General features: G+C 52.7%; 4 protein-coding genes across 5 annotated transcripts in view; all 4 read left to right on the forward strand.

Annotated features, from left to right (window-relative positions):
- The window catches only part of APOC4 (apolipoprotein C4), a 2,055-nt gene extending 1,516 nt beyond the window's left edge, over nt 1-539 (forward strand). Inside the window, 2 exon segments of the mRNA XM_029207677.1 lie at nt 230-372; nt 375-539. Coding sequence (XP_029063510.1) covers nt 230-372; nt 375-394 — 163 coding nt within the window. The 3' untranslated portion in view covers nt 395-539.
- Nucleotides 540-573: 34 nt separating this feature from the next.
- Nucleotides 574-2,452, forward strand: APOC2 (apolipoprotein C2). 2 transcript variants are annotated; one of them, XM_029207701.1, is made up of 4 exons: nt 574-1,061; nt 1,491-1,566; nt 1,737-1,896; nt 2,215-2,452. In XM_029207701.1, exons 2-4 carry the CDS (start codon nt 1,512-1,514, stop codon nt 2,303-2,305), a joined length of 306 nt encoding a protein of 101 aa, XP_029063534.1. In that variant the 5' UTR covers nt 574-1,061; nt 1,491-1,511; the 3' UTR covers nt 2,306-2,452. The 2 variants fall into 2 exon arrangements, with proteins under 2 accessions (XP_029063534.1, XP_029063525.1); XM_029207692.1 differs by having other exon boundaries at nt 575-1,566.
- Nucleotides 2,453-6,828: 4,376 nt separating this feature from the next.
- Nucleotides 6,829-35,280, forward strand: CLPTM1 (CLPTM1 regulator of GABA type A receptor forward trafficking). The gene is made up of 14 exons (XM_029243641.1): nt 6,829-6,912; nt 12,571-12,683; nt 19,487-19,610; nt 20,469-20,627; nt 22,929-23,046; nt 27,346-27,431; nt 28,252-28,372; nt 28,963-29,207; nt 30,329-30,422; nt 32,587-32,777; nt 33,045-33,140; nt 33,446-33,581; nt 34,239-34,404; nt 34,611-35,280. The coding sequence occupies exons 1-14, from the start codon at nt 6,841-6,843 to the stop codon at nt 34,870-34,872; spliced, it is 1,983 nt and encodes a 660-aa protein (XP_029099474.1). The 5' UTR covers nt 6,829-6,840; the 3' UTR covers nt 34,873-35,280.
- A 4,696-nt stretch (nt 35,281-39,976) lies between these two features.
- The window catches only part of RELB (RELB proto-oncogene, NF-kB subunit), a 29,362-nt gene continuing 963 nt past the window's right edge, over nt 39,977-68,375 (forward strand). The window contains exons 1-11 of the mRNA XM_029243657.1: nt 39,977-40,220; nt 41,219-41,266; nt 44,700-44,708; nt 46,221-46,567; nt 55,406-55,563; nt 56,909-57,000; nt 57,182-57,313; nt 58,872-58,976; nt 64,015-64,230; nt 65,047-65,115; nt 65,254-65,331. Of these exons, the coding sequence (XP_029099490.1) occupies nt 40,166-40,220; nt 41,219-41,266; nt 44,700-44,708; nt 46,221-46,567; nt 55,406-55,563; nt 56,909-57,000; nt 57,182-57,313; nt 58,872-58,976; nt 64,015-64,230; nt 65,047-65,115; nt 65,254-65,331 (1,309 nt within the window). The 5' untranslated portion in view covers nt 39,977-40,165. The remainder of the gene's footprint in view (nt 40,221-41,218; nt 41,267-44,699; nt 44,709-46,220; nt 46,568-55,405; nt 55,564-56,908; nt 57,001-57,181; nt 57,314-58,871; nt 58,977-64,014; nt 64,231-65,046; nt 65,116-65,253; nt 65,332-68,375) is intronic.

The raw sequence follows: 68,375 nt of genomic DNA on the forward strand, positions 1-68,375 counted from the left end.
CACAGAACGGGGCTGGGGGCCTGAGTCTGAGGGAGGAGGGGCAGGACCGGAACTCGTGGGTTCCCAGGGAGCAGGACAGGGCGGGGGCAGGGCTGTGACCCCTGCTCCCAGGGAGCAGAGGGGTAGAGGGTAAGAGGTGAGAGCAGGGACTCCTGGGTCAGAGGGAGGAAGGGGTCAACGGGGCAGAAGTCTCGGGGGGTAGCTGGGCTCTCCACTGTGATGTTCACAGGGGCCCCAGGGCCTTCCAGGGCTTTGTGCAGACCTACTATGATGACCACCTGGGTGACCTGGGTTCCCACACCCAGGCCTGGCTCCAAAGCTCCAAGGACAGCCTCCTGAACAAGGCCTACAACCTGTGTCCCCAGCTGCTCTGCGGGACAGCTACTGGGATTAAAGCGTTCACAGCCTCTGCAGTAAAGAAGTTCTCCTGTGTCCCTGTCCCAGTCCCTCCCGGATGCTGCCAGAGATAATCCCACCCCATCTGCCCCCCAGAGGTTAAGGAGTAGAGGAAGTGACAACATGAAGTGACACACGTGGCAGGGGAGTGACAGTGGGGGTGGGGGAAGGAGTGGGGGCCGGTGGGGGGGGAATGACCCTGCTCCCCCAGTGCTGAGACCCACCACTGCAGGCTTGTGGGCGGCGCGGAAGACTTCAGGCTTCTCAGTTTGGGGTGGAGGGTGAAGGCTGGAGACCAGGCAGGGTTAACAAGCTCCCCCAGCAGCCCCTCCTTCAGCGCTCTGCGTTCACCTCCCACGGGATGGAGACCCCAGGCCTCATGCCTGGCGGGCACCCAGAGCCCCCATCACCTCCACACTCCCCACCCGGCCTGTCTCTCTCAGCGGTGAATCTTCAGTGTGGAGGCTTCCTGTGGCTTGACCTCAGGGGTGTCACTGCCCTCTCTGCCCGCAGCCTCCCCCCCACCCCCCACAAGCAGTTCTGTTGGCCAGGACTTTGGCCTAGGCGTTGAGGTCGGGGTGGTGGCTGTGAAGGGGTGGACCTCAAGCGCTATAAAGCCTTTCTCTGCCTGATTGGAGCTGGTGAGGACAGCCTGCCAGAGTCCGGTAAGAGAGGGACATGGCGGGTGGGGGACTGCAGGAGGTGGCCAAGATTGTTAGAGCAGAAACTGCAAGAGTCAAGATATTAGATTCCAGTGATAGAATCATGGAATTTAGAGTATTCCCTGCCAGTCCAGTGGTTAGGACTCGGTGCTTTCACTTCTGCGGCCGGGTTTCAATTCCTGGTCGGGGAACTAAGATCCTGCAAGAGCACAGGGCTGCCAAAAAAAAAAAAAAAATTAAGATGTTACAATCAGCCATCGGGAGTAGCATCATAGAATGTTAGGAAGTGAGGCCCAAGTCAACCAAGTCAAGCCATTAGGGGTTTGACTCAGGTGGGGGGGAGGGGGAGAGGGGGTCCCAGGCTGGTATCCCTGAGCGCAGGGGACCCTAGGATTAGACACCTCCTGTGGCCCTGTCCCACACCCTCCTCAGCATTCCAGGTCTCCTGACACCATGGGCACCCGATACTTCCTGGCTCTGTTTCTCATCCTCCTGGTGTTGGGATTCGGTGAGTGTGGTCAGTAGGAGAGGAGGGGCTATGAGGGGAGGGATGAGCCCCAAGCATCTTCCCAGCCCAATTCTTGTCTGGCCCTGCCCCTGCCCATTCCTCTCCTTCCCCGCCTCATTCTCCCCCTGCTGCAGGCCCCTCAGCTCCCCTAACTCACTCTCCTCCTGCAGAGGTCCAGGGCGACCCTGTGCCCCAGCAAGAAGAGACTGCCAGTCCTGCCGTGCTCACCAAGGTGCAGGAATCACTCTTAGGTTACTGGAATCTAGCCAAGGCAGCTGCCCAGAAGCTGTACAAGAAGACATACTTGCCCGCCATGGATGAGAAAATCAGGTATCACCCGCCTCCCACCCCCACCCCAGGAACAGGGACTCCCAGCCCCCAGCCCCTTCTCCCTCAGACTCAGGAGTCCAGGTTCAAACCTGGACCTGGTATCTCAAGGCCCAGGGATCTCAGCTCCCAGCCCCCAGTCCCAGTAAAACCCGGGATTCTGAGATGCCAGCCCTGTCCTACATAGGGATCCAGGAGTTTGGGTTCTAGCCACGTTTTCCCACAGGACACATGACTCTGGGCCCCAGCCCCTCCTCCCTCAGACCCAGGAGTCCCAGCCCCCAGCCCCTCCTCCTCAGCCCTTCTGTCCTTTCTCCCCAGGGACATATACAGCAAAAGCACGGCAGCTGTGACCACCTATGCAGGGATTTTTACTGACCAGGTCATTTCTCTGCTGAAGGGAGAACATTAACAGCTGGGCCCCCAATCTCGGGGGGAGTTCAGAACCCAGCAACCCCTTGGGTCCCCTGATCTATACCCCACCCCCACTTCCTAGCGACTCTCAGCATCCTGCTCCCAACTCTAGCCTGACTTCTTATCAATTAAAAAAAAAAAAAAAGCCAAGTTTATTCTTCTGGATATGGTTGCTTTTCTGAGACCTCAAGGTCAAGATGGAGGATCTGATGCTGTCCAGCCAACATTCATTGAGTGTCTATTCTATGTATATCGCCCTAACCTGGTCAATGGGAATAAAGAGGTGAATAATAATAATGAATAATCGTAACAACAAAAATTGGAGACTGCCTTTCACCAAGGTCTGGCTTTCTCTTCTTTTTTTTTATTTGGCCACGCTATGTGGCATGCGTGCAGGATCTTAGTTCCCTGACCAGGGATCGAACCCATGCCCCCTGAAGTGGAAGCACAGAGTCTTAACCACTGGACCACCAGGGAACTCCCGGCTTTCTCATTTGTAAAATGATAAATGGATATAGCTAATCTGCAGTGGACTCTGGCCATGTCCGGGTCCTGGGCTGACACTTTGAATGTGCCATCGCAGTGAGGTGTCCAGTGGCCCTGTGGCAGAGGGGAGAGCGGTGCCCATGAGTCATTGCTGAGCGTGGCAAGGCAGCGCCCAGGTTGGCTGAGACCCGAGAGGACAGAACTGTAAACGCTGTGCTCTGTGCCAGTTCCTATACATTTGTCCCACATGTATTTATTGAGACACAACCAGGTGCTGGAGACACAGCAGGGAAAAGACCTGCCCTCACGTGGCCCCCGCAAAAACGTACTGATTGGGTCCTGACCCAGTTTCACACGTTTTTTGTTTGTTTTAATTTATTTTTGCCTGCGTTGGGTCTTCGTTTTGCGTGGGCTTTCTCTAGTTGTGGTGAGCAGGGGCTACTCTTCACTGCGGAGCACAGGCTCTAGGTGTGCGGGCTTCAGTAGTTGTGGCTCGTGGGCTCTAGAGCGCAGGCTCAGCAGGTGTGGCAGACGGGCTTAGCTGCTAAGCAGCATGTGGGATCTTCCTGGACCAGGGCTTGAACCCGTGTCCCCTGCATTGGCGGGTGGATTCCCAACCACTGCGTCACCAGGGAAGTCCGTCACATGGTTTTATTGATTACCGTTTTGTGGTATGCTTTTTAGCTGTTCTCTTCTTATTAGCAATAGTAATAACACTTCCTGAGCTCCTACTCAGGGCCAGGAGCTCTGATCCATCCTGAGCCACACATAGAGAGGCTGAGCGGGTGGAAGGCAGAGGATGAACAAGAGGACCCATGGATAAGATAACTTGAGACAGCAATGCGGGCCATGAAGAAAAGGAGAGGAAGTGAGGAGTTCAAGGTCTGGGGGCGGCCACCTTGGGTTGGGGCACGGGGAGAGCCCTCTAGAGGACCCAGCTGGGCTGGTCACAGGGCATGCGTCACAATGCAGTGTGGTAAGGACTACTGTTGATGGCAAGGAGGGGGAGGGGAGTACTCACTTGGCGCCCAGGTCTGAGCAGATGGAAGAGGGTGTCTGGGCAGTGGGGGATTACAGGCCAAAAGCACAGGGTGCAAATAAGAGCAGAGGCCCTGCAGTCTGAGAGAGGACAGTGCTGGGGCACATGGTTAGATGGGCTAAGAGCCTGGACTCCTGCATCTGGAGGGAGTAGAGAGTGGTCCTGGGCCGCCAAGTCCTATGGGCGGGGCTATTGGCCTCTGAGGATGCGGGGCCTCTATTCTCCTAACAGACTTGGCATTAACTTCCAGCCAGCCTTTTCAGTACTCTTGGGGCAGTTTTCCCAGGTTCTGGGGCTGGGCAGCTGTGAATCTAGCAGAAAACAGGGGCCTTGGGGAAGGGTTGTAAGAAATGCCCCCAAGTCCCCAGGGCCTGGGAAGAGCTGAGGCTGCCAAGCCCAATGGGTGATGGGGAGGGGGAAACCCAGGAGGAACAATCCCTGCTCTGTCCACTTGTTTCCCACAGACTCAAGCCAAACCAAACCACTGCCCAGGCCAGTTCTGCTTCCAACCAATCCTGGTGTACCTCCCAGACTCCGCCTTCCTTTCTCAGGCTCCCAACCCCAGTCCCACTCCCTTCAGGACCCCAGGAGTCCAGGCCCCAAGACTCCTCCTCCCCCAGAACTCAGGACCTCCAATCCATTCTCCTCAGGACCCAGAAGTTCAGGTCCCCAGCCCCCTTAGAACCTGAAATCCCAGCCTCTGGTTGGTGTTGGGCGTCCCCTAGTGGAGCGCAGTGTGGGTCTGGCCTGTGATTCACTTAACAGTTAGTAGGAATGGAAGAATTTACTTGGTCACTCAGCAGACATGGGGGAGGGCTTTACAAGGGCCCCATCTGAGGTCACAGTCTAGCTAAGAGCCTCTAGTGTTCCAACAAATCAGAACTCTGCGGTATATGAGAGAGGACGTTAGGGGACCTAGAGCTGAGAGCAGAGATGGGGTAACAATGAAACCGGAGAAGATGAGCTTCAAAGCCCCTCACCTGCCTGGGCTTTCTGTGGTTCTCTATTTATATGTGTACGTGTAATTTTGTACTTTTAAAAAAGAAGCCCACAAAAATCTCAATCTGCCCATCTTCTGGGGGACTTCATCAGTATGTTCATTTCATCCCTAGACTTGAAGACTGGGTCTACAATTTCACAGAATCGTTATTACTATCATTGTTGTCTGTAAGAGAAGGGGACCAGGCAAGTTTTCTTTTTTTTAAAAAATTAATTAACTAATTAATTCATTTGGCTGCCTTGGGTCTTTGTTGCTGTGCGAGGGCTTTCTTCGTTGGGGTGGGTGGGCTTCTCACTGCGGTGGCTTCTCTTGCTGCAGAGCACCAGCTCTAGGTGCGTGGGCTTCAGGAGTTGGAGTTCGCGGGTTCTAGAGCACAGGCTCAGTAGTTGCGGCACGCGGGCTTAGTTGCTCCGCAGCACTTGGGATCTTCCTGGACCAGGGCTTAGAACCTGTGTCCCCTGCATTGGTAGGCAGATTCTTAACCACTGCGCCACCAGGGTAGTCTCAAGAAGTTCTCCAAGGTTTCTTCTTGTCCTTGTGTTGGTTCACAGAGGTAATTCATTCATCTTCCCCACTCAAAGTTTCATCCTTTCACTCGGCAATCATGCCCTGGGACAGTGCTGGAGACACACCCATCTCTGTCAGTGATGACACAAAGTGGGCAGGGAGGGGGTGGGGAGTCCAGGGATCTAGGAGGACTGGGAGGCGGTGCCCCGCCCAGTCTGGGGACCAGGGAGGAGGGATAATACTATTGAGCTGAGACCGCGAGGAAAGTGGAGGATTATCAATAGGCAGTAAAATGATAAATAAATAATTAAAATATCTCTATGCAAAGCCTACTCTCCTTTTCAGATAATATGCAAAGTTCAAAATAACAGTGCGTGATACTGATCACTTAGCCCCAAACGGAGAACCCGGGCCAGGTGTTTTATATTCTTGATTTCACTGGGTCTTCCCAATAACCCGGCGGGGCAAAGGTGGAGAGGGATAGCGGGTCCCATTATAATGCCTAGCTTATAAAAAAGGAAGAAAATGAAGCCCAGAGAGATAGGTCACTTGTCCGGGATCATCTAGTCGGTCAGTAGCACAACCAGGGTCTGAGCCCAGGTCAGACTTCCACCCAATTCATTGGTGAAGGTTTAAAAGCCGCTGAGTCTTCTGTCCTCTCTGGGCCTCCATAATTCCTTCTCCGGGCCAAGGGTCTTTCAACACGTGTCCAAACCCGGAGCTGTAGGAAGATAGCTAATGAAAAAGTACGGAGTTCTTTGAACCCTTGAAGCCGAGGCCATAGCCGCAAGGTTTACTAGAAAGCGGACCGCTAAGGGAACGCGCATGCGCATTAAACTAGGCGGCCCGAAAGCTTAGGGAGGGGCTGACAAGGTCCGATTTGGAAGTGTGGTGGCGTGAGAACACTGAAGTAGTAACTAAATGCACAGAACTATAACCTAGGGAGACTTGTCGGAGGAAAGGGCTGTGTTACGAAGAGGGGTCTGAAAGCGAAGCCACCGACCAAAGATCCTGCCCTCCGAGTCTTGGGTGCGGAGGCCAGGAAGGTTCCTTTAACGCAGGAGGGCGTGGTTCAAGTGGAGCATCTCTAAGAGTTACGGTGGCCGGGAAAGCTCAAGAACTTTGAACTTAAAGAATAGGCGGGGCAAAGTGGACAGGATGACCCAGGAGGCTCGTATAACTGGAAGAAGCGGGTTATTCGTGGGGGCAGAAAGAACGTAGGCTGTGGGAAGCGTACATGTTGGCCAAGAAAGCCCTGGGAGTTCGGGGCATGCAGTGTGTCTACTACGCGAAAACAAACGAGCTGCGACGCGACGGAGAGTACGGTGGCCTGCTTGGTCTTTTCATAGACTTTAGCGGCTCCTGGGAGGCGTGGCTGAGGCGCTCTTGCGGGTTACGGTGGCCGGCAGGTCGGGGAAAGCGTGAAATCTCGCGCGATCGCGCTGGAGCCGTCGGGGACGGGGCGGGGCTGGCGGCGGGGGCGGGGACCCGGAGCGGGAAGATGGCGGCCGCGCAGGAGGCGGACGGGGCCGGCAGCGCCGTAGTGGCGGCCGGGGGAGGCAGCTCCGGTCAGGTACGGAGGCCGAGAGGGGCCTGAGGGGCTCTTCCCCACCCGGGGGGCCTCCCACGGGGCGTGTCCTGCCTCTTTTCACAGAATCCTGTGCACTGGGGGCTCCTTGCCCACAGGGACCTTGAATACCGGGCCCAGGTGGGGCCGGGCAGCCCGGGAGGCTGGACAGTGTAGGGAGCGGGGCCGTGTTGCGCGCCGGGTCCCCTGCAGGCTCGTTGCTCGAGCTGAGGACACAGTGGCGCGGAGGGGCGCAGACTTGTACCCAAGCGCCCTGGGTTGTCGACTCCGTGATTCCAGGCTGCAGGACAGTTCCTAGAATGGGCTGACGTTCACGGGGTGCTCTAGGTGTGGGCAATGATTGATTGATTGGGAGTTTTCTAACTCTGGGGAAGTCAGGTAGTCATCGTGGATAAGGGCACGCGCTGTGGAGGCTGACAGACCCATTTTATAGTCAGGAATCCAAGGAACAGACAGAGGCGCCTACAGAAGGTCACCCAGGTTAGATCTGGGATCCATTCCCTGTAGAACTTACCAGCCATTGCTGAAGCAAGGTGGTCGGGACTGAGATGGGTTTATTTTCAGCATAAACTAGTCCTATGCCGGAATTCGTCCTGGTACTGATGACTTCTGACCCATTGCCACTTGAACTAAACTGAGGCTGCAGAACATACTAGTTCAGGCAGCCACCCTTCAGACGTTTAGGGAATCGATGGAGTGACAGGGAGGTGCTGTCGACCCACCCACTGGGATGTCACTGACACGTGGGAGGCAGCACAGGGGAGAAGAGTGCAGGTTGGGAGGGGAAAACGAAGCTGAAGCTGACACTCTGTGACCTTGGAAAGTTCCTTACCCCCTTCATTTCTCCAGTGGTAAATGGAGGGATTGGACAGGAGGGCCAGCCCTGTGATGGGCCACGAAGATGGCTCCAGCCATGTCCCTTCGTCAGTGGAGTGAGAGAGAAGACTGGTGTGTAAACAAAGAATTATAATCCTGGATGACAAGGATGGTGACAAAAAGTCTGTGTCAGAAACTGAGGGAGCCCAGAGGAGGAGCAAATAATATCACCTGGGGAGGACACTAGGGTGAGATTTGTGTGACAGAGCTAGCATCCCTGGTCTGGATCTTTTCAGCGTCTTCAGCCAGGGCCTGGCCCTGGGGGCAGCCCTAGGAAATGTTTGTCTCTATCTTTAGGGGCTTCCCAGTCTCGCTGAAAGAAGGTCTTTTCCCCCTCTGCGTTTCTGTTGATTATTGGGTGGGGGGTGATCAGAGAGTCCAGGGCTCAGGGTCCCCTGATTGCCCTGAGCTTACAGAGGACCCCTCCCCCACAAGATCTCCTCTTGTCCCACTTCTGCTTAAAATCTTTCAAGACTTATTCCTTTGCTTTCAGGATTAAGTACAAATTCTTTGGTAGATCAAGGCTTTGCATGATCTGCCCTTTTTCCTCAGACTGGGCTAGGATTTCTCAACCTCAGCACTATTGACATTTGGGGTTGGATAATTCTTTGTGGTCGGGGGCCGTCTTGTGCATTGTAGGATGTTTAGCAGCATCCCTGACCATGCTAGATATCAGTAGCACACACATCTCCTTCCCCAGTTGTGACAACTAAAAATGTCTCCAGATGTTGCTAAATGTCCCCTGGGGGGCAGAATTGTCCCTGCTTGAGTCACTGGACAAGAGGAGCGTCAGCCACTGTGAAGCTCTTTTATTTCCAGGAGTGTGCCTTGCGCTCTCTCTCCACCTCGTAGCCTTTGCACATGTTTCTCTTTACCTGCCTGATCCGTATTAGTCCTGTGCATCTCAGGTGTTCTCTACCCTAGGAAGCCTCTCTGACCCTCTCAGACTGGGTCAGGGCTCCAACAGTCCCTGGGCTCCTCTGTCCCAGCCCTGCCCACTCTGGGTTGTCACTGTCTGTCTCCTCCAGTGGACTGGGAGCCCCTGGAGGGTAGAGCAGGAACTGTCTTGGCCACCACTGTGTGCCCAGCGCTTCCCAGCTCAGGACCAGGCACAGAGCAAGCCCTCGGCGTTAGTGGAATGAATGGGTCTTGAGGCAGAGGCTGGGCTGAGGTGGAATTCCCATGGTCAGAGGATGCCCTGACTTCCTTCCAGCCCCGGCCCAGTCTCATGGCCTCAGCTGCTTCCTGGGCCCCTTAGTGGGTGTTCTGGGGATTGTGTGTGAGAGTGGGCTCATGGGTGCAAGAGCAGGAACTGCTTCTTAGTCACTGCAGTGTCCGCAGCCACCGCTGCCCTCTCCTGGCTCATGTGCAGACCCTCAGCAATCTGCCCCAGCCAGCCTGCTCCTCCTTCAGGCAGGGACTCAGACACCAGGCCCACAGCTCTGGTAATCATTGCTTCAGCTAACGTGGGTTGAGTCCCCACTAAATGCTAGTCCCCATGCTGATGCTGGCACACGGCTATGAACAGAACAGAGGCCCTGCCCTCTTGGAGCCCATGTATTTGTTGAGGGCTGGGAGTGGGGTGTGGGGTGGGGTTGGGGACAGGGACAGTGAACAAGGTAAATAAGAAAAATATACAGCGGTTCGGATGGTGCTAAGTGCCATGGGCAGAACTAAAGGTGGGGAGGAGCATAGGAAGAGAGGGGTGGGTAGGAGGTTGCCATTTAAATACAGTGGTCTGGGAAGGGCTTTCTGAGGAGGTGACATTTTGAACAAAGACCTAAAGGAGATGAGGGAGGGAGTCACACATATGGTGGGGGAAAGCCTTTCAGGTAAAGAGAACAGCCAGTGCAAAGGCCCTGAGGTGGAACAGATGTGATGAGGGAGCAGCAGGGAGGCTGATGTGGCTGGAACTGGTGACTGAGGGGGGGGGGGGGAGAGCAGATGGGCACAGAGGATCATGCCAGGCCTCAGAGGCCATGGTGACCACTTTGCCTGTACTCTGAGGGAAGTGGAGCCACAGGAAGGTTACCTTTCTATTGAAGTGTAATTTAGATACCGTAACATTCACCTGTTGTCAGTGTAGAGTTCAGTGGCTTTCAGCACTTACGCAGTTGTGCGGTACAGTCACCACCACCGTGTGGTCTGAGAACACTCCCATCCCTGCAAAACACTCCCTTGTTCCCTTTTGCACTTTCTCTGCCCCCAGCAGTGTCCCTTTTTATTGCTCAGTAGTATTCCATTGTGCAGATCCATCACCGGTCATTCATCGAAAGACTTTTGGGTTGTTTCTGGCTTTACAAGTAACACTGCTATGAACATTTGCATATAAGCTTTTGTGTGGACGCAGAGTTCTCGTTTCTCGGAGGCAGAGACCTCGGAGTAGGATTGCTGGTCCGGATGGCAGGGGCACATTTAGCTTTTTAAGTAGCTGCGTATTTTTCAAAGCAGCAGCTCCATTTCTTCCACCAGCAGTGTATAGCTCTTTCAGTTTCTCCACGTCCTCGCCAGCACTTGTGATTGTCCATCTTTTTGATTACGGGCATCCTAGTGAAGTGGCACCTTTGCATTTGGCTTTCCTTTGCATTTCCCTGGGAGGGTTTCCAGCCAGCTTCTCCACCATTGCAGGTAAGAGAACAGACCTGGGAGCCAGCCAGACGTGGGTTCAAATCCTCGCCCAGCCTCAAGCGTCCTTTTCTTGATCCAGAATCAGCTCAGACCTGCTGCAAACCCTTGCTTGCCCACCCCCCCCACCCAGTGCTCCCAGGAGCGAGGCCAGCCCTGAACAAGGGGGCCCTGTGCCTATTCGACCTCGCCCGCCCCTCAGCCAAACCTTTGCCCACACCTCTTCTCTCCCTTAGACACCCTTCACCCAAATGTCTAAGACAGCTCCTCGGGAGCCTCCCTAACCACCCGGTCACCCCCTCTGCTTGTTTCCCCTGGAACACTTTCCTGTTTACCTTTGTTAATTATCCTGTTTACTGTTCTGCCGGCACCTTTCCCTCTAGACCCTGAGCTCTGGGAGGGCAGAGACCCCAGAGCTGTGTGGCTACCACTGACCCTGCTGCCCAGCACGGGCCTGGCGCACAGTAGGTACTCGGGAGTTACTTTTATCGACACACAGAGGAAATCTGTTCTACCCTAAACGAACTGGTATGATCACAGCCTGGCCCTTGGGTCAGAGAGCTGAAGAGCCAGAGAGGGAAGTGACACACCCAAGCTCTCACAGCCAGGGACCATGGGACCGGTCCACAGCCCAGGTCTGTCAGACCCCAGAGCCCCACCTTTTACCACAGTGCTCTTCTGCACTTGGGAGATGAAAAGGAAGAGCTCTTGCTGGTGAAGGGGACAGGAAGTGACAAGTGACGCCTTTAACAAATGCTGGCCTCAGCTTCGTGGCAGCCTCATCTGGCTTTGGGAGCCTCTGTCCCTACTCTTGGGGGCATTTGAAGCCGACAGAAGACGTTGCAGAGGAGCGGGCTTGGGGCAGGAGTCGGGGGACTGGGGAGGCCCAGGAATGGGTGGATTGGTGGCCTGAGTGTTCAGGGCAAGCCCTTCAGAGAGCGTTTGTTGATTCCCTGGGTGTTTATTGAACCCCTGCTCTCTGCCATCCCTGGGCTGGGCAATGCTCCCACCTAACAGCCATTATGACAGTCCTGGGTCCTGTCTCTCTTTTTTTTTTTTTTTTTTTTTGGCGGTACGCCGGCCTCTCACCGTTGTGGCCTCTCCCGTTGTGGAGCACAGGCTCCAGACGCACAGGCTCAGCGGCCATGGCTCACGGGCCCAGCCACTCCGCGGCATGTGGGATCTTCCCGGACCAGGGCACGAACCCGTGTCTCCTGCATCGGCAGGTGGACTCTCAACCACTGCGCCACCAGGGAAGCCCTGGTCCTGTCTCTTAAAAGCTGGAGGGTGAGGGGACAACTGGCGGGAGGGAAGAGGGCAAGACAGGGGAGCCAGCAGGTGCAAAGAGAGGGGCAGGAAGAATTTCCCCATCTCGGGCCCTTCCAACCTGACATCCTGAAATTCTCCACTTCTGAGCTTCTGTTTCTGAATGAAGGTTGTTTCTTTGGGAAGTCCTGCCTGACTCCCTGGCCTGCCCACACTCCTGTCATCGTGCTGCCATCATCCTTCCTGAGTGACCCAGACAAATGGCTTAGGCTCCCTGAGCCCCCGTTTGCTCGGCTGCCAAATGGCGGTGTTCCTAGTTCTGGCCTCACGGGCTGGTCTGTGCTGTGTACATGTCGCACACCTCTGTGTGGCTCACGATCTGATTGTGTTTTCCTGTGTCTGTCTCACCTGCTAGATCCAGAGCCCCTGGAGGGATGGGCCCCCCACAGGGCTGGCCACAGAGGAGGCGTCAAGAATTGTTTGCCCACGGAAGGACCTTTCAGATAAACGCAAGCCTTGCAGAATCTGACACCTGCCACCTAACCCCTTCTACGTTGTCCCCAGTAGCCATCTCCTTGCATCCTGGGCTCCAGCCCCAGGGTGCATTGGCCCATCCTCGGAGTCAGACTGTCTCTCTCACCTTCTTGTCTGCACCTGCTGCTTCCCTCATTGCCTCCTCTGCACCAGCCAACTGGTTATGATTTAGGGCTCAGCTCTGATGTCTCCTCCTCCAGGACCCCTCCCTGACCCCCAGGATAGGCCAGGCGCCCTCTCTGTGGTCAGCCCTTACTGGGCCTCGGCACATGGTGGTGCCTACAACAGCCTTGGCGCCTCAGGGTGTATCCTCCCTCCTCACCCTGGCCTCTGTCCCTGCAGGTGACTAGCAATGGCAGCATCGGGAGGGACCCACCGGCGGAGACCCAGCCCCAGAACCCACCACCCCAGCCAGCACCCAATGCCTGGCAGATCATCAAAGGTGTGCTGTTCAGGTGAGCAGATGTAGCTTTGGTTTTGTTCATTGAAAAAAGTTCAAGTAAGAAAAGCATGAAGAGGAAGGGAGGAAATTCTCTGGCAGTCCAGTGGTTAGGACTCCATGCTTCGACTGCAGGGGGCACTGGTTCGATCCCTAGTCGGGGAACTAAGATCCCGCAAGCCATGTGGCACAGCCAAACAAACAAACAAATTTTTTTTAAAAAGAGGAAAGGAAAGAATCACTGAGGATTACCATCATTACTGTACTGCTGGAGACCTTTTTACTTTCTCATAATTCTGGGGGCTGGAAGTCTGAGATTAAGGTGTCAGGATGTCTGGTTTCCTCTGAGGCCTCTCTCCTTGGCTTGTAGCTGGCCGTCTTCCTGTCTTTACATGGTCTTTCTTCTGTGTTGTCTGTGTCCTAATCGCCCCTTCCTATATGGGCAGCAGTCAGACTGGATTAGGGCCCACCCTAAGTAATGACCTCACTTAGCCTTAGTCACCTCTTTAAAGGCCCTATTTAGAAGTGCAACACATGAATTTGGAGCGGGGCGGGACACAGTTCAGCCATAACATCTGCATTACATAAAATTTAGCATTTTAACTGTTTCTGAGTGCAGCACCCGGTGGCATTAAGTATACTGACATTGTTGTGCAACCATCTCCAGAACTTGTTCATCTTCCCCAAACTGAGCCTCTGTACCCGTCAAACACGAACTCCTCGATTCTCCCTCCTACCCCCGGCCCCCGGCCACCGCCATTCTCCCTTCATTTCTGTGAATTTGACTGCTCTGGGTCCCTCCTGTAAGTGAAGTCACACAGGCTGTGCCTTTGAGAGTGGCTGGCGCAGATCCTTTTACACGCGGATGCATGTGACCGTTCCCAGGTACCGGGAGCACAGGGCCTGCCTTCTGGAAGCCTGGCCTCTGAGTGAGGCCCTGGGGAGCTGCTGGGAGGGCGCAGGGGGATCTATCTGGGACTGGGTTTCTTCATCCGTGGAGCCCCTCCTTTCTCTTCACCGTGCCACTCCCTCCCCTCCCCCCGCCTCCGTGTCCAATAAGGACCTAGAATTTTCTTATATATCAGTTTCTTCTTTTCATGCTTCAAGCAGCTAGGAATAAAGATTATTTTTATCTTTCCCTTCATTTTTACATAAGAGGTAGCCTATTTTACACAGTTCTACACCTTGATTTTTTTTTTTCATTAACATTATACGTTAGAAATCTTTCCACATCAGTACATAAGGGAGCTTCCTTCAGATAGATGTTTTGAATATAGCCACAGTGCAGGCTAATTTCCTTCCTTAGGACCAGGCGCCACCAAAAATCAGTCCCGGTGGGTGCTGGAAGACCGTCTCCATCTGGAGTTCTTAGATGGGATTCAGGGTTTGTTTTCAGGGGCCTGTGAGCTCTCTGAAGCATCAAGCAGATTGCATGAGAATGGCCTGTTTTGAGAGTAGAGGGTAGAGCCCGTGATTTTCAGCACTTCCTCCAACTATACCAGTGGTTAGCTGGAGTGGAGGGCGGCGTGGGAGGGAGAGTTGTCGTATGTCTTTTCATACACTTAAAATTTCCCCGTGAATGTAGAATGCCTACTTGGGGTGGGAGTGAGGATATGAGCATTAGGTGAGGGCCAGCCCTGGTGTCCTAGGGCAGGGCTTCCTGGTCTGGGATGTGGGGATGGAGGGCCCACGGTGAGCAGATGTTCTTCAGGGAACTGGGGATCTGGAATCCTACAGAAAGTCCAGTCCAGTCTGCCTCGTCTCACACGCGGAGACCCAGGAGCCCAGAGTGCGTGGGCCCCCTGCAGGCCACACGCTAAGCCGGGGCACAGCTGCCTGTGGGTGTCCTTGCTCACACACTCTCCCTTGGCATATTTACTAAAATGGGAGCCTCCCTTGGAAATGGAGGGGTCCCCAGGAATGGCCAGTTCCAGACCTTCCCCAGCCATGTGCATCAGGGACCTCCTGGGGTGGTGGGAGGCAGCAGATAGCTCAGCTGGGCCATGGCCCCTGAGACCCCGGACCCCAGGGCTCCATGGCTTGTACAGGCAGAGGCAAGTCCCTGTGCCTGATGCTGCCCTTTGGCGTGGTTTGGGGCTCAGCAGGGAGGCACCCACTCACGCTAGAATTCTCTTGTAGTGTTTTTCCATTCTGAAATTTTTGGTATGCCTTTTTCCTATGATGAAAATAACAATAATAGCTAACACTTCTAAAACACTTACTGTATGTACCAGGCTCCATTCTAGATGATGTATTATATCGTGTGTGTGTACATATCAGTGCATTTAATGCTTGTAGACAAGCCTACGAGATAAGAAGTGTTGTTATCCCTTTTTTTTTTTCATTTATTTATTTTTGGCTGCTTTGGTTCTTTGTTGCTGTGCGTGGCTTTCTCTAGTTGCAGCGAGCAGGGACTACTCTTCGTTGTGGTGCGTGGGCTTCTCATGGCGGTGGCTTCTCTTGTTGCGGAGTGCAGGCTTCAGGCGTACAGGCTTCAGTAGTTGTGGCACATGGGCTCAGTAGTTGTGACTCACGGGCTCTAGAGCGCGGGCTCAGTAGTTATGGCACACGGGCTTAGTTGCTCTGCGGCATGTGGGATCTTCCCGGACCAGGACTTGAACCCGTGTGCCCTGCATTGGCAGGCCGATTCTTAACCACTGTGGCACCAGGGAAGCCCTGTTATCCCTATTTTAACTGTTGAGGAAATGGAGGCCTAGAGAGGTTAAGAGTCTTGCCTAAGGTCACCCAGTCGGGAAGTAGGAGAGCTGGGCCTCAGATCCAGATATTGCAACTTAGAGGCTGAGCACTTAACCTCTCTGCTATACAGTTGATCCTTGAACAACATGGGGATGGGGGGGGGCCGACCCTGTGTATCCACGTATCACTTACAGTTGGCCCTCTGTACTAGCGATTCCTCCATATCTGTGTTTCCACATCCACGGATTCAACCATCCATGGATCGTGTAGTACTGTAGTATTTACTGTTGAAAAAGACTCGTATAAGTGGTCCCACGCACTTCAAACGTTTGTTGTTCAAGGGTCAACTGTATTGCTTTTCACACCTGCAATCAATAAGTACTTGTCTCATCTAATAATTATAGAGCTGCATGTATCTGAGAGACCCGAATTAACACAATAGAAGTTTCCCTGTCTCTCATGTACTATCCTGGACCTAGGCAGACCAGGATTCTGTGGTCTCCTGCATCCCAGATTGCTTCCTGCTCTTTGTTCCACCATTGCTAGGTTTTGCCCTTTATCCTCATGGCCTAATATGGGTGCTGGGGATAAGACCATCACGTCCACATTCCAGGAGGGAAGAAGAAGTAAAGGAGGGATGCTCTTTCTATTTAAGACACTTCCCCAAAGTCCAGTAAACACACTGTTTTTACATTTTATTGGCCAGAACTTCACCATGTGTCCACACCTGGCTGTAAGGCTGGATTTTGTAGTCTTTATTCCAGGTAGCCAAGGGGTCCAGTTAAAATTTAGGAGTCTTCTTTCTGAGAGAAAAGGGAAAGATGAATATTGGGAAACAACTAGCAGTCTGCTACAGTTTCATTGTGGGGCTTTTATTTTGTTCATTAAAAAATATTCAAAAAGAAAAGCATAAAGAAGAAAATCAAAAACCACCTGAAGGTAACCATTATTCATCATTACTGTATTGGTGGCGGTCCTTTCCCATGTTGATTCACGTGCATGCTGTTTTCATTGCGCAGAGTTTTTTTTAAGACAGTATTGTGTTTTGAGGCATTTTGGGTTTTTTTGCTTACCCCTAGGCCTTCCCTATTCCCCCAAACCAAGGGAATCCATTTTAAAGTCTGACGTGTATTTTATACCTTTCCCTACTTTTATGTTGACGTAAAGGTGCATTACAAATTGTTGGGGTTTTTTTTTTTTTTTATTGTGGCAAAAAATACGTATAACAAACTCTACCATTTTAACCATTTTTAAGTGTATAATTCTGTGGCATTAAGTACATCCACATTATTGTTCAGCCATCGCTGCCATCCATCTCCAGAACTTTTTCATCTTCCTCAACTGAAACTGTCCCCATTAAACACTAACTCCCACTTCTCTTTCCCCCAGCCCAGGTTTTTGTTTTTGTTTTTGTTTTCACATAGTATATTACACAAAAATGGATGGCTACTCTGTACACTTTCCTTCATCTTGCCTTTCTCTTTAAACAGTGTATCCTGTAAATATCTCCACTTCATTTACAACTCAAAGACTGTGTATTATGTCTATTCAGTTTTGTAAATTGAGAAAATGACTCTGAATATATTTGTTTTAACTGTCATTTTGTTTCTATTTTGATTTCTTTCTATCATGTTATTCAGAGTGGATACTTCTGAAGCTCTCTCTCAATATACATTTTGAGGGTTTTATAACATTCTGAAACCTCCAGTGCTTCTGAGCATCTCAAATTTTGGGTTCTTTTCTTTTCTTTCTTTTTTTTAATTTTTATTGGAAAATGGTTGTTTACAATGTTGTGTTAGCTTCCACTGCACAACAGAATGAATCAGCCGTACACATACAGATATCCCCTCCCCTTTGGATTTCCCTCCCATTTAGGTTACCACAGTGCCATTAGGTAGATTGGTTTTGGTTTCTGCTGCTTCTCACTCATAGTGTCTTGTTTCCTTGTGCGCCTGGCTTATCTGTGGCTGTGTGTTGATCATCATACTTGGAAAATTATTTATAGGAATCATTCCAGGCCTGGGATGAACCTGTTTTCCTACAGAGAGGACTTGCTTTGCCTCTGCTGGCTGCCTGGAGCATTGTCATTCGGGGTCTCCTTGGTACCAGGTTCAAGGCTCTGGCTGTGCCCACCTGGCGTGCGACTCTGAGGAGGGCTAGGCCACACCTCCTTCCCCGTGTCCTTGGCGGGGAGCCCTGTGGAGTCTTAGCTTCTCATAGAGTAGGTCTCTGGTTACCCTGTGTGGGCCCTGGGCTGGCGTTTTTGTTCACCCATCAAAACACCTAGCAGATGTCCTCAAACACCAAAAAGAAGCTTCCAAAAAAAAAGGAAAAACAACAAGGACTTACTGTATAGCACAGGAAACTATATTCAATATCTCGTAATAACATATAATTGAGAATAATCTGAAAAAGAATATATATACACATATATCATATCTTATCAATTATATATATATATAAATATGTGTATATATAACTGAATCACATTGCTGTTTACTTTTTTTTTTCAAATTAATTAATTAACTTTTTGGGTTGCGTTGGGTCTTTGTTGCTGCGCGCGGGCTTTCTCTAGTTGCGGCGAACAGGGGCTACTCTTCATTGCGGTGCGCAGGCTTCTCGTTGTGGTGCCTTCTCTTGTTGCAGAGCATGGGCTCTAGGCACATGGGCTTCAGTAGTTGTGGCACGAGGGCTTAGTAGTTGTGGCTCGCGGGCTGTAGAGTGCAGGCTCAGTAGTTGTGGCGCACGGGCTTAGTTGCTCCGCGGCATGTGGGATCTTCCCGGACCAGGGATCGAATCTGTGTCCCCTGCATTAGCAGGTGGATTCTTTTTTTTTTTTTTTTTTTTTGTGGTACGCGGGCGTCTCACTGCTGTGGCCCCTCCTGCCACGGAGCACAGGCTCTGGACGCACAGGCTCAGCGGCCATGGCTCATGGGCCCAGCCGCTCTGCGGCATGTGGGAGCCCCCCAGTCCGAGTCACGAACCCGTGTCCCCCTCATCGGCAGGCGGACTCCCAACCACTGCGCCACCAGGGAAGCGCAGCAGGTGGATTCTTAACCACTGCGCCACCAGGGAGCCCTGTAAACATATACTCTTAAAAGCACTGAAGAATGGACAAGACTGCAGACTTACCAGGCAAAAACTGACAGGAAGATGGGAACCAAAGAAGTAAAGAAGGACTTCCCTGGTGGCGCAGTGGTTAAGGATCCACCTGCTAGTGCAGGGGTTCGAGCCCTGGTCTGGGAAGATCCCACATGCCGTGGAGCAGTTAAGCCCGTGCGCCACAACTACTGAAGCCCGGGTACCTAGAGCCCGTGCTCGGCAACAAGAGAAGCCACCACAATGAGAAACCCACACAGTGCAATGAAGAGTGGCCCCCGCTTGCTGCAACTACAGAAAGCCCACGCAGAGCAATGAAGACCCAACCCAGCCAAAAATAAATAAATTAAATAAAATAATTAATTAATTAAAAAACGAATATATGTTTACATATATATATATATAAACTTGATTAAAATATATAAGAAAATAGAAGAACATATAGAATATGTTGCTATATCGAGATACATAATTGTAAATGTAAAAGTGGTGTTAGTATATTCTTAGTATATTAATTTTTATTAAGCTTTTCCAAGTTGTTTCCAACAGGAAAGTTGGTCTGAATAACCTAGCCCAGTGTTACTAAAAATAGGGACTCACCCATTACTTACTGTTTGCTTCTGCAGTTTTCAGTTGATTTGAAGTTCTGAAATGTTGCTCTGCCTGATGTCTGTGTCTCTAAAATGCTGGGATTCCAGGTTCTAGGGTTCTCACACTTTGGGATTCCAGGGGACTGGGACGTTAGGTTTCCTAGTTCGGAGGTTTCGCGGGTCGAAGCCCCTGCAGCCCTGTGGCCGCCAGACTCCAGGGAGTCAGTGCCAGGCATTTGGGGTCTATCCCCGGTCATGGCCTTTGGGGGCATCTTGTCTTCTCAGCAGCCCTACAACTGCCTTCTCAGGGACCCTCCCTACTCGATCAGCCCCCGGGTCAGGCCGCAGCAGGTGCTGAGTCAGAAGGTCAAGCAGATCCACGTTGGAAAGAAAAGGCATGGAGACTCACCGCCTGCCCTGCTTGCCTCCTCAGGATCTTCATCATCTGGGCCATCAGCAGCTGGTTCCGCCGCGGGCCGGCCCCTCAGGACCAGGCAGGCCCCGGAGGAGCCCCACGCGTCGCCAGCCGCAACCTGTTCCCCAAAGACACTTTAATGGTAACCACTGGCTGGGAGGCCAGACCCGGGAGAGGAGGCGGGGAAGGTGTGGGGGAGTGGCATGGGCTGCTGGGACAGACGCCATCCCTGGTCACTGTCAGGTCTGTGAACAGGTCCACGATTGAGAGACTCCAGGTGCATCTTCAGCCCATGAAATCTGAGTCACTCAGGTGACACAAGGAGCAAGTAATTCTTTTGGGTTTGTGGTGGTGGTCTTTCTGCGTAGAAGGACTTTGTTCAGGAGCACCTGCAACAGGTGTTCTAACCTCAGTAATCTCGGCTTCTCCCACCTTTGCGGTTCTCTGCAGCTCTGGGATGCCTGATTTCGTGGAATTCTGGCCAGCAGGGCGACCACCACTCAGCTGTTCTTTATCAGTGGGCCTTCTGGGCTCTGGACAAGGATGGCCACGGGGACTTGGGAAAGGAGGGAGTTCTGAGGCCAGCTCCCCAGTTCCCCTGGGTTCTCAGTAGCTGGCTGACACTCCTGCACATCTTGACTGTGCTTTATCCGTAAGCCTGTGGCGCTCTGACCAAGAAGCCCATGAGAGGCTGAGAGGGGAGATGATTCGGGGAGGTCCGGATCCTTTCTAACCCCAAATTCGAATTGGCAGACTGGCCATTGTTTAATTGTTTTTTGCTCTCAGACCAGGACAGACGTGGTGGGGGTATGAGGAAGGAGAAAGTTCATTCTACTTGCTGCTGCTCTTCTCTCCACTAACCTTCCCCCCCCACCCCGCAAATTGTTCATATTAGTGGGCTCTTAACTGCCACAGCTCTTCATCTGCCCTTTATCTGTCAGCCTTCCGAGGGTCCTGTAAGCAGCCCTAACGAAGCTCCCCCCGCTTCCCCTCCCAACAGAACCTGCACGTGTACATCTCAGAGCACGAGCACTTTACAGACTTTAATGCCACATCAGCGCTCTTCTGGGAGCAGCATGACCTTGTGTATGGCGACTGGACGAGTGGCGAGAACTCAGACGGCTGCTACGAGCACTTTGCTGAGCTCGACATTCCACAGGTGGGGACAGCTTCTGGTTTCTGGCCCCAAGGCTGCTCAGCTAGCACTAAGGGCATTTCCTTGAACCAGCTCCCAGTCCTGCAATCGGGAGTCCAGGTTCCAAGCCTGGCTCTACTCTCAGTTCACATGCTTTGTGACCACAGGCAGGTCCCTGAGGTCTCTGGGCCTTGTCTTCCCCACCTCTCCATTTGGATGGAGTTGGAATTGGCGTAGGATCCTCCCAGCTACTTTCAGCGTTGTGTAAATCTGTGGTATAAACCAGTGAAGGATTAGTAATCATCCCTGGGGGTGGCCAGTCAGCCAGCCTGGTTTGAAAATAATGGTTACTGTTGACTGAGTGCTTACTATGTACAGGGCACCAGCCTGGGCTGACTGGTGGAAACCTCCCAGCAGCGCTAGGAAGTGGGAACTGTTATTTCCATTTGACTGATGAGGAAACTGAGGTACAGAGAAGCCCCACCCAAGGTCGCACAGCCAGTGTTAACTGAACTGAACTCAGGCTGTCTGGCTCTGGACTCTGGCAGCCCCAGTTCAAATCCTGCCTCCTCCAGGGAGCTCTCCCTGACACTCAGGCTCAGCCAGCACCCTCTCTGGGCTCCCCAACGCAAGCCGTGCCAGCTCTGGGGGGTTGTCACTACCTGAATATGGATCTGTTTTCCCCATGGGACCATCTTGGTCACAGCTCTGTCCCCAGCTCTGCCCAGCAGAGGACTGGGTGCAGAGTCAGTGGCTGTTGAATAATCAATGAATTTGATGAACCTGTGAATGTTGACATCTCTTTGGGGCTGCTCTCTCATTCCTTTCTCCCCATGAAGTCTTCTCCTCAGCCTCCTGGGGAGGAGGGAGCATCTCTGCTCTGTCTGGCTCTGTCTGGGCCTCTTTGGGTAGCTGGAAGCAGTGGGTGGATGCATTCTTTCTGAGGCAGATAGGATAGCCCGTGCTGAAAGGTGGCTCCCACTGAGACTTCACGTCAAGCCCCCAGACCCCAACCCCAGATCTGAGGAAGACTGAGGGGCAGTAAGCGAGGCAGTGAGAGGAGCTTCCAAGGACTTGGTGCTAACCCTCCTTCCCAGCTCTGTGATGGGAGAGTGTCTAAGTTGTACTTGACTTTAATTTATGGAGGTGACTGAGCAACCACACAGGCCAAAGCCATTGGAAGAAGAATTTACTACTTACATTTCCCAAGAGGAGGGGGCCCACCACACTACGCAGGGCCACATGGTGAAGCACCAGGTTTGGACAGGAGCAGAAGGGGCATGGGGAGGCCTAGGCCGAAGCCTTTATTGAGGTTTCCGCAGGAAAGGCAGGGCAGGTGGGGAAACACCTTAGGACTGACCTGCTTGCCAGTCCCTAAGGGGGTGGCTGGGGTGTGGACTTGGGTTTGTTGGTTTGCATTTTAAAGTTATATTCAAAGTTAGGCGAGGTGTTTATTATTTCCAGGAATCAGCTAGCCCTGGGAGGGGCGGTCTCTTCCCTGCCAGATGTGAAAACAGCATGAAATATAAAAACATGGTTGACACAGAGGTGGACTTAAAAGGCAGGGAAGTGAGGACACGGCGTGGCCAGGTGAATCCCAGCTTACCACGAAGGTCAGACAGGCTGCAGTGCGGCCTCGGCCACCCACCCTGCGCCTCAGGCAGGTGGCCACCCCACTTCAGTTTCCTCATCTGGGTGGGTGTGGCAGGGGGGTGAGAATAGTAGGTGAAAGGCCCGGGCAGAGAGGTAGGACACAGACGGTGAGAGGCAGGGCCACGGGAGAGCCCACAGACTGGGTTCGGATCCACTTACTCGCTGCATGTAGCCTCTCTGCGTGAGCCCCAGTCACCACATCTGGAAAATGGGATAATAACATGACCCAGTGCCCAAGGTTTACGTGAGTTATACGGATGTGACTCACTGGATTGGGCAGTTACCATTTGAAGTGCCAGAGTGGTATCTGGCCTTCGTTGTTTTACCGTTTAATGAATTAAGGCTGCTGACGTTTATTGAGCTCCTATTCTGTGCTTGAGTAACCGTGCTCAGCGCTCTCAGATAATCCTTACGGCCCTGCTGTGCCCTCAGTGCTGATGATCTGCGTCCTGCAGGTGGGCCCTGAGGCTCAGCGAGGCGAAGCCTGAGGCCACACAGCCATTGTGTGCTAGAGCCTGGTTTTGAATTTGAGCCTAACTCCAGTGTCTGGCCCCTAACCACTTAACTACACTGCCCACCCTGAACACTCAGTAGACGGGGGTGAGGAAGCCGTGGGGGGCGGGCGTCATGAGGGGCTTCACTGTTCCTTTTCCCCGTCGGACCGCCTTGCAGAGCGTCCAGCAGAACGGCTCCATCTATATCCACGTCTACTTCACCAAAAGCGGCTTCCACCCAGACCCCCGGCAGAAGGCGCTGTACCGCCGGCTCGCCACGGTCCACATGTCTCGGAGTAAGTCCCTCTCCGTCCTGGGGCCCCCGTGGTGCCGCGGGCCTGGACTCCCAGGTCCACGAGGGCAGGCAAGAACCCTGTGCTCAGGGAGGCTGGGGTTGGTGGCCGGGCTCGAACCCCACGTACCCTGCATGCCTCTGGACACCCGTGGGCAGGCAGGAGAGGAATCGGCTTAGAAAGAGCAGGTGGAGAAAGGGACTTCGGAGAAGAGGAAGGGCGAGGCCGGCGTGTGCACAGTACCGGGCCTGGCAGAGCAGACACTCCAGAATGGCCCATGAGAGAACGATGGCTGATTAAACGAGCAGAGGGAGACTGCAGGCCCTTTGCCATTAGTTGCATCCGGCGTGCTCTCTGTGATTGCATCTGTGTCGGCCTCTCCTGGAATGGGTGCTGCACAGTGACCCTGCCCTGGGGGCTCCTGTGGGGCCGTGCAAGGCTCCCAGGCTGCAGGTTTGAATGCGTCCTGCATGGCTACGCTGTGAGCCTCCGCCCCCGCACGCACACCTCTGAGTAGGGCCTCCCTTGACGAGGCAAGCTGGTGAGGGCCACATCACCGGACAGGCCCCGTTCTCACCTCGCTGGCCACCCTCCTGGTGCCCCCCCTGAGAATCCTGATTGGGTGAGCAAACCGCAGGACTGCCAGTGACCCCAAGAAGGCCTGGGTCAGAACTGTGGCCATTTGGGACTTCTGACACGGCCTCATTTTGAAACAGATTCTCTCTGCCCAGGGCATCTTCTTTAAAAAAAAATCTTTTTTAATCTCTTGTTATAAGTACATGGTTTAAAATTCAAGTAATTTAACCAGACAGCGACACTCATCTGTCTCCTGCTCTCCCCCTCTTGTGTTCCCCCAGTTTCCACTCCCCACAGGCAACTGCTTTAGCTGTTTCTGCGACTTAATCTCCAAGGCTCCCAATAATAAGATGATAATGCAACTTCTTGGTTTTTCAGTTTTGACATTATCTCTTGACTTCCTACTCTGGAAGAGGAAATCTCAACTCAGGAACATAATTTGATTAGATTCATATTCAGCGCTCAAATGGTTTCGAGTGTGTGACTCTTCTTCCCATCTGAACCAGTGTGTGTAGTTTATTTTTCCTTTCCTGTCCAACATCTCCTTTTCCATGAGGTTAATAATTGTTGGCATTTTTTTGCCTGCCCTTTGTGTCTTTTGTCCTTGAGTCCACTGTCTCCTGATCGGCAGCTGTGGGACTCTCTCGCTGCACTTCAGTTTCAGCAGATCTAGAGAACAGACAGCCCCCCACACCCCCCTCCCAAAAGCCCCCCGTTCCCTTCATGTGAATTTTGCGTGCTCCACCTCACTTTGATTCTGCTGCGCCTGTGGACTTGGTTAAGATCCCTGTGGCTGTTTTGGGTGGCGCAGAGACAGATGTGCTTTAATTTGCATGGGTTAGGTCTTTTCCTACCTCTTCTGGTATAAAAATAACCCAAAGGATGAGAATTTTTTTTGTGACCATCTACACTGGATGAAACAAAACTCTAGTGCCTGTATGTCAGTACCCAAAGCTGATTTGGAAAAGTCCCCCAGGCGTGCTAAGCGCTGTCCTAAGCAAGTATGTCTGCGGACCGTGCTCTGTAGGGCGCTCCGCCCGGCCGGCTGGCTGGCTGGCTTCCGTGGAGCGCATCTGCGAAGATGTGGGCAGAGGCGGGCTGAGGGGTGTGGCCTGCAGGGGCCATCCCCACGGAGGTGTCCCCGAAAGTCTGGGTTACATGTGCCTGACGCTTCAGAGGTTGCTTTGAATGTGACCCAGGTGGGCGGCTGCTCGCTTGCGTCCCAGTTACACCGATCAGCCACGCTCAATGCCAGCATCTTTTGTGGTTTCGTCTCTGGTGAATGTGATCCGTGTCACTGTGTGGTGAGGTCGTGTTCATGGTCAGTGTGACAGATGTTGGTGTGGTCTGCAAAATAGAATCTGCAGCCTGTGGACCTGAGAAACCACCAGAATCCCCCAGGCTTGCCTCACACCTGGACCCCCTTAGGGCAGGGGCTTGAAGGGACACGGAGCTGGCCACCGGCCCACTCCAGGGCATAGAGCGAGAGTGTGGGATCGGAAGAGCCCCCTCCTCCCTTCCCCAAAGGGCCAGTGATCAGCACCCTAGCACAGTACTGTCCCAGACGGATACAGTGCCCGCCGCAGAAGGCATTGTAAGTTTTCGAAGTGGCCACGTTAAAAAAAAAAAAAAAAAAGCCATAAAATGAATGTTAGTAATTTATTGAGGTCAACGTGTTGTCATTTCCACATGTAATCAGTATAAAAAAATTAACGAGGTTCTTTCACTCTTCTTTTTCCTGCACTAAGTTTCAACTTCCAGCGTGTGTCTTGCACTCACGGCACATTTCAGTTTCAACGAGCCACACTGTCAGTGCTCAGGGCATAGCTTAACTCCAAGAAAAGGGGGCTGCTTCCTCCCTACGGAAGCCAGGTCCATCTCATGTCATAACCCCATCTGGATGCCGCCAAGTTGCAGAATGTTCTCCACCTGAGCCAGAGCCTCTCGCCTCTGGGGCTGGCCGGGCACGGTCCCTCCCTTCCCTGGACAGCCTCTCATGGGTGTGGAAGACAGCAGCGGAGCATGTCCCTGGGGAATTTATTCTCCAGGATGCCCACCCTTGGGTGTTTACTGCTTTCCCCTGACGTGGGAGCAAGGTCTCAAATGCGTTAATTGTGATAGAAGTGATGGGATGATATTCATGGGAACCGTAAGAGCAGCTGGCCCCCAGGCTGAAACCCTGAGTCAATTCCCAGAAGTGGTTTTGAACTTGAGCTCATCCATAGAATCCAGAAGCCCCTGGTTCTGAGCGGGTGGGAGGGATCTGGGCCCTGTGGCGTGTGTCAGTGTGACATGCAGGGGTGCTCTGCCGGCTGGGCTCTGTAGAGCAGAGAGCCACTTCGCAGTGGTCCTGCCCAGAAGAGGTGAGGCTTTGATCCCCATTCTCCAGAGCGGGGACTGAGGCCCGGGGAGGTGATGTAGCTCACCAACGTCCCTCAGTTCATGGGAGACAGAGCCAGGACGTGACCCCAGGGCCCCCGCTCTTGGCCAGCTCCCTCTTCCATCTCCCCATCTCCCTAGCACCTGGGGGCAGGATGGAGAAGTCACAGGAGGGACAGGCCGTGTGTTGTCCCAGCATAAGGGGGAGCTGAAGAGTTACCCAGCCCCGGGTGGAGGCGGGGAGATGGAGCATGAACAAGCACCAGCCCTGTCGTCCTGGCATGTCTTGGCAGGGTTTGGGGCAGCGTGGCAGGGAGCCCGTGGCTGACCTGGCCTCTGCAAGAGGAAGTGAGGTCCACTCCTGCCCGGGGATTCACAGCCCCAAAATATTTCTCGCGTTGGCGGCTCTGGGCCTTCTCCGGCCCTGTCTCGGCCCACCTGTTTATATTTATCAATGCTGCTGTTCGTCACTGGGGGGGGTACAGCAGGGCCCAAAACGGGCCCGGCCCCACCTGGGGTTTGCAGACTGGTTGAGGGGGCAGACAGCAAACAAGTAAACCAGTGGGCAGGCGAACCAATGGGTCATGATGAACTGTGGTGAAGGAAACAGAAATGGCGAGGAACCCACCCGGGCTCTAGGAGCCGCCTTCAGTGGAGTGGGCGGAAGGGACATTTAACCAGGGGCTGGAAGGGGGAGAAGGAGCCAACCAGGAAGATCCCAGCCATGCTGGATCCCTGCCGGGGAGGTGCAGCAGCACGTCTGCAGGCCCAAGGTCGGCGCATTTGAGGAGGAAGGAGTGGGGTGCGCAAGGATGAGAGATGGCGAGGGCTGAGGTTGGTGGGGCCGTGGTGAGCACGTCAGGGCCCCTGCCCGGGGCAGCGGGAGCTGTCTAGGATTCTGAGGCAGTGGGATGACTCGATCAGTTACTTGGATCTTAGGGGCAAGAGTGGCCACTGGGAGGCCAGTGAGGAGGTGACTGCGGTCATCCAGGAGGGGGCGCCGTGGCCGGCCTGGGGTGGGGCTCTGGAGGTGGGAGGCAGTGCTCGTATCTGAGGCATGTGCCGGAGGGGCCATTCACCCGGGGTGGGCTGATGGAACAGATGCAGCAAATCCTGGAGGAGGAGACTACTGGGGCAATTTGGTGGATGCCGGTGTCACTGCAAAGATGGGGAACCTGGGGCTGGGGTGAGATTTGAGAAGGCAGTGCAGGCTTTCTGGTTGCCGTCGTCGGTTGGTGGGTGGAAGAGTGGGAGCCGGGAACCGGGTGGGCAGAGGCCTGGGGCCTGGGGCCCGCGAGTGCCAGCAGGTCTCACATCCACCCCCTTTCCCTGCCTCCTCGCCCTCAGTGATCAACAAATACAAGCGCCGGCGGTTTCAGAAAACCAAGAACCTGTTGACAGGAGAGACGGAAGCTGACCCAGAAATGATCAAGGTAAACAGAAGCAGAGCCGTCGAGTTCTGGGGGTGCCGTCCGGCCCGTTCCCAGCCCAGCAGCCAGACCACGGGGGTTGTCTTCTGACACCACCACTGAGCCGCTGGCAGCCGGGGGCTTTCACCTTTCTGAGCCTCAGTTTCCCCCCCGGGAAACTGGGTTAGAATGTAGAGCTAGCTCTCGGGGAGTGCGGGCGTTGCCGGCGAGGTTACAGCTGACCTCCAGCAGCGGCAGGGCGGGTGCTCTGTGCGCCGTACACGCACCCACCTGGAAGCCTCGCGCCAGCCCTGTTGGGTGAGTCCCGTCACAAGGAGACTTACACGAAGTATCACAGCCAGGAAGTGGCAGGGCTGGGATTCACACCCAAGCAGCCGGACCCCAGAGCCCGGGCTCGGCCCGGCACAGATGAGGTACCTGCTAACGTTGGCTCTAGAAGGAATACTCCCGGTTAATCCGGGGACGTTAACCCGTGGTGGCACCAAGAGTCTTCCTCTCTCCACGAGGTGGTTCCAGGCGGGAGGGCGGCCCCTGAGTATGGAGGCTGCACGCAGGCCCCACACTTGTGCGGTCGTGAGGCTGTACTTTGCAGCCTGGTGCGCCGTGCCATCCATATGGGCAGGCCTGGGTTTTCTGCTCCATCAGGTGGCTGGGGGCAGCCAGGGCAGCGGGGCCTAGAGGCTGGTGCGGGGACTGGCCAGGGTGAGCCCTCGGCCAGCGGTCGCTGTGGTGGTTGCTCTTCTGCTGTCGCGACTGTCACGGGAGTCCTCAGGAGGAAGTGAGCAGGTGCCTCTGAGACCCACCAACCCCTGTCTCCCCTCAGAGAGCTGAGGATTACGGGCCTGTGGAGGTGATCTCCCACTGGCACCCCAACATCACCATCAACATTGTGGACGACCACACGCCGTGGGTGAAGGGCAGCGTGCCTCCTCCCCTGGACCAGTGTGAGCCCCCGGCCACCCGCTCGGGCTCCTGACCAGGCCATTTTCTTGCTTCCTGGCCCCACCCCCAGCCCGAGATCTCTAACTAGGTCTCCACCCTCCCAAGCTTCCTGCCCCGCCCCTCTAGACACTCCCCTTTCTCTTCCTCCCACACCCCCTGGTGACCCCAGCCCTGACCACCTTGTGTCCAAACTGGTCTCATCCAGCCATGAGCTTTTTTCGGAAAAGGTGCATCCGTTGCCAGCCTTGGAAATTGGGGCAGCATCACTTAGGAACCCAGGTTTCTGACTTCTTTTACTAAAGCCTGACGAGTGGAGAGCCTCGGGGCAGCCACAGCCTGGAGCTGAGCTGCAGCTGTCCCCTTCAGCCAGGGCCTACCCAGCCCTCCCTAGCCTGCCCTCTCCCTGACTCCTTGGCACAGCCCAGAAATGTTCCCTGTGCCCCAGTCTCTGTCCCAGGGGCCCCACTGGATCCCTGCAAACATCCGAATTTGACACCTTTGTCCTCGGAGGCTGAGGGGTCTCTCCACCCCCGTGGGTGCCTGTGGCCTCTGGTCCAGGCTGAGCGGTAACCCCTGCCCCGTGTGCCTGCAGATGTGAAGTTTGATGCCGTGAGCGGTGACTACTACCCCATCATCTACTTCAACGACTACTGGAACCTGCAGAAGGACTACTACCCCATCAACGAGAGTCTGGCCAGCCTGCCCCTCCGCGTCTCCTTCTGCCCGCTCTCGCTCTGGCGCTGGCAGCTCTACGCCGCCCAGAGCACCAAGTCGCCCTGGAACTTCCTGGGCGACGAGCTGTACGAGCAGTCAGATGAGGAGCAGGACTCGGTGAAGGTGGGGGGGGGTGGCGGGAGGCTCCCAGCCCCTTCCTGGCGTCCCAGCCCCTTCCTGGCGGCAGGAGGGGAAGGGGAAGTGGGCCAGGCCGATGGCCTGGGGGCTGCGAGCAGACGCTCCCCTGCCCACAGTTTCACAACCTCCCAGCCGCCCTCCTTGCAGTGGGCAGGAAACGCACTCGGCCCTCTGGCTCTGGCTGACTCTGGGGGTCCTGCCTCTGAGGCTTCCACGGTCCTCCTTTTTTTTTTTTTTTTTTTTTACATTTATTTACTTATTTTTGGCTGCGTTGGGTCTTCACTGCTGCTCACGGGCTTTTTCTAGTTGCAGTGAGTGGGGGCTACTTTTCGTTGCGGTGCGCGGGCTTCTCATTGTAGTGGCTTCTCGTTGCGGAGCACGGGCTCAGTAGTTGTGGCTCACGGGCTCTAGAGCGCAGGCTCAGTAGCTGTGGCTCAGGGGCTTATTTGCTCCGCGGTACGTGGGATCTTCCCAGACCAGGGCTCGAACCCGTGTCCCCTGCATTGGCAGGCGGATTCTTAACCACTGCGCCACCAGGGGAGTCCCCATGATCCTCCTTGTCACGGCTTTTCTGTTTGCAAGGCCTGGCCCTCCGGGTCTGGATCTACCCCTCCCTGCTTCTTCGGCCCCATGTTCTGCCTCCCTGACTTTGGGCTCTGACTCCATGTGTCTGCTCCCTCTCACTGTGTGCTTGAATATTCTCTGCCTGTGTCTGTCTTGTTGACCCTGGTCTGTGCTTGCCTGGGGCTGTCTTTGGTGTTGGGTTTCTGTCCCTGGCTCTGACAGTCCCTTCATCTCTCTCAGTTATTTCTCTGCCTACCCCCATCACTGTCTCCCCATCTCTCCTCTGTCTCCATCTTTCTCCCTCCCTCTCCGTGCATCCCTCGCCCACCTCTCTGTGCCCATCGACCCATCTCTGACCTGCTCTCCTCCCGGCCAGCACCACACCCCGCTGGGAAGCCCTGGGGTCGGGTCTGGGGAGTATCAGGAGGTTCTTCCGGGGCCCAGAGCCAGGAGAGATGGGTCAGCTGATGAGGGCTCTGCAGCGGTCAGCCCCCGGCCGGGGCACGGCAGCGCCCACAGCATCTCCCCCACCCCCACCCCAGGTTGCCCTCCTAGAGACCAACCCCTACCTGCTGGCGCTCACCATCATCGTGTCCATTGTCCACAGTGTCTTTGAGTTCCTGGCCTTCAAGAACGGTAAGGGTGGGACCCTGGGCCCCGTGAGAGGCCGTGGGGGACTGGGGACAAGGGGGTGTGTGGTGGGAGGATAGGGCCTGCTCCCTCCCTCTTCCTCTTGGGCCCTCCCCCTACCTGGGGCCTGTCAGCCCCACTCTCCAGAGGCCTGGTGAGCAGCCGCCAACTCCCAGCCCAGAAACTCCCATCTACCGGGCGTGGTGCTGGGGAAGGGGCTGGGCCTGGTGTTCTGGCAAAGGCCAGGACAGAGCCGCCAGGAAGCAGGGCCGGGGAACTCCAAGGCGGGGAGCAGGGAAGCCCCAGAGCTGCTTCTGCCGCCCTGCCCGGCAGGCCGCCTGTTGGGGAAGACCCCTTGGGTTGAGTGGACAGGGCCCACCTGAGTGGGAAAGTGACAGCCCTGTCCCAGAGGGCCCCGAGGTTCCAAAGGCCAGCAGTGGTGATGGCCAGCGGTTGAGGGGGACCGGCCACATGCCAGGCACGGTTGGAGCGCCCTCCAGTGAGCGCATTGAGCCCTGCAGCCACAGCCCCGTCAGGAAGCGTCATTACCCCCACTGTCATAGCAAGGACCCAGAGGCTTGGGGAGGTTGGTCACCCGCCCACAGTCACACAGCTCCCAAGTGGCAAGGCCAGGATTTAGATCCAGGCAGCCTTCTCCATACTCCAGGCCCTGCTGGCCCCTTCTTCCTTGTCCTAGAGAGCCCTGGTCTGAAGGAGGCCTGCTGCTCTGCAGCTTCTGGAGGTGGCAGTAGTAATGGGTATTATTATTGTCATCGTCATTCTTATTAAGAGGACATTACCATGATTGAGTTACCTTCTGGAAAACTATGACATCAAGACCAAACAGTAAGTGGTGCTCACCCCCGTAGGGAGGCGTGTGTTAGCCGTGGTGCGTGGAGCCCTGGCTGTGCCAGGTGGGCGCATGCGTGCAAACGCTCTTGCTGACTGCAAGCTGGGTCCCCTAGGGTCCCTTTTTTCCTAATGACAGATGAAGGCATAGAGGGGGTGGTTACTTGCTCAGGGTCACAGAGCAAGGGCATGGGCCCTGGGCGAGCCCGGCCTTACACCCCGTGCTTGCTGCCTCTCTGGTCTGAGGCAGAACTCGGATCCACCCACCCCCACCAGAACCCTGTCTTCAGACGCATTCTTCCCAGTTAGGATTGGGGGGGCTCCTGTGAGTGTCCCCTTCATATCTCCTCAGGGTCTGATGGTTTGAAGGGAGAGGTGTAAGCCTACCAGGTGTGCTGGAGCTCTGGAATCAGAGTCAGAGCCGGAGGGGTGGCCAGCACCCGGGTCTCGCCCCTGTGTGGCCTCGGGCATGGCTTCTCGCCTGGAAGACGGGCATCGTGCTGGGTCGGCCTGCTGTGGCAGCAGGTGTTGGACACACAGCCCAGGCAGAGTCCAGTGGTGCCGTTTTCCTCGTCTGGCCGATGGGAAGACCAGGGCTGGGAGAGGGGCTGAGCTGGGCCCTGTGGGGGGTGGCGGGGGCCCAGGAGAGTAGTACTGGAAGAAGCTCTGGTTGGAGAGCAGAGCCCATGGCCCCTGTGCATGTCCTGAGCGTGTCTGTGGGCCGGTCCCTTTTTTATTTTTTTTGGCCACACCTCGCGGCATGCGGGATCTTAGTGCCCTGACCAGGGATTAAACCCAGGCCCACTGCAGTGGAAGCGCGGAGTCTTAACCGCTGGACCGCCAGGGAATGTGGGCTGGTTCCTTCACAGGTTCGGGGTGGTGGGCTGGAAGAGGCGGTCTTGAAGTGCATGTCCCAGACCTTCCCACCCAGCGGATGCGCCACGGTGCCACGGCGGACAGCTCAGGTCTGTTGTCACACAGACCTGGCTTCCATGCAGATTCCGCCGGGTCAGGCTGTGTGGCCTTAGGGATGTGGCACATGGCAGCAGTCTCCGCCACCGTCACTGCCAGGCAAGGGACCGACCACACCCTGGGGGGCAGGGTGTGTCCAGTGTGAGGCTGCAGAGATCCTGCCTGCCTGGGGCTCCGGCTGGCGCCTGTGGAGCAGACTCTCACCGCAAGGGGGGGTAGTGTGCACCCTCCTCCCGTGGCATACCCAGCGCCGCCCCGGGGGTGTGAGGAGGACGGGGCTTGAGGGAGCTGCGGGAGGGACTCGGGGGCTCCTCACCCTCCTGGCTTCCTCCCCAACTCCTGTGCACAGATATCCAGTTCTGGAACAGCCGGCAGTCCCTGGAGGGCCTGTCCGTGCGCTCCGTCTTCTTTGGCGTCTTCCAGTCTTTCGTGGTCCTCCTCTATATCCTGGACAATGAGACCAACTTCGTGGTCCAGGTCAGCGTCTTCATCGGGGTCCTCATCGACCTCTGGAAGATCACCAAGGTCATGGATGTCCGGGTAAGGCCAGGCTGCCATGCTGTTTCAGAAGCTGCCAGGGGTTGGGAGCAGGGTCGTGTGGCCCAGCCAGACCCTGGAGCTGGCCCCTAGGGGATTCCCAACGCCTGCCACACTCCCAAGACCAAGGGGATTTTCGCACCAGGGGATTTTTCGGGTCACACGTGGGGCAGGGGAACTGGGAACGGTGGGGAAGGGCGGGAGCTGGAACTGGCTTGGGGGACAGGAGCCAGCGTGGCAGCTGACTGCAACCTCCCTCCCTGTCCGCAGCTGGACCGGGAGCACAAGGTGGCAGGACTCTTCCCCCGCCCAACCTTCAAAGACAAGTCAACATACGTTGAGTCTTCGACCAAAGTGTATGACGACGTGAGTGTCCCCCACAGTGGGCCTCAGGGAGGGTCTGCAGGTACCCACACGCTCCTGGGGACCCAGGACATGGCTAGGATGTCTGCCTATCGGCTGACAGCCCCATGCTTCATGGCTTGCATCATACCCTCTAGTGTCCCCTGCCTGCCATATATACTTCCTGGCCGAGTCCAGAGTTCCCAGGGCCACCTGGAAATTCCCCCGGGCTGGCCTGCCAGACCAGGTGTGGGTGTGTGAGGGCGGGGAGCAGGGGTGCCATGTGGGGCCCAAGGAGCTGGGTCCCAGCCCCACCTTGTGCCCCACAGATGGCGTTCCGGTACCTGTCTTGGATCCTCTTCCCACTCCTGGGGTGCTATGCCGTCTACAGCCTCCTGTACCTGGAGCACAAGGGCTGGTACTCCTGGGTGCTCAGCATGCTCTATGGCTTCCTGCTGACCTTCGGTGAGCAGGCCTTCACCATACGCGGCCCCCGCAGTCAGGGCAGGCGTCCAGCAGCAGTCCTCAGCCGCGTGCTGGGCCGTGCTGGGCCTCGGCAGTGAGCGAGTCAGCCTGGCCCCGCCCTCCCGGCACTTGGGGTCCAGTGCGGGAGACAGACCTGTCTCCAGACAGGGACACTTCAGGGGGAGCAGGGGTGGCACGTGGACAGCCTCAGAGAGGTGCCCGGTCCGGTCTGGGAGTCAGGGAGGGCTTCCGGGAAGCCTTGGACAGTGCATTTCAGTCCTCGTCCTCAGGGGAACGGACAGAGTAAACAGACAAGTGAGTTACAGCCTGTGATGAGTGCTCTGAAGGGGCCAGAGTGAGAGGGCCATGGAGGCTGGTCAGGTGTCCCTGACCTCCATCATCACCTCTCCGAGGAGATGATACGTAAACTGAGGCCTGAAAGGTGCCAAGGAAGGAGCTGTGCAGAGATCTGTCAGAAGGCAGAGCAAGTCCGAAGGCCCTGAGGTAGGATGTGCCTGGGGTGTTGGAAGCAGCACGGGGGCCAGTGTGGCTGGGACAGAGTGAGTGAAGGGACAGAGGCCAGAAATGCAGTCAAAGAGGTGGAGGGTCAGGACACCCCTTCCTCTGCTCATGGATGCCCCTTCCTCACCGCCGCAGGCTTCATCACCATGACACCCCAGCTCTTCATCAACTACAAGCTCAAGTCTGTGGCCCACCTGCCCTGGCGCATGCTCACCTACAAGGCCCTCAACACCTTCATTGATGACCTGTTCGCCTTTGTCATCAAGATGCCTGTTATGTACCGGATCGGCTGCCTGCGGGACGGTGAGGCCCGGTGGGCAGGTGGGTGGGCTGGCCGGCAGGCTCCCACCAGAGCTGGGCACGGGCAGGGCCCTGGTCTGAGGGAGGCGCGCCGGCCTCGGCCTGAGGGCTCAGCCCACTCTTTGCAGGACCCCCCTGCCCCGAGTCTGACAGTGATCCGGATGGGCCCTGCCCCCTCCCCCCCCCCCCCCCCCCCCCCCCCCCCCCCGATGTGGTCTTCTTCATCTACCTCTACCAACGGTGGATCTACCGCGTCGACCCCACGCGGGTGAACGAGTTTGGCATGAGTGGCGAGGCCCCGACAGCAGCAGGGGCCCTCCCACCGGCCCCCGCCCCCACCACAACCACCGCCACCGCCAGGGAGGAGGCCTCCACACCCCCGCCCACCAGGCCCACCCAGGGGGCCAGCTCTGACAGCGAGCCCCAGGAAGGCCCTCCAAAGCCAGCAGAGGACAAAAAAAGGGATTAGCCGCTCCTGGTGACCCCCACCCCCGCCGCCCCGGCCCCCTCACCTCCCCTCCCGGTCGCCGCTTCCCTGGACAGATCGGGCTGGGGCCTGGTGTGTGGTGTGGGGGCCAGGGTGCGTCATTTGTGGAGGCACCGTCTGTCTGTCTGTCCCTCCGTGTTTCCAGCCATCTCGCCCCGCCAGCCCAACACCATCAGGAATCATGGTGAAGCTGACATGGCACTGCCGAGGGGGTGGGCCAGGCGGGGCAGGGGCCGGGCCCCTCTTTGGGACACCCACGGCCGTCCATCATCTTGTCCCTCGATCCCCCACCACTCCCTCCTCCCAGACCACCGCCCTTTAACACAGTCTGGATTTAATAAATTCATATGGGTGTTTAACTTAAACTCAACAGAGCCCCCCATCTTGTGCCTTCCTTCCCCTGCCACCTTGGAGAGCAGGTGGGGGTGTCTCTCCTGAGTCTGGCAGGGAGACCTGCAGGACGCGGGACACGCTAAACTGGGGACAGTGACCCTCTGGGCCAGGCCCTTTCTCCTCCTCCCTCTCCCAGGAGCCCTCTGGGGGGCTTCTGTAACCATCCGCATTTCACAGATTGGGAAGCTGCTCGCCACGACCTCACTGCACCAGTGCTCTTAACCACGAGACCCGCCGAGGCACGGAGCCTCGCCTGTACCACTGATTGTCTCCTGGCCTCACACAGCCCGGCAGGGCAGGAGCGTCTACCCACCACTGATACAGTCCCATTAGCCTGCCTTGTTCAGCAATCCTGGGACCTCGGCTGCCTGACCTTGCTTCTCTGGGCTTATGAGCTCGTCTCCAGGGGACCCTGGGAGTGAATCCTGGCTCAGAGTGGTGCCCAGCTGTAGCGGCCATAGATTTTGGGGTGCCATCAGCACCCTCAGGGCTGCCTGTGCCAAGGACCCAGCCAGACTCTTAGTATGTGGCGCGTATGCCTTCCCAGCAAGCTGGGTACCAGAACTGTTCACCCACTTTATGGATGAGGAGACTGAGGCCCCTGGGTGACCCTGCACTCTGAGGGGTTGGGACCCCACATTCCCAGGTTTTTTTGGGGGGAGGGGTGTTCTCATCAACACTTCCGGGAGGGGAGGCCCGGGGCTGGGAACCAAGCCAGCTTCCCCTGGGCTCCACCACCACAGTGCCCTGTAGCGCCAGGCAGGGAATCCACGAGGCCCCAGGAGAGTTGTGTGCAGACACCTATGCACACACACACTCTGCAGGCTTAATCGCTGAGGCAGCCACAGACGCGCTCCACTCCCTCCCCTGCTGTGCATGAGTACCTGCTGAGCTCATAGAACCAAGCCGGGGTCGGCTAAACTCACCGGCCTACCCCCTGCCCAAATCCTCACGCCACAGTCTTTGGCAGGGCCTGTCAGCTGTACCCCACAATTGCTTGGCATTCTCACCTCTTCACCTGCACTGAGACCACCCGGTCCCGGCTCCTCCTCATAGGCTGGGATCCCAGCTCAGCCTCCTCCCTGGTCCCCTGCTCCTCCCATTCACTTTTCATCCAGCCCGGGCCACGTGTGGGATCTTAGTTCCTGGACCAGGAACTAAGTGGAAGTTAGTGCTTCCTGCAGTGGAAGCATGGAGTCTTTTTTTTTTTTTTTTTTTTTACCATCTTAACCATTTTTTTTAAATTTATTTTTGGCTGATTTGGGTCTTTGTTGCTGCGCGCGGGCCTTCTCTAGTTGCGGCGAGCTTCGTTGCAGTGTGCGGGCTTCTCAGTGTAGCGGCTTCCCTTGTTGCGGAACATGGGCTATAGGCGCACAGGCTTCAGTAGCTGTGGCGCACGGGCTTAGCTGCTCCGCGGCATGTGGGATCTTCCTGGACCAGGGATGGAACCCATGTCCCCTGCATTGGCAGGAGGATTCTTAACCACTGACCAACCAGGGAAGTCCCTAGCAGCCAGAACTTTCTGAAGCACAAACTTGACCCTGCCCGTTCTTTGTTCAGAACCTACCATGGCTCCCCAGTACCCTTGGGAGAAGAGCCCAGGCTGCTAACTGTGGTGAACGGTACCTTGGGGGGAGGGGACTTACTAACTCCTACAGCCTCATCTCCCTTGCTCTAACTAGCTGTGACCGCTTACCCCCTGGCACCCTTCCCTAAACTCAGACACACCTCCAGGCACGCAACTCTTCACCTTACCCTATGCATCCTCCAGGTTGTAGCTCCATGGCTCCTCCTCCAGGAAACCCTTCCTGACCACCTCCTCTGGGACACTGCCCCCCACCCACCAGCTCCCTGGGTTCCCACATCCCAGCCCTGCCTGCTGTGGGTCATCACTACCTGGAGACAGGTCTTTCTCCACTGGACTGAGCCCTGTGAGGACAGAGCCAGAGCTGTCTTGGTCACTGCTGTGTCCATAGCACAAGAGGAGTCGCTCTGGGATCATTTGCTGAGTGCATGTTTGCATAATCCTGACTTTCACAGACACAGGCACACAGCCAGAACTGTGGACCTTGATGAGGTCTGCATTAAGACATCGGTGGAGAGACTGACATACAGTCAGTCAACAAATGTTTCCTGAGCCCCTCCCCTGGACACTGCTTTGAGCTGGGGGTTCTGTGTACACAGCAGGGATCAAGACAGCCCCAGGCCTGCCCTCATGGGGCTCAGAGCCCCACAGAAATCCTGAACGCTGAGGATTTCTGATGTGTCCTTTCAGCCGTTGACCCAACAAACAGTTGTGAGGCCTGACATTTCAAGGGGCAGAGGGGAATCAGGTAGGCTCCTACTCCTACACGTAGGAGCCACTGTTCAACACTTGTTATCATGAGCCAAGCCCTAGTCTAAGTGCTGCGTGTGGTTCGCTTCCTTAAATTTAATATTATCCATCTCCACTACTTGCCCAGCTGTCACTCCACTCCAGCCTCCTTGCGATTTGTTCCTTCAACATTGCCATGCATGTTCCCACCTCAGGGCCTTTGCACTTGCTCTTCCCTGTGCCTTGAACACTCTTCCCTAGATATCCACATGGATCCTTCACTGTCTCAGCTGTCTGCTCAGATGTCACCTTAGACCCTCCCTAAACTTCCTAACCCAAATATTACCCTTCGAACTCAAGCCATGCATCCTGCTTTAATCGTCTGTAAGACTGCCATCACCATCAGACATATATTTGCTTATCTCTTTTCCATCTGTCTCCCCCACTTGGATTTCAGTTCTATGATGGCAGGGGCTTTTGTCTATTGTGTTGTGTGCTGTGTCCCCAGCTTTTGGAGCAGTGCCTGGTACTGTTACCCTGTGTGCAATGACTCTAAGTCAGATGTTCACAAGAGCAGATGAGAAAACTGAAACCCAGAGAAATTAAGCAATGTGTCCGAAGTCTCACAAAGTAATGTGACATAAAGTGCTAGAACAGCGCCTAGCATGTGGAAGAGGTCTATACGTGTCAACTATTATTCATGTTTAATCCTCACAACCATCCTATTACACCCATTTTACAGATGAGGAAACAGGCTTACAGAGATGAAGTCAGTTTCCTGAGGTCTCCTAGTAAGTGACAGACCTAGGATTTGAACTTAGGCAGGCTGATTCTGAACCTTCAAATCATAGCGTTTCTGGCAATGCCCTTGTCATATGCAGACTACAGCCTGCAGGCCAAAACCAGCATTTTCCAGTTTTTCTGTAATTTTTAGATGTTTTAAGTGGTTGGAAAAAATCTCAAGAAGAGTATTTTGTTTCCCATGAAAGTTATACAAAATGCAAATTTCAGTGTCCATAAAATAACGTTTTATTGGAGCACAGTCATGCTCATTGTTTCGGTATGGTCTTTGGCAGATTTTGTGCTATGGCAGGGTTGAGTTTTGAGACTGTCTGGCCCTTAAAGCCTAAAGCAGAGCATATTTTCTATCTGGCCCTTTGCAGAAAAAGTCTGCTCCATATTTTGCATTATAGCAGTAGTTCTCCAACTTGAGCTTGCATCGTATCACCTGAAGGGCTGGGCCACAACCTTGAGAACTGTTGTAGACTAGTCTGCCTCCTACGAGCAGGTGCCAGGGCTGGCTTGGTGAGCGCTGTGCCTGAGTACCCAGTGCAGGCTCTGGCACACAGCAGGTGCTCAATAAATGTATGTCGACTGAATCAGTGAGTCCATGTAGGCCATGAAGAGTAGAAATGGAACACTCAAACTTTTCACAGGGAGACAGAGGACATCAAACCTTGGCTCTGTGGTCTGAGGGTGCCCGGCATCCAAGCTGGGACCTAATGTCATCCCATCTTTCTTAGGAATAGGCCTAGAAATGTGATCTAACCAAATGGCTGCCCCTCTTTGACCCTCAGTCTCCTCCTCTCTGCAGTAATTCTGTCACCTTCCTCTGATGCTGGTGCAAGGTGTGAGGTATCTGTGAGGCCCCCAGGTAAGCCCAGGGGTCAGGCACTCAGCTCAATATGTATCCTGGGGGCTACACTGTTACCATTCCTGGACTAAGTTACTGAGCCTTTGAGCTGAAAGTGCTACGGGCTATTACGAAACTTGGAGGAGCTGTGGGGAGGAATAAAACATCCATCCATTCACTTAATATAAACTTTTTGGGCACCTACTGTTTTTCAAGCGCTGTTCTGGGTGCTGGGGATACAGCAAGGAACAAAACAGACAAGTCCTACAGCTGACATCCTAGCTTTAAACTTTTACGTATGATCACTCCCGATTTACTCAGGTTAAGGAACTGAGCTGTAGAGAGACCGTGGAGGTTTCGAAAAGATTATCATCATTGGCAGCTATGGAGCTCTGGTAACCTCCTGATCCCAAAGCTTCCCTTCGAGACAGAGAAACAACAGGTCAAGTCCGGTTGGCAGACCTGGGGTGGGCAGGCCTCAGTCTTCTTACTTGCTCCATGGGTAGGTTGTGACTGGCCCCAAGCAGGACTCAGTGGTCTCAACCAGAGCAATGGGCATCGTCGCGGGCCGGGCCCCTCCTGTGCCCCGGCCTCCTCTTCCCGGCCGGCCCCGCCCCCGAGGCCACGTGACGCGTGGGGGTTTTCCCGTTTCCCTGGCGTGACGTAACGACAGGGTGCAGGCCAATGAGCGCGCAGGCCGGCGGCGCCGGGGAATTCCGCCGCCCCGCCCCCGCCCGCCGCCCGCCCGGCCCGGCCCGGCGCCCCCCGCAACCCGGGCGCCGCGCGTCCAGCCCGGCCTGCGGCCCCAGCCCCTGCGTCGCTCTCCCGACCCGCGATCGTCCGCCGGACCGTGCCACCTGGCCGCTCGGCCTGCCCGCGTGTGTGTGTTTTGGTCTGGGCTGGCCTCCGGGCCGTCAGTCCCCACTGGTTGGGCCATGCCGAGTCGCCGCGTCGCCAGATCGTCCGCTGCGCCGGAGCTGGGGGCCTTGGGTAAGAGGGGCCGGGGTTCAGGAGAGGAGTCTGGGGCGGGACTGGAGATGCGGGAGGCCTGGGGTCCTGGAGTGGTCTGGGGGTTCCTACAGGAGTCTTAGGGGTTTTGCGGGGAGAGTGTGACGGTACCGGGGACACTATATCAAAGGGAAGGAAGGAGGCAGAGGATGGTGACCGGGTCCGGTCCAAGGTAAGAGAGAGACGTCCCACTAGAGAGTGAGAAGGGGGCGGGGCCTGACCCTGAGGCAAAGAAGGGGGCGGGGCCCGACTACGAGAGGGGAGGGGCAGAGCCTGACTCGGAGAAGGAGGAGCGGGAGCTGCTCCTGAGGGACTGGGCGTGGCCAGACACAGACAGGGAGAAAAAGGAGAGGCCTGGCCCACAGAAGGGGGCGGGGCCTGACCATGAGTGCGAGAAGAGGGCGGGACCTAAACTCAAAGAGGCAAGGTCTCACCTACTCAGAGTAAGGGGCGGGGCTTAAGGGAGATACGGGGAAGGGGCCGTACTCGGAGAGGGAGAAGAGGCGGGCCCGACTCTGGCAGAGAGAAGGGGGAGGGCCTGCTCTGAAAAATAGAGGGCGGGGTCTGACTCAGAGAAGAAAGAGGAGGTGGGGCTTGCCTCTGGAGAGAAGTGGCAGGGTCTGAGGGAGAAGGGGACGGGCCTGACACTGGAAAAGTGAAGAGGGAGGGTCTGACCCTGAAATAAGGAAGAGGGCGGGGGCTTTCCTAACAGGCTGAGAAGAGCTCCTCCAGGCCCTTCTCAGCCTTCTTAAGGGAGAGAAGGAGCAGGGCCTGAGTGTGATGAAGGGTGGGGTGACTGACAGAAACTAGGGAACCTGTCCATGAGTTAAGGAAGGAAGGCCGGACCATGCGGGCTATAAGGGTGAGGGGCATGCTCCAAAGGGGCGGGGCCAGGAGAGGAACGGGGTGGGGCTTGGGAGATTCTCTGGTTCTCCCGCCGTATTTCCATCACCTCCTGAGACATGCCTCCATCCCTGCAGGGGCCGCGGACCTCTCCTCGCTCTCGCTCGCCGTTTCCAGGACCACGGGTGAGAAGCCCTCCACAGCTCCTGCCCATCTGCACGCTCAGGATGGGGCAGGAGGAATCCTATGGAGGTGGCATTGTGTACACCTCTGTCTGGGGGTTTTGCGGAGGTCTACCTCAGCTTTCCTCAGCCTGTATCCCTCCCTGCCCGTTGAGATGGGGTCCCCAGATGCCCCTACCTCCCGGGTGATAAGGATCTGGGGAAGTAAAACTAACGACCTATTCACTCTCTAAGAGAGTCCTCTTTAGAGATTCACTATGGTAGTGCAGAGCGTAATAATTACATTACTGGTGCCACCACCCCTTCACTGTAAGTCACTTCCCTTCTCTGGGCCTCAGTCTTTCTCATCTGTAGGATGGGCATAATATCAATGCCTCAGAGGGACCGAGAGGATTCAATGAGCTGGTACAGCTAAACAGTATCAGTATTAAAGCAATAACAGTATTAAAGCAGTGTCTGGCACACAGTTAAGGGTCACCCAGAGAACTGTTAAAACAGAGTTTTGGGCCCCACCTCCAGAGTTTCTGATTCAGTAGCTCCAGGATGGGCTCTAAGAGTTTGCATTTCTAGCAACTTCCCAAGAGATGCTGAGAACCACTAGTCTATAAGGCCCCTCATCCTGTGCCATCCAAAATTCAGTGCTGCCCAAGGAAATGCAGAAGCATGGCCAAAGGATGACATCATCTCTCATAAATGTGCTGGAATTTGGAGGGCAGGGATTGAGCCCTGCCACCAGGAAAACTCAGTGACCCCAGTGGGCTGGGTCTGAACCTCTCTCGGGAGGTAAAATCTTGGGATGGACCCCAGAAGTGCTGGCGTGGCTGTGGAGGAGGCCCTGCGGGTTCTCTTAAGAGGTTTGTGAGTTTGGGAGATAGTGAAAGGTGGGAGATGGCATTGGGAACAGGTACTGCCAAGCACTGGTTCTGGGCAAGAGCAAGGTTGAGACTTTTCTGACCCAAGACCTAGATCTTTGGTTTCTTTCAATTGAGAGTAATTTCCGACGTTGTCCACTCGGCAGATGTTTATTGAGTTCCAATTGCATACCTGGCCCTGGGCTGGGCAGTGCTGAGCACTCAGCAGTGACCAAGACTGCCCTGGCTCTGCCCTCACAGGGTTCCCTACCTAGATGTGGAAGCAGATATGTACACAGTGAATTAAATGTAGGATTATAAAATGTGATAAAGGCCCTAAACAAATCTTGGGATCAGTGACACCTAAATAGCATGGTGGGGATGGGAGAACGACTGAGATAGACTGGGAGGGAAATTTTCCCTCGTTTTGATGGGCCAAACACATACTGGGCCCTGGGTATACAGTGGGGATGGGGCAGGTGTGTTTCCTACTCTCTGGTGTTCACAGTCTACAGGAGACAGATATGAATCACTCTAAAATAAGGTCATGTCAAATCCTAGCCAGTGCCATGAAAATGATAAAAACAAGGCACCTAACTGTGAGTGACTGGAGTGGGGGTTCTGGGGGATATCTTGGATAAAGTAGTCAGGGAAGACCCATCTAGGAGGTGACATTTGACCAGGGACCTGAAAGTGGAGGAGGAGGCATGCAAAGATCTGAAGGAAGAGCATTCTGGTAGAGACCAGCCTGTGCAAAGGCCCTGAGGCATGAAAGACAGCTGCTCAAGTGTGGCCCATCCTGGCTGGCCCTGAATGGTGGCAAGTTTGTGTGGGAGTTTGGGAGGGAGGCAGGTTGTTATTTGAGCTGAGCCCTGAATAAAGAGAAGAAGTCCCTAACATTTCCTGGCTGAAAGAGGATTTTAGACAATAATAATAATGGCTAAGTTTTATGGAGGGCCTGAAGTGGTCGGACCCTGTGCTAAGCAATTTCCCAGTGTGCTTCTAAATCTTCATGTTAATGCCTGAGGTATATCAGACATTTTTTTAGAGAAGGAGGCTCAGAGAGGCTAGGCAACTTTCCCAAGGCAACACAGCCAGAAGTGACAGCCGGGATTCAAACTAACATCTTTGTGACTCCACACCCCGTGCTCTGAAACCATGTCTTCCAACCTCCCCATTTTATAGACAGACAATCTGAGGCCTAGAGAGGGGAAGCAATTTACCCACATCCATAAAATAATGTCTCCCAACACCTTACCCAACAGCAGCCAGTATTTATGTATCGTCTACTATTATGGCAGTACTAAGTGCTTCCCGTATATTAAACAGCCCAACCAGACAAACATTATTATTGTGTCCATTTTATAGATGAAGAAACCAAGGCACAAAAAGAGTCTAAATAATGGGCTCAAGGCCACATGGTTAGCAAAGAACAGAGCCAGGATTTGAACTGAGGCAGTACAAAACTTCAGCCACAGCTGCTCGGGCCTCAGTTTCCCCTCGCAGCCTGGGAGCTCCTTGAGGGCTCAGACAAAGTCTAACTCATCTTTGGATCCCCAGGTCATCCAGCACGAATGCCTGAGAAGGTGTTTCCAAGTTGAAGTGACTTGAAGTTGGCCCTGCCAGTGATCTGTAGCGTGTCCCTTCCTCTCTCCCAGCCTCAGTGTCCCCATCTACCAAGTGGGGATGTCCTCCCCACCCTGGTGACTTCACAGATCACATGAGATAAGCGGGGCGGGAAGACTGCTTTCCAGGGAGCAAAGGTCTGGCTCTGGGAGCCACTCCCCGAGAGTGGAGGAGGAGGACAGGTCTGGCAGCAGGGCAGGCTGGCAACGATTCAGTGGCCAGCAGCCAGCGCAGGCAACCCTGGATGGGGCATCTGGCCCCGGTCTGCCCTCCCTTGCTGTGTGACCCCACAGGCTTGCTTGCTCCCTCTGGACTCCCCTTGTTCTGTCTGTGGAATCATGGGAGGTTGGTTTCCATCCTTCACGGTCCCCTCCAGGGCTGAGCTTTCCTGAGGAGGTGATAAGGGGCTTCCCCAGCATTGCTGTCATTCCCCCCTCAGGAAGTAGGGGCAAATCCCGGATACCGGCTGGGTACTGCTGGGGACTGGCATGGGATGCAGAGGGAGGTGGCTGCCTAGAAGTGAAGGATCAGCGTTCCTGGATCTTCAGACACCAGGAAGTGATCTCCCGGGGTCTAGGGCGGGCTTTAGGGAGGGCTCCACCCCCACATTTTGTTTAGAATCTTGGGCATCCATTTTTTTCCCCTGGTGATGAGACCCTTGGCTTTTCCTTAGATTCTCAACACTGCTTCATAATCCCCGATCTAAAGGTTTTTAGGGGGAGGCATTTGAGGGTAGCCTGACCCTGGGACCCCAACGTTGGGAGCTGAAGGGAGGGTAGGCCAGGAGGGAGAGATGGGGGTTAGGGCTTAACATCCCAGGGAGTCAGAGCCCAGGATTTCCCAGGATGGAGGAAGGGGGAAGGGCTCCGGGAGGGGATGGGGTTGGGGAATCTGTCTTAAAAGATGAAAGTCTTGACCACTTGCTGGACCTCACCTTTCTCTTTCTCTTCCTTCCACAGATGAATTGGGTGAGTATCACAGGGCAGTTCTGGGGGGAGGCTGGGGAGTCCAAGTGCTCACAGAGAGGGACCTTGGCCTTCCTTGTTGGGGAGGAGGTCACAGTATGACTTCTGGGACTGCTGGGGAATTTTAACAAAGTCATGTGCTCCCAGGGTACTTAGCAATGCTTGACACTTAGTGAAGATTCAGCATATGCCAGCCGTCTTTAATATTAGTTACTGTTACTACAACTATTGTTCATTCCTTCGATGGGTTGTATTGAGCACCTGCCGCACGCCAGGCACCGTTCTAGGCACCGGGGATTCAGCCACGAACCAAAGTCCCTGCTCTCTTGGAACTGATACTCTAGTGGCAGAGACAGGAGGAAAAGGAATAAAGAACAAAATAATGTTAGACTGGGCTAAGGAAATAAACAGCAAGAGGCCTGGGGAAAACACACTAGATTGGGCTTTTCTGAAGAGGTGGGCTGAGACCGGAAGGATGAGAAGTAGCCAGCACGGGTTGAATGGGGGGAAGCGTGGAACAGGCAGATGGAGGAGCCAGTCCAATGCCCTGAAGAGGGAGGGCCGGTCTTGGTGGGTGCAAGTGACAGAAAAGAGGCCAGAGCGTGATGACAGGGGGCAGTGGGAGGCAAGAAGCCCAGGACAGAGGGGGCCCGTCCACAGAAGGCTCTGTGGCCAAGGTCAGGGGCGTGGGTTTTGTCTTTGTCCTGTTTTCCCGAGATGAGTGGAGTTTGGGGAGAGTTTTATACGGGGAAGGTGTTGACTTTGACTCTTAGGGAGATGGGAGCCACTGGAGGCTTCTGTTCAGAAGGGGACAGGGTCTGACATCAGATCCCTCTGGCTGTGTTTGGCAGATAGACTGGAAGAGGCGAGGTGGGGAACAGGAGTAGTGGTTCAGATGGGGAATGGCGGAGGGTGGCCCAGGGAGGGAGCGGCGGGCGTGGGGACGGGTGGTGGGAAGGTAAATGTGTATCTGAGGTAGAGGCAGGAGAAGGTCATGGATTGGACACAGTAGACGTGCGATCGCGAGCAGCTGATAAAAATGTGCGTCCTCACAGCTTGAGCACCGTGGATGGTGGTGCTGCCTTCTGAGATGGGAACGGCTTGGGCAGAGCACCTGTTATTCTCGTTGTTATTAAATGGGGCAAGATGGAGGCAGGGGTACCTGTGACTTGGTTCTACCTTGATCCAGGTGAGAGGTGATGGAGGCATGGGTTCAGGAGCTGTTTCGGAGGTGGGTGGACAGGAGGGTGCAGGAGAAGGAGAAACCAGGCCGACCCCTGGGGTTTTGGGCTTCAAGAAACGGGGGGGGGGGGGGGGGACGCTACGCGTCTGTTTCCAAGAAGGAGGGCAGGGGCTTTTCTGTGTTCGGAGCTGACGCCCCTGCCCTTGGCCCACAAGAAATATGTCTTGAAGAAATGAACGGACGGGAAAAGGCGAGAGCAGCACAAGTCTGGGGGTAAAAAAAGCCTTTTCTTTGACAATCAGCGTCATCCCTAGGTTTTGCTTCTCCCGCAGAGATCATCGACGAGTACATCAAGGAGAATGGCTTCGGCCTGGAGGGGGCGCAGCCGGGCCCGGGCGAGGGGATGCCGCGCCTGGTGTCTCGCGGGGCGGCCTCCCTGAGCACCGTCACCCTGGGCGCCGCGGCGCCCCCGCCCCCGGCCACGCCGCCGCCCTGGGGCTGCCCTCTGGGCCGGCTAGTGCCCCCGGCTCCGGGCCCCGGGCCGCGGCCGCACCTGATCATCACCGAGCAGCCCAAGCAGCGCGGCATGCGCTTCCGCTACGAGTGCGAGGGCCGCTCGGCCGGCAGCATCCTCGGGGAGAGCAGCACAGAGGCCAGCAAGACGCTGCCCGCCATCGAGGTGGGCACCAAGGGCGGTGGGACTCGCGTGTCCCCCGCCCCGGAGATGCATATGCATGTATTTCATTATTCGTGTGTTTTATGGTGGTTGTTATTATTGCTGTTGCTGTTGTTGGAGCAGGTGATACCACTGTCACTTGGCCTTAAATTTAAAGGGCATTCAAAGAAAGGCCTTCTCCCCGGCAATTTGACAGCATTGGCCAAAATTATCATTGGTAGCCTCCCGGTTCACCAGTGAGGCCTTAAGAATCAGAGTATCTGGATTCGAATCCAGGTACTGCCTTGGGCGGGTTACTCGCTCCCTCTGTGCCTCCTCCCCTACAAAATGGGATAATACGGACTTCCCTGGCGGTCCAGTGGTTGGGACTCCACACTTACACTGCTGGGGACTCGGGTTCGATCCCTGGTTGGGGAGCTAGGATCCTGCAGGCCCTGTGGCGTGGCCAGAAAACAAATTAAAAAACTGAATAATAATAATAACCAAGCACCTGGGGTTGTTGGGAGGAGTAAATGAGTTACTTATACACGCCAAGTACCTCCAACATGGTGAGTGCTCGATTGAGAGAGCTTCTAGTATTACTAGTATAATTATTATTATCATTAGTACTCTTAGGCCGGGCCATTCCACTTCTAGGAACTTATCATGTAGATATGCCTGCATCTGGGTGAAAGAGGGACGTACAAGTTTCTCCCTTGCAGCCTTGTTTGTATAGAGAAGAATTGGAAGTTTCCGTGTTAATCATCAGGGCACTGGTGAAATAATCGATAATCTACCGATTGCAGTCCTATGCAGCAGGGACAAATGTATCTGTGTAAGTGTGCAGATAGATATAAATACATACAGCTAATACAGAAAAAATTTTAAATGAAGCCATCCCTTAGGTACTGATGTGGAAGTATCCATCTCCAAGATATATTCATTTTGTTTAAATTGAGGTGCAGAATTTTGTGGGTATTATACAGTTGACCCTTGAACAACATGGGTTTGAACTGGGCGGGTCCGCTTAAACGGGGATTTTTGGGCCTCTCACTGTTGTGGCCTCTCCCGTTGCGGATCACAGGCTCCGGACGTGCAGGCTCAGCGGCCGTGGCTCACGGGCCCAGCCGCTCCGCGGCGTGTGGGATCTTCCCGGACCGGGGCACGAACCCGCGTCCCCTACATCGGCAGGCGGACTCTCAACCACTGCGCCACCAGGGAAGCCCAAAGGGGGATTTTTTTCAACAGTAAATACGATCCCCAGTTGTTGGAATCCCCCCAGGCGGAACCGCAGAAACACGGATACTGAGGACCAGCTATAAGTTATAGGTGGATTTCCCACTGCAGGCAGGGTTGGTGTCCCAGCGCTCCCTCCCCCACTCCCCACATTGTTCAAGGTAAACTGTACTACCGTGTCTGTCAAAAAGAGGGGAAAATAAGATTTTCAATTTGTATTTGGTAGTATTTGCGTACAGAAACTCTGGAAAGGAAAACAAATACAGGTGAATTCTTTTTTGGAGGCAGTGCTGAATGGATAAGGTACAGACAAGATTTTCAACTATACCCATCTTTATTTTATTTTATTTTTTATTTTATTTTTGGCTGTGTTGGGTCTTTGTTGCTGCGCGGGCTTTCTCTAGTTGCAGCGAGCGGGGGCTGCTCTTCATTGCAGTGCATGGGCTTCTCGTTGCGGTGGCTTCTCTTGTTGCGAGCCCAGGCTCCAGTAGTTGTGGCGCTGGGGCTTAGGTGCTCCGCGGCATGTGGGATCTTCCTGGACCAGGGCTCGAACCCGTGTCCCCTGCATTGGCAGGCGGATTCTTAACCACTGTGCCACCAGGGAAGCCCTTTATTTTGTTTTAAAATTTTGGATCATATGATGTGGATCAAAACATTCAAAAATATGAAGAGTCATGTTAAATTAACATAACTTAATTTAAATTAAAATGAACAAAAGTCCCCCATTCCTGCCTCCAGGTTCCCCCCGCCACCCAGAGGTAACCATTGTTATCAATATCTCATGGAGCCTTTCAGGAGTATTTTATGATTAATGATAATACAGGCAAATATATATATACGTATATACTATCCCCCTTTTGTACATAAAGGGGAGCGCGCGTGCGTGTGTGTATATAAAATGTGTGGGGTTTTTTGTTTTTTGGGTTTTTTTTGGCTGTGCCATGCAGCTTGTGGGATCTATTTCCCCAACCAGGGATTGAACCCAGGCCAGTGGAAACATAGAGTCCTAACCACTGGACCACCAGATTCCCTTCCAGAAGTTATTTGAGTGACACACATGAAGGAAATAATAGATGAACTGAGTCGTTCTCTACAGCCCTGCTTGTAATAGCGGGAAACAGGAAACAACCAAAATGTCCACCAATAGGAGACTTGCACAATATAGTATCCTATGTCCACACGGTGGGATGAGATGGTAAAGAGAATAAGGCAGCTTCAGTCATGCTGATGTGAGCTCAGCTCCAAGATATATTCTTAAGTTAAAAAAAACACATTTTAGGACTTCCCTGACGGTCCAGTGGTTAAGACTCTACGCTTCCACTGCAGGGGGCACGGGTTTGATTCCAGGTGGCGGAACTAAGATCCTGCAAGCTGTGTGGCATGGCCAAAAAATAAAAGTTAAAAAAAAAAACAACTTCTGGAAGTGGGATTGCCCGTCAAAGATAATTTGACGGCTGTTGCCAAATTGCCCTGCCTGGGGGCTTGCATGCATGACTGTCTCTCCCAGTGATTTCTGAGAGGCCTGGTTCATGTGCCTTTCCAATACGGAGACTTCATGTGTTTCTGGGTCTTTGCCCAAGTGTCCGTGGACCCTGAATTATGTCCTCACCATCCCACCAGCCCTGGATCCCGGGCTCATCTGCTCCCTGACCTCCAGCTTCCTCCCTGGTGACCAGCTCTCAGTCTCCTCCAGATTTCCCCATACAAGACCACCAGAGGGGTGCTGTTAAATTACATATCTGCTCCTCTCCCCTGTTCAGAATCCTCCTTTGGCTCCCTAGCACCCTCAGGAGGAAACCCAAGATCCTCCCTGAGCCTCTAAGACCTTTCATGGTCCGGCTTCTCCTGCCCATTCCCATCCAGCCCTCCTCACTCACCACCATCCAGCCACCAGCCCTTTGCCTGTGCCATTCCTCCTGCCTGGAGTGCTTTCCACCTGCAGCCTGGTCACCTCCTATTCACCCGTGAGGCCTCAGCCCACCTCAGGGACGCCATCCCTGACCCTGGCCCCAGGTCCCAGCTCCCTCGTGTGAGATCTGTTTCCCTCTCCTCTTCCTCAGTGGGATTTGTACTCAGAGCTTTACTTGGGGGATTAGCAGAGCAACCCTGTCCTACCCCAACAAGTTTGGATTTTAGGGTCAGAAAGACTTGGGCTTTGGTCCTGGCACTGCCATTTACCAGCTGTAAATGTAGGGCAAGTCCAGTGCTTCCCTTGGCCTCAGTTTCCTCATCTGTAAAATGGGGATGAAGCTCCTGCCCCCACAGGACACTGTGAGGAAACCAGGGAGATGGCCCAGCACTGGTGTACAGGACCCCTTACTCAGACAGGTGGTTGTAGTTGTTGTTATTGGATTTGGCTCCAGGTGTTGTGGCCAGAAGTAGCGTGTTAGTGGGACATTCTGGTGAAAAGAACGGTTTACTTTGAAACGTATATTCCATCACTGGCTTTTCAGGAATGGGCAAGTGTGGTACGTTAAGGGGCAATTTTGTAGCCCCTCATTTATCTTTAAGCATTTTGTCTGTTTTTCCAATTTGATAAGGGATATTTTTTCAACTTTATGTCTCAACTTTTTTGGAAAAATTTTAAACCTATGCAAAATAGACAAGGATAGCGCAATGAACGCCCGCATCCTTTTGCCACATTTGCTTTATGCCTCTCTCTTGGTTTATTTTTTTGGCCATGCCGCGAGGCTTGTGGGATCCTAGTTCCTGGACCAGGGAATGAACCCGGGCCCTTGGCAGTGAAAACACAGAGTCCTAACCACTGGACCGCCAGGGAATTCCCAATGCCTCTCTCTTTTTTCTTCTTTTTTTAAAAAATAAATTTATTTATTTTATTTACTTTAGTTTTGGCTGTGTTGGGTCTTCGTTGCTGCACGCCGGCTTTCTCTAGCTGCGGTGAGCGGGGGCTACTCTTTGTTGTGGTGTGTGGGCTTCTCATGGCGGTGGTTTCTCTTGTTGTGGAGCACAGGCTCTAGGTGCACAGGCTTCAGTAGTTGTGGCTTACGAGCTTAGTTGCTCCGCGGCATGTGGGATCTTCCTGGACCAGGGCTTGAACCCATGTTCCCTGCATTGGCAGGCGGATTCTTAACCACTGCGCCACCAGGGAAGCCTGCCTCTCTTTATATAGACATTTACGGAGGAAGATTTGAAAGTGAGTCAGAGATATGACACTTCACTCAAAATGTTTCAGCCTGTATCTCTCAAGAGCCATGACTTTTTTCTACAATGTAGGACCTTGTCTAATCACAGTGCTGTTATCACATTCTAGAAACGTAATATTCATGCAAGAATATTATCTAAGATTAAGTCCATAGTCTAATGATCCCAGCTGACCCCAGATATCCTTTATACCTGTTTCTTTTCTTGTCTGTTTGTTTAAAATCCAGTCCAGGATCACGTGCTGCCTTTAGTTGTCAGGTGTTGCTATGGTCTGAATGTTTGTGTCCCCCACCCTCCAATTCATATATTGAAACCCTAACCCAGAAGGTGATGGGGAAGGTCCCTTCCACCATGTGAGGTCACAGTGACACAGTCTGCACCCAAAAGAGGCCCTCACCAGAACCCAATCGTGCTGTCGCCCTGATCTTGGGCTTCCAGCCTCCAGAACTGTCAAGAAATAAATTTCCGTTGTGTATACGCCACCCAGTTCATGGTATTTTGTCACAGCAGCCCAAACAGAGGAAGACAGGTGTCTTTGGTATCTTTTGACTTGGGTTCATTCCTCAGTCTGTCTTTGCATTTCAGGACAGGGACATTCGTGGAGGACAGGAAAGGCGTTTTGTAGAATGTCCCACATTCCGAATTTATTGGCTGTTTCCAGATTAGATGAGGTGATTCATTTTGGTGGGAATACCGCAGCGGTGGTGCTGTGGCCCCCTAGGCGTCTCACGTCATGGCCATGGAGTGGCAGGTTAATATCTGATGCTGAGTCGGAGCCCGTGGTGAAGGTGATGTATTAGTCAGCTCGGGCTGCCATAACAAAGTACCACAGACTGCGTGCCTTGAACCACAGGAAGTTACTGTCTCACAGTTCTGGAGGCTGGAAGTCCAAAACCGAGCTATTAGCAGGGCTGGTTTCCTCTGAGGCCTCTCTCCTGGGCTTGCAGACGGCTGCCTTCTCGCTGTGTCCTCACTTGGTCTTTCCTCTGTGTCAGCACTGGTGTGTGTCCAGTGTCAGCAGTGTTAGCACACTCTTTGTGTGTCCAAATTACCTCTTCTTATAAGGCCATGAGGAGACTGGATTAGGACCCACCCTAAGGCCTCATTAATTGACTCGCCTCTTTAAAGGCTCTATCTCCAAATACAGTCACATTCTGAGGTACTGGGAGCTAGAGCTACAACATATGAATTTTGGGGGTGTGCAGTTTAGCCCATAACAGGGAGTGACCACCATTGAAAAGGTATAGCTTTCCCTTTGTAATTAGTACATTACCTGTGGGGTGATATTTTGAGGCTGTGTTTTCCCCAACTTTTTATTTCTAAGTCTTTCCAGGCAGTTATTCTAGCTTTGTGTTGGTTTTGATTTCAAAGAGTTAGAGCAGTAAATGTCCAACAACAGGGGGTGACCTGACTCTGAATTTCGATTTAGTATTTTCATCCCCATCTTTTAGAGGAGGAAACTGAGGCTCAGAGAGTGTCAGTTACTTGCACAAGGGTACACAGCAAATTCATTGTAGTGATTACTGCCATTTACTAAGTGCTCTTGTGTGCCAGGTACTTAGTACCTATTTTACAGATAAGGATGGTAAGACCAGAGAGGTTTATCACCAGGTAGAGCCTGGTTTGGTACCAGTTCTGACTCACTTCAAGGCCTAACGTCTATCCACAATCTCGCATGACATCTCAAAGATGAAAAGCTTTCGTGACTTCCCTGGCGGTCCAGTGGTTAAGACTCCGAGCTTCCGCTTCAGGAGCCGCGGGTTCTATTCTTGGTCAGGGAGCTAAGATCCCACATGCCGCATGGTGCAGCCAAAAAAAAAAGGATGAAAAGCTTTCAGCCTTGCAGAAATCTTGCCTTTCAGAATCTCCTAATGTTACATCAGGGAGCTGGTTAAACTAATGGTTTTAACCCATCTGACTCAATGAAATTTGTCTACTCAATATAAATTGTCTACTCATAATCATCCCTGAAATCCATAATGCCCCAACTTTAGTATGAAGGAGAAATAAAAGGAAAATTATACAGCCTATACAAGCACATTTATTTCAGTATGTAAATGCTTGGGCACAGCCTCAGGGAAATGAAAACAAAGTAGCAGTTGCTTTGGATTTCATTAATACAGCAGCATGAATGCAGCCCGACTCAGTGTGGGGACTTGGCGACTTAAATGCCACAAGTCCAGCGTGGCCATAGGTGACAGGATTTTCCAAAATGGTGAACAATTGGGAATTCCCTGGCAGTCCAGTGGCGCAGCAAAAAAAAAAAAAGGCCACCAAAGTGGTGAACAATTCTGAGTTCAAATGAAACCAGTCTTCTCTCAATTAACATGGTGATTGCAGTCCTTGAAAATTCAGTGTATTTGAAAGTTATGGGAAAAAATACTGTACATGTAAAATGGAAGGAGGTTCTGGGTTCTGACCATTTAAAACAGGTTTGTCACTGATGTGAATGTTGGCGGGACATTCAGAGGTCTTGCAGGACTTGTGTGGGACTGTCCTGGTATTGCAGGCTGTGTAGCATCTGTGGCCCTGTACTGCCTGCTGTGGGTCCCGATCCCAGTGTCAACCAGAATTGTCCTCAGTATCCCAAACGCCCCCTAGAGGGCAGTACTCCCTCACTGAGACGCACCTGTTCGTTGTATTTTATAGGCACCGGCTTTACACATTCGGAGCAGGCTTTTGTGGTTCTTTCAGGCCAGTTAGGGCCCTGTGAGTGACCCAGGAAAGCCAAGCGGCCACGTGGGTCTGGGTCCTGTCTCAAGGGGCCAGTTTCTATCTGCTGCCCCACGTGACTGCTGAGTAGAAGTCCAGGCCCAGTTGCCATAACTTCCCTTTTAAAAAAGAGAATCTGGAAATCTGGAATAACGTGATGTCTCATACTTTTAAAATGTAAGCTCCAGATTTTCCCCAACTTTTTAAAAACATTATTTTATTGAAGTATAGTTGATTTACAATGTTGTGTTAATCTCTGCTGTACAGCAAAGTGATTCAGTTATACATATATATATATATATATATATATATATATATATATATATATATATTCTGTTTCATGTTCTTTTCCATCATGGTTTATCACAGGGTATTGAATAGAGTTCTCTGATATACAGTAGGACCTTGTTGTTTATCCATCCTATATATGAGATTGCATCTGCTGACCCCAGACTCCAAGTCCTTCCCTCCCCCACCCTGCCCCAACTTTTTATTCTGGAAAAAAAAAATCCTTTAAATCTTTTGTTTTCTAGGTTTTTTGTTTGTTTGTTTCATTGAGGTATAACTGATATACAAACAATGCATGTATTTAATGTACACATTTTGATGAGTTTAGATGAAAAAAATTTTAATCTCCAGAAAAATTAAGAGTGCCATAAGCACCTGTGTACCCTTCACCTGTACGTACCAGTTGACATTTGGCCCCACTCGCTATATCTGTCACTCTCTCTCCATACACACAAACACACACATACACGCATGCACAGCGCTCACACACACACAAATACACATTGTGTTTTTTGCGGACCCATTTGCAGATAAGTTGTAAATATCATGTTATTTCACCTCTACATACTTCAATGGGCATCTCCTAAAAATAAGCTCCTGCATGTCTAGGACACTCATTACCATCCCTAGGAAAATTAATAATATTCCATAATATCATCTAATATACAGTCCATACTTAAATTTCCCAATTGTCCCCCAAATGTGTGTTTTATAATTGTTCCCCCCCAATCCAGGATCCAATCAAGGATCCTATGTTGCATTTGGTTATCGTGTCTCTGTAGCCTCTCTCCTCTTTTTTTTTTTTTTTTTGAAATTGAGTTATATTTTATCAAATCTTAAGTGTATAGCTCTAGGAATTTTGACATATATATATATATATATATATATATATATATATATACACACTGTGTAACTACCAGCCAGGTCAAAATACATGTTTTGTTCTCTTTTAACCCAAAATATGACACCCGTATTTTTATTGTCTTTCATGTCTGACCAGATGACCACAGTTTGGGCTTTTCTGATGTTTCCTCCTGATTAGATTCCGGTGATGCACTTCTGAAGGGGCTGTCATAGAAGTGACGTGTTCTTCCCAGTACATCCCATCAGGGGATGCCTGTGTTACTTTGGCCCCGTAGTGGTGACGCTGACCTTGATCATATGGTTAAGGTGGTGTCTACCTGGTCTCTCCACAATTAGTATGTTATCTGTGGGCTGTACTTGGAGACCTTGTGTGCATGCAATGTTTTTAAAGTCGAGTGGCGAAAGAAGGCACATCTGTGGGGCAGCTCTCATGTTATGAGGCCCCCAGGTTGGAAGCCTCCGGTTTAGGATCCTGGAGGGGTCTTCAGCAAACATTCCTCCATCGTCGGGGGAGAGGGGAGGGGCGGGGAGCTGCCAAAGGAGGCTTGGATGGGTGCGGGTGTTTGCAAAGGGACCCCAAGAGCACCTGTCTTCCTGCAGCTCCGGGATTGTGGAGGGCTGCGGGAGGTGGAGGTGACCGCGTGCCTGGTGTGGAAGGACTGGCCTCACCGCGTTCACCCTCACAGTCTCGTGGGGAAAGACTGCACGGACGGCGTCTGCAGGGTGCGGCTCCGGCCTCATGTCAGCCCCCGGCACAGGTACCTGAGCCCTGACCCCTCACCCTTGGTCACGGAGATTTTGAGGGGCTGAGGATCACCCCAGAAAACCTTAGGAGCAGAGGCAGCTTAGCCAGACTCTCCCCACTGCATTTCCTAGATGGGGAAACTGAGGCCTGGGGGCCGTGGAGGGTCTTACCTAGGCCTGGAACCCTGCCGCACACGCATTCACACACATTATATTTATCCCCGTTTTGTAGAGGACGAAACTGAGGCTCAGAGAGGCGAAAGAGCCCAGATAGTCAATGGCAGAGCTGGAATTTGACTGCAGACCTGACTTGGCTGCAAGTCCCATTCTTTCTTTCGCTTTATAATTTATATGTTTTTAATTTAAAAATTTAAAGGTTCAGAAAGGGTGTGCAGTGAAAAATAAATTTCCTTCCATCTTTGGTCCTCTGGCCACCAGTGCCCCTCTCTGGAGGCAGCTAAAGATATGCTATGCATTTATATTTTTTTCCTTCCCTTATGAATGGTAGCAGACATTTGCACCTTGTTTTTATGTTCCAGTACATCTTAGAGATAATTCCCGTCAGTACATTTAGAGCTGTCCTATCCTTTTTATTGACTGCATACTATTCCAATGTATGGATGCACACAATTAATTAAGTCCCTATGAATGGGCACCCAGAATGGTTCCAATCTCTTGTTGCTCTATCACTAACTGTGCTTCAGTGAACAGCTTCACATATATACTCTTTCTTCTGCAGGATGAATTACTAAAAATGAAATTGCTGGCCCCAAGTTTGTGCATTTATACTTTTAGTGATTTATAAACTTAGTGAAAATGTCAGCTCCATGAAAGCAAGGATTTTATCTCTTTTGTTCCCTGCTGTATCCCCCAGTGCCTAGCACAGTCCCTGGCACACAGTAGGTGCTCAAGAAATATTGGTAGAATGAATGAATACTGCCATGTTGTCCTCCAATATGTGATTGCTGGGGCAATTTACAGTCCCGCCAGCAATGGGTGAGAGTGCCTGATTCTCCACAATATCACCGGCAGAGGGTATGGTCAGATGTTTTGATCTCTGCTGTTTTGATGAGTTTTTTAAAAAATTGGCATCACATTGCTGTTTAATTTGCAGTTTTCTTATTATAAATGAGGTCAACAGGTGCTTTCCTGTGGTAAAGATAAGTTCTCTCAAGAATTCTCCACACCCCTGAAAGGTTTGAACCCCAGTCCCCTCCCAATGCTGGGACCCCTGGGCCTGGGGGGCCTCAGCTCTGAGACTGTGAGCCCTGAGACAGCATCTACCAGAGCCGTCCTGTGGGTTAGGGCTACACCTGCCCCCTCAGGATTACCCCCCTTGCCCCCTTCCCCCCGACTCAGCTTTAACAACCTGGGCATCCAGTGTGTGAGGAAGAAGGAGATCGAGGCGGCCATTGAGCGGAAGATTCAGCTGGGCATCGACCCCTACAATGGTGAGTCCCCACGCCTAGCCTCAGCATCCTGTCCTCTCAGACCCCTCGCCCCCTCTGCCACCCCTGTCCCCTCGCCTTCTCCAGTATCCACCACCACCACAGCCCCGTCCCTTCCCTGTCCCCCATCCCCCCACCAGGGTCTCCACCCCCCACACTCAGCCTTCCCATATCTCTCCCGCAGCTGGGTCCCTGAAGAACCATCAGGAGGTGGACATGAATGTCGTGAGGATTTGCTTCCAGGCCTCATACAGGGACCAGCAAGGACAGCTGCGCCGGATGGACCCTGTGCTCTCTGAGCCCGTCTATGACAAGAGTGAGTCGAGGGTGCTGTTCCATTAGGGTTGTCTTTGGCTGCAGGTACCAGAAAGCCCCACATACAATGGCATGAACAGACAGGGAGTTCTTTTTTTTTTCTCAGTTATTAAGGCTGTTCCTGTTGATTCAGCTGCTCAGCTATATCAGGTGCTGGTTCCAGCAGCTCTGTGATTCTCTTGGGCTTTCCCTCATGGTCATGAACTGGCTGCCGCAGCTCCAGACATCATGTCTGTGTTCAAGGCATGATGGGCAGTGACACCCTGTGTGGTGTGCAGGCTGTACACTGCCCAATTCTAAGGGTCAGCATTTACTAGGTAGCCTCTGGGAATGGGGCTTTCTGGTGTTGCGGAATGCACAACCGGTACAACTATACTAGGTAGCCCTTGAGAAGAGGCAGCATGAGTAATAATCTCTCTCTCTTTCATAGAGAAAATAATATATTCCTCAGAATCACCCTGGTAGACATCTCCTTATGTCTCATTGGCCAGAACTTGGTCCCACGGCCGCCCTTAGTTGCAAGAGAATCTGAGAAACAAGTATCTAGGTTTTTCATCCTCTGTAGAGGGGTACAGGTATGGAAGAGGAGATTGGGAATGGCTGTGAGATTTTAGCCAGCCTGCAGTGACTGCCACAAGCATCAAAATGGGCAGGGATATTAACTCAATCAGGACTTTTATGGGTGCAAGGGATAGAATCCCAACTCAAATAAGGAAAAAAAGAAGAATTTGTTCCATTAACTAAAACTATCCAGAGGTAGCACAGTGCTTCAGGTCTGGCTGCATCCAGGTTCTCAGTGATGTCGTCAGGGATCTCTTTCCATCTCTCAGCCGTGCTTCCTTTATGTTAGAGTCACTCTTGGCAGGGCCCTCCCATGCAGGGGCAAAATAACTGTATGTAGCTCTAGTCTTACATCCTATCAGCATGACACTTCTCCCCTGCTCCCAAAGAGAGATTCTCTTACTCAGCATTTTTGCTCAAAGTCCCAGGGCTGTCTCTCATTGGCCTAGTTTTAGTCATGTCCTCCTCTCTGACTAATCAGCTGTAGCCAGAAGGAGGTGATGCTCTGATTGGCCAGGTCTAGGGCAAATGATCACTGCTGAGCTGGGAGTGGGCTCCACCCTACCCAATCCCCATGACTGAGGTGGGGGGTGTTTCCTTAAAGGAAAACTGGGGGGGCTGTTAACAAAAGAAGGGCCAGGACTGCTAGACTGGCAAAACAACATGTGTCCACTACAAGTTTCAGGCCATTAGCCCTCATCTAAGACTCATCCCTGACTCCTGACCCCACCAACCCCTCCCTGAGGTCTGAGGGTCTCCCTTTTGGGCAGACACTCACCGGACCTTAGCACGGAGGACTCATGATCGTCCATTAACCCCTCCTGCCTGGGCATCTTCTTTTTCCACCTGGACCACAGGTTCCAGAAGGATCAGGCACCCTGGCTTCTCCATTTCCCACCTCTCCACACCCCAGTGTGGGCACCCATGGGGTACCTGGTAAGGGTTTGATGACTGAGTTCTCGTTTTTTCTGTGTGCTCCTTCCTCTCCTCTTTCCCAGAGTCCACAAACACGTCAGAGCTGCGGATTTGCCGAATCAACAAGGAGAGCGGGCCGTGCACGGGTGGCGAGGAGCTCTACCTGCTGTGCGACAAGGTGCAGAAAGGTGAGGGGCCTGGGGCAGCGAGTGGACAGAGTGGGGTCTGCCGGCTTGCAGGGGCAGCTGGGGAGCCCGGAGGATGAGAGGGTGAAGAAGAGCCAGTTAACCAGGGGAGCCGAGTGGAAGGGTCCAGAGCTTTGGTTGTGGAGGCAGACAGAAATAGCCCATTGATTCATTCACTCACTGAGTCACTCGCTCACCTGCTCACTCATTCATGAACAAAGAAGGAGGCACAAACAAACAGTGCTGGCCTGCGCTGGGTACCTGGCAGGCCTTGCCATCATGAGCTCCGGGGGGACTCTGGTATTAAAATCGTGGAGGTGCATAAATAAGTGCTTTATGACAGTTGGATCAGGGCTACGAATGGAGAAAATGGACGATGTTTCCACATCTGTTCAAATGTCAAAACCCTTTTTCAAATAGGGTTTTTGGGTTTTTTTGTTGGTTTTTGTTGGTTTTTAAAAAAATTTTTTGGCCCGCGCCCCTGGCATTGGAAGGGCGGAGTCTTAACCATTGGACCAATTAAAAACAGGATTTTTTTAAAAAGAAAAAACAACCCAGGATTGCCTGGGGGGAGAGCTTTCTCTTTTTTCTTTTTTTTATATTTATTTATTTATTTGGCTGCGCTGGGTCTTAGTTGCAGCACGTGGGATCTTCGTTGCTGCATGCGGGATCTTTTTTTTTTTTAATTCCACATTTATTTATTTAAATTTTATTTATTTTTGGCTGCCTTGGGTCTTCGTTGCTGCGCGTGAGCTTTCTCTAGCTGTGGCGAGCGGGGGCTACTCTTCATTGCGGTGCCCACGGGCTTCTCATTGCGGTGACTTCTCTTGTTGCAGAGCACGGGCTCTAGGCACGCAGGCTTCTGTAGCTGCAGCACGTGGGCTCAGTAGTTGTGTCTCGCGGGCTCTAGAGCGCAGGCTCAGTAGTTGTGGTGCACGGGCTTCGTTGTTCCGTGGCATGTGGGATCTTCCCAGACCAGGGATCGAACCCCAGGCCCCCTGCATTGGGAGCATGGAGTCTTAGCCACTAGACCACCAGGGAAGTCCCTCTCTTTTATTGTATATATCTTTTCTTTATCCTTTGTATCTTCTATCATGTGACTCTATTATAAATAACATCACCACCAACAGAAGAGCAAACATTTGCCTTGCTCTTTTTTTTTTTTTTTTTGCGGTACGCGGGCCTCTCACTGTTGTGGCCTCTCCCGTTGTGGAGCACAGGCTCTGGACGCGCAGGCTCAGCGGCCATGGCTCACGGGCCCAGCCGCTCCGCGGCATGTGGGATCTTCCTGGACCGGGGCACGAACCCGTGTCCCCTGCATCGGCAGGCGGACTCTCAACCACTGCGCCACCAGGGAAGCCCTATCTTGCTCTTATTTTAATTTTAAAAAATAAATTTGTTTATTTTATTTATTTTTGGCTGTGTTGCATCTTCGTTGCTGCGCGTGGGCTTTCTCTAGTTGTGGCAGGTGGGGGCTACTCTTCGTTGCAGTGTGTGGGCTTCTCATTGCGGTGGCTTCTCTCATTGTGGAGCACGGGCTCTAGGCGCGCGGGCTTCAGTAGTTGCAGCACGTGGGCTCAGTAGTTGTGTCTCGCGGGCTCTAGAGCGCAGACTCAGTAGTTACGGCACATGGGCTTAGTTGCTCCGCGGCATGCGGGATCGTCCCGGACCAGGGCTCGAACCCGTGTCCTCTGCGTTGGCAGGCGGATCCTCAACCACGGTGCCACCAGGGAAGCCTATCTTGCTCTTATTAAGTGCCAAACTCTGTCCTAAGCCCTTTGTATGCGTCATTTATTCAATCATCTAATTGCCTAACAGTTCTATGAGGTAGATTCTCTTATTCCCCGTTTACAGATGAGGAAACCGAGGCACAGAAAGATTAAGTAACTTGCTCAAGGTCACAGAGGTAGTCAGGTAGAGACAGGATTTGAATCCAGGTGGTCTGTGCTTCTGGGAGGAAAAATAAAGAAAGGGAGTTGAAAAAAAATCAGGAAGGTGGTGAAAAAGTAGTATCTGGAGATAGATAATGCTGAGGAAGGGGATAGAGAGAGATGGTTGGAGGTGTTGTGGGGCACATTTTGACTTAGTGGGGCCAGGGAGGACCGCTCTCAGGAGGTGACACTGGAGCCACGAAGAATCTGTGTGGCCATGAGAGGAAGAGTGTTCCAGCAGAGGGAACAGCAAGTGCAAAGGTCCTGTGGTAGGAGCAGGCCTAGTTGTTGGAGGAACAGTGAGGCCAATGGGGCAGGAGGGCAGTGAGAGGGGAGGAGGGTAGGAGAACATGCTACAGCCTCAGGAATCCCCCCACAATCGTTTCTCAGGTTGTATGGTTATATAGTTAACGTCTATCTCCATCCCCACCCTCCCGCCACTGGGTTGTCTGGGCAGGACCTGGGAGCATCCTGGTGAACAGCTTTGTCCCCAGAACCACCCAGTCTAGGGCCAAGCACACATGAGGTTCTCAGGGAAAAAAAAACCAAAAACCTTTTTCTTTTTTTTTCCTGATTCTCTCTCTCTCTTTTATTTTTCTTTTTTTCTGCAAGGTTTACTCTTAAAACAAAACATTTTAACCATTTTAAAGTGTATACTTCATTGATATTTAGTACATTCCCAAGGTTGTGCCACCACCACTCTCTAGTTCCGGAACATTTTCATCACCCCAGAAAGAAACCCAGTACTCAGTAGGCAGTGACTCTCTATTCCCCTCTCTTCCAGCCTCTGGCATCCACCAATCTATTTTCTGTCTCTATGGATTTACCTATTTTGGACATTTTATATAATAGAATCATACAATATGTGGCCTTTTATGTCTGGATTCTTTCACTTAGTGTAATGTTATGAAGGTTCATCCATGCTGTAGCAGGTATCAGTGCTTTGTTCCTTTTTATGGCTAATATTCCATATATGGATATATCCCATTTTGTTTATCCATTCATCAGTTAATGGGCATTTGGGTTATTTTCACCTCTTGGTTATTATGAATAGTGTTGTTTTCGACATTTGTGTATAAGTTTTTGTTTGAACACCTGTCTTCAATTCTTTTGGATATGTACCCAGGAGTGGGAGGTTCTTATAAGATTTTGAATGAATGAGCAAATGGTTATTGGGTGGCTCCTCTGTGCTGGGTTCTGTGGTAGGCAGTGCTGGGACGCAGCAGTGACAGAGAAAGGCCCAGCCTCTGCCCTCACACGGCTCTCAGTTCAGAGGGAGGTAGGGAAAGAAAGACAAATTACAAATGTGAGTAATGCTGAGAGGGAAGAAGACAAAGTGCTGAGATTGAACAACAGGAAGTCCAGACATGGTCCGGGCATCTGGGAAGGCTTCCCAGAGGAGGTGATATTTGAGCTGAAATCTGAGGAATGCCAAGGAGGCTGTTAGGAGTCTGGGAATTGGGGTCAGGGCAGGGAAACTGTTCCTGCCCTGGGTGAATTATTCGAGGTACATGTGAGTCCTGTTCCGTTACTCGCTCACTGACTGATCTCAGGCAGGTGACTTCACCACGCTAAGCCTGTTTCCTCATCCCTAAAATGAGCTGGTGTTAGGATGAGATGGGATCCCACGCACCTAAAAACTACACTACAGAGAGTTAGCATTTACTGAGGATTTCCTGAGTGCCAGACCTGGAGTTAGTATTTTGCATAATACTAATAAAAACTATCATACTTAACATGGACTGAGCACCTATTATGTTAAGCCCTCTTCTAAGTCCTTTTCTTGGAGTGACTCATTTAATCCTCCTAACAACTCTTGTGAGGTGAGTACTATGACTTTCCCTCTTGAAGGTGAAGAAACTAGGCCCAGAGATATCAGTAACTTCCTCAAGCTGTAGCAGCTGGTGGTGAAGAGCTCTAGCCTGCCCGGATCCCCATCTTGGCTCCACCACTTGCTGACTCTGTGACCTTGGACAAGTGACTTAACCTCCCTGTGCCTTTGCTTTCCCCTCAATATAATGGACTTCCTAAAGGTAGTTTTTTCATAGGATTGTTATGTGTCTTAGAGGCAAACCATGTCTGTCCAACACATATAAAGCCTCAGTATATGGAGTTAGTGTGATGAGAGGCAATGCAATAAGACAAGAAAAAGAAATAGTAGGCAGAGTAGCATACTGAATCCCGACTATTCTGCTACCAGCTGTATGACCTTGGGTTAGTCTCTTAAACCCCCAAGCCTCGGTTTCCCCATCTATGAAGTGGGTGTCTAGAAAAGAGTTAACATAGCAGGTCTGAGACTGTTAGCGTTTGGAAGTCCAGCTTACAAGGTTGACCCGTGGCTGGCTTTTGGGAACTTTGAGAGGCCTCCTACCATTCCCTGACTGTTAAGAGTGGCTCACTGTACCTAAACCGTACAAACAATATGGTTTGTGCGGATCATTTGCTTTCCTTCTGGGAGTCTGGAATTTTGATATGTGCCAGTTAGAGGGAGCCTACTTGACCAACTCCCAGTAAAAACCCTGGGCAGTAAGTCTCTAATGTGCTTCCTTGGTAGAAGCATTTCATGTGTGTTGCCACTGGGGGCAGCAGTGTGCGGTGTGCATGTTCTGTGTGAGTCCCCTGGGGAGAGCTCTTGGAAGTTGGCACCTGGTTTCCTCTGGACTTCGCTCCAGGCACACCTTTCCTCTTAACTGCGTGTGCATCTGTCTTTTTGCTGTAATAAATCATAGCCTCCATGAGTACAACTATATGATGAGTCCTGTGAGTCCCCTTAGTGAATCACTGAATCTGATGGTGGTCTTGGGGGCCCCTGATAAGGTGGAAATATTAAGTCTACCTGCCTTTTGGATTGTTAAAGGATTAGATGAGTGTGTGTGTGTGTGTGTGTGTGTGCGTGCGTGTGTGTGTGTGTGCGTGCGTGTGTGTGTGTGTATGTCAGTGACTGGCACACGGTAGGTGCTCAGCAGAAAGTTAGCTGCCACTATGATTAGTTTTATTATGACTAGTTTTATTCTTAGAAATATTGGTGTTGATTTTGGGGGAGGCTGAGTGAGTTGGGTCTCTGGTGGACCAGTGTCCTGGCTCAGCTGACACCCGCACTTTCCTGCCAGAGGATATATCGGTGGTATTCAGCAGAGCCTCCTGGGAAGGCCGGGCTGACTTCTCCCAGGCCGACGTGCACCGCCAGATTGCCATTGTGTTCAAGACACCACCCTACGAGGACCTGGAGATTGTTGAACCTGTGACAGTGAATGTCTTCCTGCAGCGGCTTACTGATGGGGTCTGCAGTGAGCCTCTGCCCTTCACATACCTGCCTCGGGACCATGGTAACCAAGGCCACCCAGGGTGACCCACCACCCCAGAGACTAGGTCTTTGGTCTTGCTTGGGGTGACCCAAAGGGGAAAGGGGAAGAGGCAGAAGTAGAATGCAGGCTCAGAGTTGCACAGACTGGGGTTCAAATCCTGGTCTGCTGCTTACTGGCTGTGCGATCTTGGCTTCTCCTAGCCTCAGACTCCTCCTGTGCAAAATGGAAATAATAATAGTACCCATTTTATGACATTTTGGGACTATTTAATCATTCCTCCCCTCAGCACGCCTGCTCATGCCTGGCCCTCGCTGGGTAGTGCTGGGAACGTAGCAGTGACTGAGACAGCCCCAGCCCTACCCTATGAGGCTCACAGTCTTATGGGGAGGGGGGGCACAGATCCATTCCCATACAGTGACAACCAGAGTGGGCAGGGCTGGGATTGGAATTGCTTACAGAACTTGGATTGCCCAGAGTGGGGCACCTGACCCAGCCTTAGGGTTCAGGGAGAGCTTCCTAAAGGAGGGGATGGCTGACCTGAGGATGGGAGGATGACTAAGCAATTCTCCAGGGAAGTGGTAAGAGTTGAGGAAGAGTGTTTTAAGCAGTGGGAACAGCAAGTGCAAAGGCCCTGAGGCAGCATAGTGCCTGGGACGTTCCAGTGTAGCTAGAAGTGGATTTGGGTTTTATTCTGATTAAGATGTGGACATCTATTTGCATTGTTTGGGCAAAAACCAGAACAGCATAACAACTTCCCAAATGGTCTCTATAATTAATTCTTAATTAATTCTTATTTTTAATGGATTATTTTGTATGCCTCTGGTATCTCCTAAACAGACAGCTACGGTGTGGACAAGAAGCGGAAACGGGGGCTGCCCGATGTCCTTGGGGAGCTGAATAGCTCTGGTGTGTTCACTCTGCCCCTTTTCACATCCCTCTCCAGGTTACTGGGAGGGGATGACTGACCCCACTGCCCTGGCCCACCCCAGGTTGGGGAGGAGGGGCTGTTGGGATCCAGGGGTCCTCATCTCTGTCTTCCCTCAGACCCCCATGGCATCGAAAGCAAACGGCGGAGGAAAAAGCCGGCCTTCCTGGATCACTTCCTGCCCGGCCACAGCTCAGGTGGGTCCTGGCTCAGTGCAAGCCCCTGCCCGCAAGGTGGGCCGAGGGTGAGCTGCATCCCTGCTTTTCTGGCCTTTTCAGGTCCCCCAGGGGCTCCTACTAGGGCAGTGCCTTACCACTTAGCCAGCAACATAAAGTGGAAAGAATAGTGGTTCTGGACACGGTCTGGAGGCTCTGATCTCCACTGGGCCATTTACCTGCTGTGTGACCTTCACCAAGTTGCTCTACCTCTCAGAGCTTCAGGGCTCCTCTGAGAAGTCTCACCACATACCTACCTCATTGACCTTTTAAAATTTAATGTACTTATTTTTACAGACACTATATAATCACATAACTGCTTCGTGTGTGCTTACTCACTTAATCTGGGTAATCGCCCTGGGAGGGGGTGCTGTCATCTCCCCCCACGCCCCACCACCATTTTACTGGTGAAGAACTTGAGGCCCAAAGAGGCGATGTCTCTTGCCCAAGGTCACACAGCCAGTCTGAGGTGGAGTGGGGAGCTGCACCTGGGCATAGGTTCAGATTAGTGATGACATGTGAAACCAGTAGTAGGGAGTAGACGGTGGATAAATGGGGGTGGTGTCAGAGCCAGCCAGCCTTGAATTCAGCCACCCTCCGGCCTCTTCTACCACGGCCTTCGTCTCAACTCACATGCCAGCCTCCAGTTCCCATGAATTCTAACCCTGTCTGGCTGCCATCCAAAGCCCTCCCACTCGCTGACCATTAGCTCTAAGAATGCTGTCCCCAACACCCCAGCTACCCCACGGCGCCCAGCTCCCAGCCTGCTGCCAACCACTCAGAGTCTGCTGAGCCTGGACCACTCCAGCCAGGCCCACCCTGAAGGTTTCAGTTATCACCTGTTGTCCCCGCAACCCACTGTAACCAATGCCCAACAGCTCTGCCCCTAGAAACCCCCAATCCTAGTTTATTTCATCAACCTTCGATTCCCAATCCCCAAAGCCTCTCCTTATCAGCCACCTGTCATTCATCCACTTGTTCTATCACCCCGATTTCCCAGTGTCTAAAGTTCCCCTCTCTCATCCGTGTGGCAAAGCTGCCCTGGCACTAGAGTGTGGTGGTTAGGAGCATGGCCTCTGGAATCAGACTGGGTTTGAATTTGAGGACACAGTTTAGCCACTGTATGACCTCTTTGGGCCTCAGTTTACTTAACTTGCAGATGGAGACCCTCCCTCTTAGGGTTCCTTCCAGAATTTAGTGAGGTCACATCACACAGTTATTTAGCACAGTGGCTGACATAGAGTTGGTGCCCAGGAGATGTTAGGAACTTGCCAGAAAGCAGGAATGCCACCTGCATTTGTTTAACTGCATTTGATCATGTTTAACTGCATTCATAGCAAAACCCCAAATAACAGGAGCTTCAATAGGACAGAACATTACTTCCCCTCTCACATAAACACAGTCCAGAGGTAGGTGGTCCATGGATGGTTTGGTGGCTGCATGATCATCAGAGACCCAAGCTCCTGCCATTTTCAGCTCATAGTTTCCACCTCATGGTCCAAGGTGGCTGCTGCAGCTGCAGCCATCGTGCCCACATTTCAGCCAGCAGCACTTAGTCACATCAAGCTACGAGGGAGGCTGGGAAATAAGAGTTCCAGCAGTGCAGCGTCTCTTTCTGAGACAAGCGTAGTCAGCCTTTGCTGGTGAGGTTTGTCTTGTCTCAAAAAGAGAGACTCTCCCACAGTGACACTTACCATTTTACTGTACAATTTTGGGGCTTGTGACTTCTCCCTTGGGTCTCCCATGGTGTGGATGTTTCACTTTTCGGGTTGTCTTTATTGGGGGGGGGGCTTTGGAGCCTCCTCTTCTTCCTCATTCTTGGGGAAAACTCCCTAGCACTACAGGAGCATGGTTTCAACCCTGCTTCTGCAATTCACCTGTGGAGGGCAAGTTATTTTGCCTGTTTGCTTATTAAATGAGAATGATCCTATTTTTAGTTTTTTGAGGAACCTCCAAACTGCTTCCCACAGTGGCTGTACCAATTTACACTTCCACCAACAGTGTAGGAGGGTTCCCTTTTCTCTACATCCTTGCCAACATTTGTTATTCGTGTCTTTTTGATGATAGCCATCCTGACAGGTATGAGGTGCTATCTCATTGTGGTTTTAATTTGCATTTCTCTAATGATTAATGATGTTGAGCATCTTTTCATGTGCCTTTTGGCCAACTGTAATGTCTTCTTTGGCAAAATGTCTGTTCAGGTCTCCTGCCCATTTTTTAATTTTAATTTTTAATTTTTGATGTTGAGTTGTATGAACTGTTTATATTTTGGATATTAACCCTTTATCAGTCATATCATTTGCAAATACCATATGACCCAGTAATTCCACTCCAGGTATATATTTTTTAAAAAATGAAAACACTAATTTGAAAAGATACATGCACCCCAGTGTTCATAGAAGCATTATTTACATCAGCCAAGAAATGGAAACAACTTAAGTGTCCATCAATAAATAAATGGATAAAGAAGATGTGGTACATATACACAATGAAATACTACTCAGCCATAAAAAAAAAAAAGAAAATTTGCCACTTGCAGCAACATGGATGGACTTGGACGACATAAGCTTAGTGACAGAGAAAGACAAGTACTGTATGATACCACTTACATGTGGAATCTTAAAAAAGAAAAAAGCTAGTGAATATAACAAAAAAGAAACAGACTCACAGAGAACAAACTAGTGGTTACCGTAGGGAGAGGAAAGGGAGGAGGGACAAGATAGGGGCAGGGGATTAAGAGGTACAAACTACTATGTATAAAATGAATAAGCTATAAGGACATATTGTACAGCACAGGGAATATAGCCAATATTTTATAATAACTATAAGTGGAGTATAACCTTAAAAAATCGTGAATTACTATGTTGTACACCTGGAACATATAATACTGTACATCAACAAAATTATTGTAACAAAAAATTACAAAAAAATTGTAATTATTTTGTAATTACAAATATTTTGTAACTTTGTGATTTGTAATTTAAAAAATTATTGTAACAACAACAAAAAAAGGGAGATAGAGAACG

This window comes from Monodon monoceros, unplaced genomic scaffold, assembly GCF_005190385.1.
Source record: "Monodon monoceros isolate NGI ecotype Baffin Bay Population unplaced genomic scaffold, NGI_Narwhal_1 Super_Scaffold_10, whole genome shotgun sequence".
NCBI lineage: Eukaryota > Metazoa > Chordata > Mammalia > Artiodactyla > Monodontidae > Monodon > Monodon monoceros.

Bases quoted from the DNA above. Each gene is read 5' to 3' on its own strand.
- CLPTM1 (XM_029243641.1), top strand. From the start codon at position 6,841: ATGGCGGCCGCGCAGGAGGCGGACGGGGCCGGCAGCGCCGTAGTGGCG. The intron at 23,047-27,345 runs GTAAGTCCCTCT...CCTCGCCCTCAG, and splicing joins CACGGTCCACATGTCTCGGA to TGATCAACAAATACAAGCGC. The intron at 30,423-32,586 runs GTAAGGGTGGGA...TCCTGTGCACAG, and splicing joins GTTCCTGGCCTTCAAGAACG to ATATCCAGTTCTGGAACAGC.
- APOC2 (XM_029207701.1), top strand. From the start codon at position 1,512: ATGGGCACCCGATACTTCCTGGCTCTGTTTCTCATCCTCCTGGTGTTG. The intron at 1,567-1,736 runs GTGAGTGTGGTC...CTCCTCCTGCAG, and splicing joins CCTCCTGGTGTTGGGATTCG to AGGTCCAGGGCGACCCTGTG. The intron at 1,897-2,214 runs GTATCACCCGCC...CTTTCTCCCCAG, and splicing joins GCCATGGATGAGAAAATCAG to GGACATATACAGCAAAAGCA.